General features: G+C 40.5%; 1 pseudogene; it reads left to right on the plus strand.

Annotated features, from left to right (window-relative positions):
• The first annotated feature begins 2,350 nt into the window (after positions 1-2,350).
• Positions 2,351-36,335, plus strand: LOC122450940 (annotated as a pseudogene).
• Positions 36,336-53,611: the final 17,276 nt, after the last annotated feature.

Here is a 53,611-nt window from a genome sequence, read left to right on the forward strand (position 1 = left end):
GAGAGGTTGGTACCAAAAACCACGGTTTTTAAATGAATAATGGAGGCTCAGAGAGGTTAAGTAATTTACGACAGAAGTGGGAGGGTCCGGAAAGAGACCTTCAGTGCCAGGCTTCAGAATTTTGGTTCTGTTTGGTTGCCAGTGAGGTGAGGGAATTGCTGAAGACTTCTGAGCTGGGGGCATGGTTTGATGGAAAGTATGTTTTAGGAGGGTTTTTCTGAGGTAGGGAAGGAAAGATTTGGTGAAATCAGTGAGGATTGCACCAGTGTAGACCAGGGTGAAGAACACTGGGCCTGTGTGAGAGGGGAAGGCCTGGGAGGGAGAAGGGGCAGAAAATGAAGGTTTTCTATTAATAGATGGCGAGTTAACAATGGACTGGCTATAGAAGGGGGTAGGGAGGTAGTGATAAGAATTCATGTTTTATTTTTAAAAACTCCAAAAATAAAATAAAATAAAATAAAAACTCCCAATGCACAGAATAATGCAACAAAGAAACACGTGTCTACCCCAGAGCTTAACCTCTGCTGCTAAAGTTTGTAGCTTATACAGTAAGTCCCCTAAATAGGAAGCTTCAAGTTGCGAACTTTTGAAGTTGCTGGTATGCATTTGCACGTCCAGTCATATAAGTTAGTTCATTGTCATGTGTGTGCATTCTCTGCAAGTGGTTGTCCTGTTGTGTACTTTACAGTACTGTAAAGTATCTTTATTTCAAGCCCAGGATGTCCGGAAGCTAGAGGGGATGTATCTGATATTACCGTACTTTTCAAGGTACTGTACTACAAGATTAAAAATGCTCATTTTTAGTGTTTGTTATTTAGGTATTATGGCTTCGCCAGTGGCCTAGATGCTAGAGAATCTGCCTGCAATGCAGGAGACCTTGGTTTGATTCCTGGGTGGGGAAGATTCCCTGGGGGAGGAAATGGTAACCCACTCCAGTGTTCTTGCCTGGGAAATTCTGTGAACAGAGGAGCCTGGCGGGTTATAGTCCATGGGGTTGCAAAGAGACATGGTTGAATGTCTAACACTTTAAGGTATTATTTGTGTGACAAATATCATAAACTATTACAGTACAGTACTATATAACTGTGTTAGCTGGGTACCTATGTTAACTTTGTTGGGTTTACAAACAAATTGGACTTATGAACATTCGTGTGTAGGGGTGTTGTTATTGTTCAGTTGCTCAGTGGCGTCCGACTCTTTGCGACTGAACTGCAGCACGCCAGGCTTCCCTGTCCTACACCATCTCCCAGAGCTTGCTCAAACTCATGTCCATTGAGTGGGCGATGCCATCCAACAATCTAGTCCTCTGTCATCTCCTCCTCCTGCCTTCAATCATTCCCAGCATCAGGGTCTTCTCTAAGTAAGTGTGTAGGGGACTTACTGCAAAATTAAAATGTTCGACATACTACTATTAAAGGCAGAATTCAAGTCAAATACATTATTAGATATAACCGTAGAACAGTTAAGGTGATGAGACAGGGGACAGTCGTATTTTACTTGTTAGGTCACAGGTTTTTCCAGTTGATTACTTTAAGACATAATGAATTCTCACATCTTATAAATGACCATCTTTATTTTCAACTCAGTCTTTAAATTCAGCTTTGGGTTAGCTCATTCGGTGCTGCTCCTATCCTACACCAGAGGTCAGATGATCTTGAGAGATTCCTGGATGGCAGTCTTGCCTGCCAGCTGCCACTCCTGGGCAAACATTTGGCCCTCGGGAGTGTGGGGAGGAAGCGGTGGGGATTGGGCTGATCCCCTCACCCACCCCTGCCTTCAGCCCCAGTGCTGGGTGAGGGGAAGAGGCAGTGTCCCCACCCACATGGGGGCTCCTTAGTGTCCTGAGTCTCTAGATGTGTGGACACTGAAGGTTCCTGCTACTGGGAAAGGAATTTCTGAGGCTTTCACCAGGCCTTACTCCTGCCCTGAGGGTTTAAAGATTCTGAGACTGTCCTCTAACCACGTGGAAGCTAGGCCTGCGTCAGGCCCCCTTAGCGTGATCTTATCATTTCCCAGTGTGTTCAGAGAGTTTATGATGAAATTGTTTAATGTTGGGCCAGGTTTCCAGCAGAAAAGTTCCAAGCGAGGCTCTCTGTGGTTCCTTATGTGAAAGTGTTAGTCGCTCCGACTCTGCAACCCCTTGGACCGTAGCCTGCCAGGCTCCCCTGTCCATGGAATTCTCCAGGCAAGAATACTGGAGTGGGTTGTCATTCCCTCCTCCAAGGGATCTTCATGACCGAGGGATCGAACCCCGGTGTCCTGCATTGCAGGTGGATTCTTCACCAGCTGAGCCACCTGGGAAGACTGGTACTTCATTATGCCTTTGGTTGATTGTTGCCGAGCCTGGAAAATGATCACCTCCCTTGCTCCCGGTGATCTGCTCTGGGCAGGCGATTCTTCCTGTGCTCACCTCCAGTTGGTAAGGAGGGCGATCGAGGCGGCCCCAGAACTTCTGAGTCAGAATCCGCATTTGAAACGAGACCCCCAGGTGATTGTGTGCACATTGAAGTTTGTGGAGCCCAGCCTGCAGCAGAAGAGAACACCCATCTCCCCTCTAGTGCCTGAGAACCATGAATACCGATTAATTACTGTAGGGTTCATCGGAATTTCAAAGGAGGGAGATAGCAGGCCACTAAGTTACAATTCTACAGAGCCCAGAGGAGGACAAAGGAGGGTTTACAGTCTTAAGAGCATTTAATTGATGGTATTTAAAACAAAACAAAACACGCCCGCCCGGAGTAGCACATGCTCCCGCCTCAGGCGAGAGCGCCTCCGAACCCCTCAGCCTTGCAGATAAACCTGTCCAGAGAATGTGTGAAGGACTTTTAACAGGTTAAGGGACTCTGGGGGCAAAGAAGTGTTTCTAAGAACTGGAAAGCTCTTGATGGAGACAAAAGGTTGAGAAGGAATATTTTTTTCCTTCTTCTGTATTTAAAGACAGCATTTAATATCTGGTTCTTCAGGCTTCTCTGAGGTCTGGAAAGTGTGGACTGGAGTCAGAAGGCTGCATTGCAAACCCTGACACCAGGCGAGTCACCCTGGGCTGGCCACTGGATCTCTTTAGGCCGCTTTCTCCTCCCCCAAATGGACAACAATAAGGCTGGCCTCACAGGGTTGCTGTTAAGATCATATTGGCAGACAGATATGAAGCACTCAGGAACTGATACAGGGTGAGCTTTACATTTTGTTTACAAAATGATGACCTGGAAGTTGCTCACTGGATCCAAAGTCATTGTAGCTAGGATCAAACGCATGCTTGTGGTCCCTGCTAGGCCCTCTTGACCTAACCCATCCCGTCAGCCATCTCTTCATGCCCCTTTCCATCCTTTCTGGGACCCGGGCTCCAGACACACTGGCCCTAACTTCTGCCCTGCCAGCCTGCCCAATTCATTCCCACCTTCTGGTCTCATTCCAGCCTGTTTTTTCAGCCTGATCTTCGTACGAGAGGCTTTCCCATCTTTCAGGGTCATCCCTGCTTGCTGTCCTTAGTTCCTCCTTTCTGAGGAAGTGGTCCACCATCACTTCAGAAGCTGTCTGTCTCCTTCTGTGTTGCATCCGCTCAGCCTGCATCCCTCTGTGAACTGAGGTTCGCTTGTTCACATATTCACGTCTGACTCCTCCACGATGGGAATGTCACCCCCAACAGGGCACAGTCTTGTCACACTGTTTCCTAGTGCCTAAAATAGGGGCTTGATGCACATGGGGCTCCAAGAACATTTGTTGAATGAGTGAGTGAATACATGAATCAGAATAAGACATGTCCCAGGAAGAAACCCAAGGGGAGTTTTTATGTTTGTATTTGTCTGTCTCCCTTGAAGGACTTCTGCTCCTTGAGAAAAAAGCCTGCTTTCTATGACTTTCATCAGTGCCTATCACCACAGCAGGCAAGCATATGGTAGATTCTCGGTAAAAATATTAGGTGAATGAATTGTGCGTGTGTGCTGTGTTCAGCCGTGCCTGACTCTTCTACCCCATGGACAGTAGCCTGCCAGGCTCCTCTGTCCACAGGATTCTTCAGGCAAGAATACTGGACTGGGTTGCCATTTTCTCCTCCAAGGGATTTTTCCGACCCAGGGATCAAACCTGTGCCTCCTGCATCTTCTGCATTGGCAGGCAGATTCTTTACCACTGAGCTATCTGGGAAGCCCAAGGTGGATGAACAAACAGAAACAAACATATATATGCCATTAGGTTTCAAGTTAAAACTTAATAGCTACTGATAATTGCCTTTGGGAAATAATTGAATTTTTAAGAAATAATAGTTTTATACGTTTATAAATAATAGTTTTAAAATTTTTTCTTGACTCCATCCAACATGTGGGATCTTATTTCCCCAACCAGGGATCAAACCCGAATCCCTTGTATTGGAAGCATGGAGTCTTAACCACTGGACCACCAAGGAATACTTTGGCAAGAATACTGGAGTGGGTTGCCATGCCCTCCTCCAGGGGATCTTTCCAACCCAGGGATCAAACCCGGGTCTCCTGCCTTCAGGTAGATTCTTTACCCTCTAAGCCACCGGGGAAGCCCTTATCCTTAAAGGGGGGTATGGAAATGTCATGTAAGGTAGATTTTGTACTCAGTGGCCTAGAGTGGAGGGCATTTAGAGGACAGGGAGAAATTGGGGTGGGGAGTGGGGAACACAAGCAAGTAAAGTCCAAGACTGGAGAAGGTATGCTTGCTGCTTGTTGCAAGAAAACCAGGCACAGATAGACAGGCCTGCAATGAGGGGCAGCTGGGTTTTCCAGGAAGGAGGGAGCAATCACCTGACTCTGCTCAGGTCCTCAGACTGGAGTGTAGGGTAACAGGCCCAGCGGGAGCTTCTAGTTGGGTGCTGGAGGTAGGGTTGGAGGGGTGGAGACTGCAGGAGAGTCAGGTCAGGATATCTGCGGGGAGCCAGGTCTCTGAAGTACCTTTACATAGATAAATGAGGGTGGGGAGAGAGGGCGCATGAGCAACTCCCCCAGGGAGAACAGAGGGAGGTTCTGCAAAACCAGCACTCAGGTGACCCCTAAGAATTCAAAGTCTTTCATTAAACCCCACCTGAAGGCCAATTGTTCTGCAATCTACCCAGTGGTTTTGGCTCTAGGCTTATCTAAATCCAGTCTTGGGGGGAAGGGTATGGGAGGGGGTGGGGAAGATTTTTTTCCTTAAAATGGGAGGAAAAACGGGACAGCTCACATTACAAAAGCTTTTTTCTTTTGGCTGGAATTTGGACACTTCTAAATAAACTACCTGATTTGAATCTTTCCCATACCTCCATCCACAGTAATTACAGTAGTGGATTTCCTTTATATTTAGTTTTTTTGTATTCATTCATTTGTTTTATTTTTTAGATTCCATGTAACAGTGATCATGATCACATAACAGTATTTGTTGCTCTAACTTATTTCACTAAGCATGATGCCCTTCAGTTCCTTTTATGTTGTTGCAAATGGCAAACTTTCTTTCTTTATGGTAGTTGAGTAATATTCCACTGTATATCTAGAGCACTTTTCTCAAATGGGTCTCCTTTAACACCGCATATGTGAGCACAAAATAGGGTTATGCTCTTCTATTCCTGACTTCTGTTGGGGGTGGGGATTCTAATGACAGCACGCTTGGAAACTTCTTTCCAAACAAGCATGCTGTATGCCAGAGAGATACACAGACTTGGACAGTAGGATTAGGGAGTTTCAGATGACAGCTAAATTAAGACTAAAAATAAGACCAGTGATGGACCCTAAGGAATATATGGTGTTCCACATTGGAGACTGTCTTCAGAAAGGTCACTTAACATATCTATGCTTCAGTTTCCTCATTTGGAAAATGGAGATGACAATAGTTCCTACCTCATTTCACTTGGGAGGATTTAATGAGGTACAATATGTGGAAAGTATTCGGGGTCGTAGTTGGCCCATTATTCACATACAGTAGAACTGAAGTATTATGAATGCTGTATTACTGAAAAGTGCTCAAATTCATTTTGTTCCATGGGTATCACACTAGACTTTGGGGGTATAGACGGAAGAAAATGTCCCAGACTTCGGGGAACTTGGTCTAGAGGTGAAGACAGACATAGAAGCAGATATTTATAATCCTGTGTGTTACACAATAAACCAAGTGTGAGACTTCCCTGGTGGCTCAGTGGTAAAGAATCTGCCTGCCAATGCAGGAGACTCGGGTTGGATCCCTGACCCCGGAGGATCCCACATTCCACAGGGCAGCTAAGTCCATGCACCACAAGTGTTGAGCCTGTGCTCTGGAGCCCAGGAGCCACACTACTGAGTCCACACGAGGCAACTACTGAAGCCCATGGTACTAGAGCCTGTGCTCTGCAATAAGAGACGCCACCACAGTGAGAAATCCACCCACTGCAACTAGAGAGTAGCCCCCACTCACCACAACTAGAGAAAGCCTGCACACAGCAACAAAGTCCCAGTGCAGCAACACCCCCCCCCCCAAAAAAAAAAGCAGAGAACACTTGATTAAAATAGATAAATAGACCAAGTGTGTGTGCACTACGGGGCTGTGGGACCCAGCTGGGGGCGTCTGGTGTTTCTCCGTGATCTGATCTTAGTGTGGCTCAGGAAACGGGTCATGCTCCGAGACGGTCTCTACCATGTACTTGTTTCAGAAATTAGCATGGTGACTGCCAAATAGCAGAACAAAATGCTGAATGAATGGAATGAATTTAGACCATTTCAATACTGATGTAACCTCATAAACCTGAATAGCCGGAAGAAACCTAAGGTGGCTTAGAAAAAGCAGACACAGCCCAGTGGTGTATACACAACCTTATTCCAGTGGTGCATCGTGTCCTAGATGCTGGACTGGACTGTGAGTGAAAGAAGAGGCTGAGAGCCAGAGGAAAGCAAAAATAAGAGCGTCCTTACTACAAGGTAGAAGCAGGCAGAGGGCAGGGAGCCAGAGACAGGGAGTGAAACTGAGCAGCCAAGTGGCAGGCTGAGTACAGAGAGGATGTGGAGAGGTGGGGCTGGGCCACGCTGAGCAGTTAGACTTTGTACATTTGTGATTCTCCAAGTGTGTGGGTTTCCCAAGTGGCGCAGTGGTAAAGAATCTGCCTGCCAATACAGGAGACACAAGAGATGTGGGCTCGATCGCTGAGTCTGGAAGATGCCCTGGAGGAGGAAATGGCAACCTCATCCAGTATTCCTGCCTGGAGAATCCCGTGGACAAAGAAGCCTGACAGGCTACAGTCCACGAATCGCAAAACAGTTGGACACGACTGAGCACTCACATACACAAATGTGTGAGAGGAGACAGTAGCAGCTGTCATAGCACAATCATCTCAGAGCTTTGTGAGGCTTTCTTTCATTTTATTTCCTCACCAACCTCATTGGGCCTGCTTTTCTCCCTTCTCCCCCGAATAGACTAGGAGCCAGGGTGCCCATCCCAGTGCCAGGAACTCTGTGCCCTTTGGCAAGTTCCTTAAATTACCTGGGCCTCAGTTTCCACAACCGTGACATGTATGATTACTGTGAGAATTGGGAGAATTCGTGTAAAGGGCTGAGGGTAGAGCCCAGCATATGTTAAGCACTGGTTACCCTCTAGCTGTTAATCTGTCTCCCAGACGGCTTGTCATTGTCCTGGAAGCGAGCCCAGTTAACAAGGAGAGCTTCAGGGCCTTGGTGTCTTTAAAGTAAGGACCTTATGTGGTCGTGTTTGGGCTTCCCCTGTGGCTCAGCAGTAAAGAATCTGCCTGCAATGCAGGAGATGCAGGAGGCACAGGTTTGACCCCTGAGTGGGCCCCCCTGGAGAAGGAAGTGGCTACCCACTCCAGTATTCTTGCCTGGCTAATCCCATGGACAGAGGAGCCTGGCAGGATACAGGCCATAGGGTTGCAAAGAGTTGGACCCTGAAGCAATTGAGCACACACGCATGTGGTCATGTTTGCATTCAGGGAGAAATGGATTTAAAAGAGCAAGAGACATCTTGAGAAAGCCAGAAGTCAATGAGAAGGAGGTTGTGGTAGTGTGAACCCCAGGAAACCCTGAAACCCAGGAGGTGAGAGTGAGGAGCAGATAGAAGTGGGGGTAAAGTTGACAAGGTTTAGTGAGTAGTTAGACATAGGTAGCAAAGATGAACTTCCCAGGGTTAGTGACTGGGAGGCTGCTGGCGCCAGAGCTGAGGTGAGCAGCGCAGAGAGGGAGTGCGGACTCAGGATGATGGTGATGACTTGCATGTTTCATGCTGGAACATCCGGCTGCTACTGATTCTCTTCACAGCTTGTCTGTGAACCCTCATTGCTATTAGATCAATGGGGACTAGGACTGCTTACCTCCTAGGTTTGTTGTAAGGATTGTTGTTGTGTTCAGTCGCTAAGTCATGTCCGGCTCTTTGTGACCCCATGGACTGCAGCTCGCCAGGCTTCCCTGTCTTTCACTATCTCCTGGAGTTTGCTCAAACTCAGGTCCATTGATTCAGTGATGCCATCCAACCGTCTCATTCCCCATTGTCCTCTTCTCCTCCTGCCCTCAATCTTTCCCAGCATTAGGGTAGTCAGTACAAATCTAACACTTCAAATGCAATAAGTGTGCAGAGTGAGTACCACGTGAGTGTTTGTGGTTATAATTAATTATGATTCTATAAATGACTGATATACCTATCAAAGCCCTCAGTCTGTCTTCTGTACATTTCCCAGACTCCTCTATTCCCATTCCTCTTGCATTGAAGTTTTTCCAGTTCATTGAAAACACTGGCCTTCTCTCCCTTCCAGACTTGTATTCTCTCCCTCCTCCCCCCTCGTCTTTTCTTCCCGTGGTTCACCTTTGTTCCTCCTTGTGTCTCAGCTGAAATGTCCCTGCCTACAGGAAGTTTTCCTTAACTCCTCCCTCCTGGGTTGGGTGAGAGGGGCCCTCCTCTGTGTTCTCATGGCCTTTATCACACTGATATGTGTCTGTAAATGTCTGTGTTGGGAGCTCCTGGAAGGCAGTACCAGACTATCTTGTGGAATGCTGTTTTCCAAACAGTGTTGGCCCACAGAAGGATAGTTTAGACATTTCGTTCAGATGGATAAATAAATGTATTGAAATTTGGAGGAGAGATCTAGATAGATGTAAATTAGGAGTGATCAGCATGTAGAGAGATCAGCTATCAGAGGTGTGCCTTCTTCATACTTGATCTATCGCCTTTTGACCACCTATTTTTCCTCTGGAAACTATTTTCCATGGCTCCAAGGATACCATCCTGTTCTACATCTTTGGCTATTTTTGGCAATAGATCTTCTCTGGTCTCTCTCCTCTTTTCTTCTCTCATTTTCTTTTTTTTACCCTATTCACCTCTTGGACATCTATTTTTCCCCCCATAAATTCAACTATCTCTTATTGATTATTATCTCCACATCCAGCTTCAACTTTGCTCCCGAACTCCTGACCTGTATTTCCAACTGCTCATAAATATTCCAACCAGACCTTTCCAGGTAGCCAAGTGGAATGGGTTATTATTTCTACCCTCATTCCCAGACTCCAAACTGAACTCTCCTCTACTCTTCTCTAACTGGGTTGATAGGGTTCCCATGTACACAGTCACCTAAACTAAGTCTTAGGAGTTTCAGTTCCTCCTCCCTCTTTCCCCACATCCTTCCTCTTCTATATGTTGCCATTTCTGATTCTGGAAGTCTTGAATTTGACTTCTCATTTTATTTTCACTGTCACAATTCAACTCTGACTTTCATTATCTGCTGCCAAGACTATTGTAATAGCTTTCTTAATTGTCCTGTCTCCAGGTGAGTTTCTAAAATACAAGTCTGACGGTGTCACTTTTTTACTCAAAGATGTTCCAAGGCCACACAACCTACAGAATCAAGTCCAGATCCCTGACCATGACATTCAGTGTTTTCACAGTCTGGCCCTGACATATTTTTCCAGCCTCATTTCTCAAGAATCCATGCTTCAAAAACCTTCTGTGTATATCTTTACATTGTATTAGAATGAAATGTTTAGTTATCTCTCTGTACTTCCAACTCTATGATGTCAGGACCAGTCCTTATTAATCTTTGTGTGTAAAGAACCTAGAAGAGTGCCTAGGAAATGAGAGTCTTTTGAATAATTGGTTATTGTCACTTCCAAAGGGAACATCTCACCTAATCTTACCCATCTCCTATGCCCAGATTGCATTCAATAAAGATCTGAGGGAATGGTTGGCTTATTTTGAAATGCAAACTTCTTTTTATTTTTAATTGAAATATATTTGACATATAACATAAACTTAAGGTGTACAACATGTTTATCTGATATGTTTATATCTTTCTATGTGATTGTGATTGTAGTGACAATTAGAGGCTGGGACTTTTTTTCACTCTAGTATATCCCTTGTCTAATAGTACCTGACACATAATAGATATTGAGTAAATATATGTTGAATGAAGGCATGAAGAAATGAATAAATGAAACTGACTCCTTGATCCCCCCTCACCTATGGCATTTCCCATCTCAGACGTTTTTCCTAGTAGAGAAAAGGTAGTTGGTACTATGATGTGTCACATCCGTGCTTTGACTTGCTAAAGTTGTGAATCTTGTACTCAGTCAAAGAAAATTACTCTTGAGGCCAACTTGAATTTCATTTAATTAATGTAAGTTTCTCCTAGAGTTAATTAGGTCTTTGGGCAGCAAAAGATAAAATCTTGTCTCCCATGTGATGAGGTCCATATTAGAAATACTTGAGAGAAATTTGATATCAAACGAACTCTTATTAAACATTTTGTTTTGGTTTTTTTTTCACTTATTTATAAAATGAAATGTACCCTTGTAAAAAAAAAAAAAAGAAATGTACCCTTGTGCCTCAAAGTGGCTATACATAATATTCAGGGAATTGTGGTTTTCTGGGCCCCACCTCAAATTAACTGAATCTGAATTTCTGGAGGGAAGGCCTGGAAATTCCTCTCCATGGCTTCAGGAACACCACTCTTTTATTTCTTCTACGTCTTTGGTTGTTGCAGATCCTTTGCAATCTCTTTTACTGATTGCTTTTTACGTACTCACTTTGGAGAATCACACCCTCACCATGATTTCCACCATCACTTATAACTGGTGTTCTAACTGCTCTCTGCAACTCAAGTAGTGGTATTTCCAATGTTTACCCTGAGTCCTCTGCATGACCAGCAAAGACTATGGGTGATTCTTTTGTTCTCTGAAGTTCAAGAGCAGCGTAACTGATACTTTTCAAAAATTCCCCTTCTTTCCATTCAAATCCTGGCTGATTGAAAGGAAAACTGAGTGCGTGTAGAGACAGGGACACTCACATTGGTATATACCACCCAGGCAGTCAGCTGAGAGGCTGGTGTTATTTCAGTTGCTGCAGAGAGTGGCTATGAAGCCTGCTCATTAAAATACCATTAATAACTGTGAAACACATTGCTGTTCAGTGATAGACATACTCTGGGTTTTGATATATGCTTCTCACTGATTATCTTATCTCTTACAACATAGATCCCAGCTGAGGCTCAGATAGGGCCTGGATAGTTAGTGCCTGGAGGTGGGTTAGGATGAGGGTGACAGATGAAAAGGAGCTAAATGAAACCAAAACCAAAACCGGTCAGGTTTTTTCACCAAGTCATAAAACTGAGTGATTGACCAGTAATGCTCCATTTTGGCTACATAGCAGAATTATTGGAGGAGATTTTTTTTTTTTTTTTAACGGCCCTCACCCCAGACCACATAAAGCAGAAACTCAGAGCAATTACAAATCACTAAAGAAGACTCTTGAGAGTCTCTTGGACTGCAAGGAGATCAAATTACCTATACTAAAGGAAATCAATCCTGAATATTGGTTGGAAGAACAGATGCTAAGGCTGAAGCTCCACTACTTTGGGCACCTGATACAAAGAGCCGAGTCATTAGAAAAGACCCTGTGCTGGGAAAGGTTGAGGGAAGGAGGAGAAGGGGATGGCAGAGGATGAGATGGTTGGATGGCATCACTGATTCAATGGACATGAGTTTGAGCAAGCTCCGGAAGACGGTGAAGGACAGGGAAGCCTGGCGTGTTGCAGTCCATGGAGTCGCAAAGAGTTGGACACGACTGAGTGACTGGACAACAACAAAGTGAGTGGAATGCAAGCCCACAAGAGCACAGTGCAGCCTTTTACATGGTGGACCCATAGCTTTATATGTGAGCAGGAAGTTGCTGTTAAGGCTACTAATCCACATCAGACATATCTTGAAATCCTATCGATTTATTGTAGTTTAGCCCTTACTATGTATAAGGCATAATATAGACACTGACATAAAGAGAAGAAAAATGGTAAAACAAAGTAATACTTTTTGAAGACTGTATTTTGAATATATGCTGTTCAAGGCACTATAATCATTTAATTCTCATTAAAGAAGAGTGACATTTTAATGTCTCGCTAAAGATAGTACTTCTTATCATCCCCATTTTAGAGAAAACAGGCGCAGAGAGGTTGTGTAACTTCCTCAAGGTAACTCACCTCGTAAGTAGCAAGAGTCAAGATTCAAACTCATACCTGCTGGTTCTGCTATATTTAGTTGCCTATTACATCAAAAGAGGAGGAAAATATTTTGCCTGCCCTTCTGGAGTTTTCTGTCTGTTTAGGGAGGAGAGGTATGACTATAAAGATGAAAGATCATGGTAAATGTTTGGGAGGTTTAAGGTTGGTGCTAAAGGAATGAAGGGAGGGATGGAGTAGGATAGAGGTAGGGGATTAAGAGGTGCAAACGAATATGTACAAAATAAATAAGCTCTAAAGAGAGGGTGGGATGAATTGAGAGAGTAGCATTGAATTATATACATTACTATGTGTAAAATAGACAGTGGGAAGTTGCTGTATAATGCAGGGAGCTCAGTCTGGTGCTCTGTGATGACCTAGAGGGTGGGATGGGGTGGGGGGGGGAAGAGGGAGGCTCAAGAGGGAGGAGATACATGTATACTTACAGCTGATTCACGTTACTGTACGCAAGAAACCAACACAACATTGTAAAGCAATTATCCTTCAATTAAAAATTTAAAAAAAAGTCTAAATGAGGTAAAATGAATAAGCTATAAGAATATATTGTACAACACAGGGAATGTAGCCAATATTTTATAATAACTATGAATGGACTATAACCTTTACAAATTGTGGAAACAATTAAAAAATCAAATGGGAAATCCAGTTCAAGGCTTTCTAAATGCATAATGCTTATTGACAAATTTATTTTAGAAGTGATACTTCTAAAGTCTGGTAAACATAGCTTTGAAATTAAAAAAAAACCAAAACAATGAAGAGAATAAAAGTGAGGTTGGAAATCATTTCTTGCTGAAGGCAGGCTCCCTGGGAACAGATGTTCAGAGCTAAAAGATATTTGGAGTTGTTTGGCAGAGCCTGTGCCCAGTAGGGAAGGCAGAGACAGGGATAGGGACACACAGGGGCTCTTTCAGTACAGTGGGTGGGGTCAGCTCTGATTGGAGTAGAAAGTGATCTAGTGGATTCTCATGCAGAATCTCTGAAACAACACAGTGTGTTCAGAGCCAGAAAGTTCTTGACTGACAAGCCAGGGCTTCACCTGCTCACCCGGCAAAAGAGAGAGAGAGCTGAAGGCCAGGAGTGAAATGGTATGTCTGGAGGATTGAAGCCTGAAGAGACGGGGCCAGATGACTAGTTACGACGCAACTGTAGTTAAGATGAAATGAAGGGGAAGACTGGGCAGGGGAACGGATGGTGATATTTCAGGGCTGAGACTCATACGACTTGAGTTGATGGTTATGGTGTAGAGGAGAAGGAGGGTGGGATCATGCAGATTGTTTTAAATTTGGAAAGGACCCCCAAAATGGGGATGGGTGTATTTACTTAGGGCAAGAAGAGGTGAGGATCTGGGGTTTGGGTGTGTGGAGCTCAAGATGATGGGAGGAGATGGAGAGACTCAGGAGACAGATGACAACTCAGAGTCCCTGAGAGGGCTCCAAGGTCCTGGCCCCCAGGTCAGACTTAGCAGTTTTCCACCTGGGTGTGATGGCTACAGCATCTGGCTCCTGTCGAAGTGTTCTACTTGAGTGGATTCCTGTTAAATGTTAACATGAACACCTTTGATTTAAAAAAAAAAAGTGGTATCAGAAAACACTGGGTAAAAAGAGTTTAGGACTCATATCTGGTTAAATAAAGAACAAAGATTGCTAACTGGTTAAATAACTAAAAAGCTACTTAAACATTACAAAAAAGTTACTTAAAATTTAATTAAATCAATTTTGAAATACCAACTTTGAGATTTTTCTTATGGACCAGAGGGATTGTAATTTAACTAATTATAGTCATGCTAGATTTCCTCCCTGATGTTTATTTTTCTTCTGGTTATATTTCAGACAATTAATAGTGTCTAATGACTCCAGGTTTCATGTAATTACCACCAATGATTAGAACCTCTGTCTTATGGAATGTTCTTTACACATAGGCACTCTGGAAGTGAAGGAAATTTATGATTATTCATGAAAGTCTCTCTACATGCTGTAAAAAATTATCAGACTTTAAAATAAATTTATTATTCATTTATATAGCTATTTGTAGCTAGAAAAAAGAGTAAAAATAATTTAGCTCCCTTTAAAAAGTTCCAATAGTTTCCTCTCACACAGAGTCTTTCTTTCCTTCAATTCTAGAATGTTAGAGAGAAATGAACATTAAAATGGGAGAGACACAGTTTTATTTTTAATTCCTTTGAACGCTTGGTTTCTAGCCTCCTTTCCCCCCACCAAGTGTGAAAGTATTTTAGGGAAAGTTTCATCGCAACTTTGTCAATAATTAACCCTCTCTTTCTTCAAAAGTCTGACAATGTTACAGTAACAATAACAGGTCGTAAAACACTCCCCCTAATTGTGCAAGGGCTCATTCTTCCCTGCCAGGGTTCAGGTTGACTGGAATGTGCTGAAGTCACATTCCAGCACCTTCCCTGGCCAGGAGAACCACATAGGACTCTGGAAAGAATGGATGAGAATCTTTGTTTCTGCTCTTAGAAAGGAGGGCTAGGAAGGAGCAGTAGAGGCTGGGAGGCACAGGAGAAAAGGAAATGGGGCTGGAAAACAAAGGGCAAATGCACTAGGGGGAGAGCGTGGGTCAGTGTGTAGAAAGATGGGTCAAATAAAACAAAGACAATCCCAAGGGTGAAACCCATTCATGTAGGTTAGGGAGGGTGATAGAAAAGCAGGTCAGAGGTCCCTCCGTAAAGGCCAAAGGCTGGGAATCACAGGCAGGGGAAAGGAACACACTTCAGAATGTAAACACTGTTTGTTGAACGGGGATCTCATCCCTTCCCTCTCTTTCAGGATGATATACTTGGAAATCTAAATGGAAGATTTCTTCATTTATCTGGAGAGTGAATGATTGAATGGAAAATGAGAAACTGAATTTTGACATTCTTACTGTGATTTACTTAGGAAACTAAAGTTAAGACAGGATTCTATAATGAATTAAGATTTTTTTTTTCTAATACATTTTTGCTTTGAACATTTTGGTTTGATTTGCTCTTGAGTGATGTTTTGAGAGAGTGAACTCGCTGTGATACCTTGTCCCAAAATTCCCAAATCTTTCTTCTTAATAACTTTTAACATATTATAACATTCACTAGTTTTAAACATACACTTCAGTTATCTTTTATTAATTTACTTGGTTGTTCAACTATCACCATCTTTTGGTTTTAGAATCTGGCCATCACCCAGGTTAAGATCTCACATGCTCATTTGCAGTTAATTTCCATTTCTATTCCAGGCCCCAGGCAACCACTGAACTACTTCCTGTTTCTAGAAATCTGACTATTCTGGACATTTCACATAAATGAAATTATACAGTATATGATCTTTTGTGATTGGCTTCTTTACTTTGCATTGTTTTTGAAGTTCATCCTTGTTGTTGCAAACATGTCTATTTCAGTCTTTTATTACTGAATTGTATTTTATTGTATGGCAATATCATATTTTGTTTACCTATTCACCAGCTTATAGACATGTGGATTATTTCCACTTTTTGGTTTTTATGAATAATGCTGCTGAGAACATTGCTATCCAAGTCTTTACGCAATCATATGTTTTTTTTTTTAAGGTTATATTCAGTTTATAGTCGTTAAAACTATTGGCTATATTCTCTGTGTTGTATAATACATTCTTGTAGCTTATTTTACGCATAATAATCTGTACTTACAATTCTCTACACTTATCTTACCCCTTCACTCTTCTGTCTCCCCATTAGTAACCACAAGCTTGTTCTTTGTATCTGTGAGTCTGTTTATTTTCTGTTCTAGTCACTAGTTTTTTTTATTCCACGTATAAGTGATATTATACAGTAGTTGTCTTTCTCTGACTTATTTTGCTTAGCATAATTCCCTCTAAGTCCATCCATGTTATTGCAAATAGCAAAATTTCATTTTTTATAGCTGAGTAATATTCTGTTATAAATACATACCACATCTTCTTCTCCATCCATCTGTCCATGGATACTTAGATTTCTTCAATATTTAGCAGTTGGAAATAGTGCTGCTTTGAACATGTGATCATATGCTTTTATCTCTCTTGGTTACATAACAAAGAATAGAATTGTTGAATCATATGGGATGCTTAATATTTTAAGAAACTGCCATGATTTTCAAACTGGCTGTAAAATTTTACATTCTCACCACCAGCATATGAGAGTACAACAATGAATATGCCTATCTTCATATCCTTGCCAACTTATTGTCTTTTATTTTTATATTTTAAGTTTCAACTTTATTGAGGTATAATTGATACATGAAATTGTAAGATTTTAAGTGTATATCATGGTGATCTGGTATATGAATACATTGTGAAAGGATTCCCCCATCTTGTTAATTAGCACATCCATCACCTCATGTATTTCTTTTTTGTGTGTGAAATTTGTAAGTTTTACTCTCTTAGCAAACTTCAATTATATATCAGAGTGTTATCAGTATAGCCATCATATTTTACATAAGGTCATCAGATCTTATTTATCTTATAGGTGAAAGTTTGGATCCTTTTACTTACTTCTCCCTATTTCCCCACCCTCTAGGCCTTAGCAACTCCTGTTCTACTCTTTTTCTGTGAGTTTGTCTTTAAAAAAAAAAAATTCTACATATTAGCGATGCCATGTAGTGTTTGTCTTTCTCTGTTTGATTACCTTTCACTTAGCCTTCAGGGTCCATCCGTTTGTTGCAAATACAGAATTTCCTTCTTTCTCATGCCTGAGTAATATTCCTGTGTTTGTGTGTGTATGTGTGATATTATCTTTATCCATTCATCTGTTGATGAACACTTAGGTTGTTTCCATGTCTTGGCAATTATGAATAAAGATGCAGTGAATGTGAGAGTATTGATGTCTCATCTATAACCTGTTTTCATTTCCTTTGGATGTGCACCCATGAGTGAGACTTCTGGATCATTTGCTAGTTCTATTTTTTATTTTTTGAGAAACTTTCATACTGTTTTCTATAGTAGCTGCAACAATCTGCATTCTCATGACAGGGTACAAGTCTCCTTTCAGTACATCTTTGCCAATACTGATTTCTTGTCTTTTTGATGATAGTTATTCTAATAGATATGTGAGATGATATCTGATTGTGGTTTTGATTTGCATTTTTTTGGTGATTAGTGATTTGAACATATTTTCATTTACTTGTTGGCCACTGTTTCTCTTCTATGGGAAAATGTCTACTCAGTTTCTCTGCCTACTTTTTATTCAGATTTGTTTTGCTTTTTTGCTATTGAGTTGTATGAATTCTTCATTATTTTAGATATTAACCACTCACAGATATATGATTTGCAAATATTATCTCCCATTCCATGGATTACCTTTTCTTTTTTTTTTTTTTTGATGATTTTTTTTTTTGTTTAAAGCTTTTTAGTTTAATATAGTTCCACGTTTTTGGTTTTGCTTTTCTTGCCTTTCCTTTTGGTGTGTCAGATCCAAAAATATCATTGCTAAGACCAATGTCAAGGAACTTACTGCATATATTTTCTTCTAGGAGTTTTATGTTTTCTTCTAGGAGTTTTATGGTTTCAAGTCATGCTCAAGTCTTTTATCCATTTCTAGTTGATTTTTGTGTATGGTGTTGTTCTGTGTTCATCTCAGCCCATTGTTGGTGATGCTATTGGCTAGGGATGCCTGAGGTACTCCTTTGGACACATCTACTTGTGGTGAATGAAAGTGAAGTGAAAGTATTAGTCACTCAGTTGTGCCCGATTCTTTGTGACCCCGTGGACTATAGATGCCAGGTTCCTCAGTCCATGGAATTCTTCAGGCAAGAATACTGGAATGGGTAGCCCACAGACATTTCCCTGTCTGGAGCCAATGTTGCGGCTGGGTCAGCTCTTGTGGGTCTTATGATTCCAACACACATCTCAACAACAACCATCAGGGAACTTTGAAAAACCAAGATTTATTACTCACAGGCCTAGGGTTTACATGGCGCACATAAGGGCCAGTCAGTGAGGCTGAAAGTAGAGCAAGAGAGAGACTACAAACCTGGGGCTCTGCTGTTATTAGGGTCTGAGGGGGGCGCCTAGGGTTTTGTGGATTTATTCTTGGCAAATTTTAAACATAAGAGCAGGAATTAGGGAATGGGAAGGGAAGAGTGGGATCACTGAAGTGGTTAGTTAGCTGGGTTACCCAGGACTTTCTAAAAGGGGAACTTCATGGGTGGGGCAACTTGGTTTCTTATTTCATTGTTTTACTACTAACTGTGTCATATAGCTGGCAATATGCTTAGAAACACAACTGATCTTTTTTTAAAAACTATATTTTATTTATGTTTGTCTGTGCTGGGTCTTTGTTGAAGCTCATGGGCTCCTCGTTGCTCCCTGCAGGCTCTCTCTTGTAGTGAGTGGGGGCTACTCTCTAGTTGCGAAACACAGGTTCTAGAGCTTGGGCTTAGTAATTGTGGTGCATGGGCTTAGTTGTCCCACGGCATGTGGGATTCTCCCAGACCAAGGATCAAACCCATATTCCCTGCGTCGGCAGGCGGATTCTTAACCACTGGACCATGAGGAAAGTCCCCACAACTGACCTTTGTATGTTGATTTTGTATCCTGAAGCTTTACTAAATGAGCTGATTAGACCTAACAGTGTTTATTAGTAGAGTCTTTAGGATTTTCTGTATATAATATGCCATCAACTGCAAATAGAGACACTTTTACTTCTCCTTTTCTGATTTGGGATGCCTTTCTTTCTTTTTGGATGCCTTGTCTAATTGTCCTGGCTAGGATTTCCAGTACTATGTTGAATGAAAGTGGTAAAAGTAGAGATTTTTGTCTTATTCCTGATCTGAGAAGAAAGGTTTTCAAATTTTCTCTGTTGAGAATGATGTTAGATGTGAACTTGTCACATATGGCCTTTGCTATATTGGGATATCTTCCCTTTACACCCAATTTGTTGAGAATTTTTTTTTTTTTTATCATGAATTGATGTTGAATTTTGGTCAAAGTTTTTCTGCATCTATTGAGATGGTCATACATTTTTAAATCCTTCATTTTGTTAACATGGTGTATCACGTTGGTGAATTTGTAGATGTTAAACCATCCTTGGATTCCTGGAATAAATCCCACTTGACCCATTTATGGTCCTTCAGTGAATTGTTGAATTTGGTTTACTGATATTTGGTTGAGGATTTTTGCATCTATGTTCATCAGAGACAGTGCTATAGTGCTCAGTCGCTTCATTCATGTCCAACTCTTTGCGACCCCATGGATGTAGCCTGAGCCTGCCAGGCTCCTCTGCTGCTGAGATTTTTCCAGCAAGAATACTGGAATGGGTTGCCATGCCCTTCTCCAGGGACTCTTCCTGACCCAGAGATTGAACCTATGTCTATTCTGTCTCTTGCATTGCAGGCAGATTCTTTACCACTGAGTTACTGTTCATCAGGAATATTGGCCTTTAATTTTTCACAATGCCTTTGTCTGGTTTTGGTATTGAGGTAATGCTGGCCTTGTAAAATGAGTTCGGAACTCTTCTGTCCTCTTCAACTATATGTAAGAGTTTGAGAAGGATTGGTATTAATTCTTGAAGTGCCTGGTAGTACTTACCAGTGAAGCTATCAGTTCCTGCACATTTGTTTTCTGGGAGGTTTTTGATTACTGATTCAATCTCATAACTAGTAGTTGGTTTTTTAAGATTTCCTATTCATGATTCAGTCTTGGTAGGTTGTATGTTTCTAGGAATTTATCCATTTCCTCTAGGTTGTCTAATTTGTTGGTATACAATTGTTCATAGAGTCTATTATGATCCTTTGTATTTATGTGGTGTCAGTTGTGGTGTCTCCTTTTTCATTTTTTAAAAAATTTATTTGAGTTTTTTCTTTTTTTCTTCATAAGTTTAGCTAAAGTTTTGTCTACTTTGTTTATTTTTGCAAAACCAGTACCTAGTTTTATTGATTTTTTCCCTGCTGTCTTGCTATTCTCTATTTCATTTATTTCCTTTCTTCTACTAACTTTGGGCTTAGTTTATTCTCTTTTGGTTTCTTGAGATGTAAAATTGGATTGCTTATTTGAGACCTTTGTTTCTTTAATTAATGTAGACATTTGTTGTTGAGAATATCTCTCTTAGAACTGCTTTTGCTGCATCCCATAATTTTCATATGCTGTATTTCCATTTTCATTTGTCTCAAGTTATTTTTTTGTTTCTCTTTTGATTTCTTTTTGACCCATTGATTGTTCAGTAGCAGGTAGTTTAATCTCCTATACTTGTAAATTTTCCATTTTATTTGTTGCAATTGATTTCTAGTGTCATATCATTATGGTAAGAAAAGATATTTGACATAATTTCAATCTTCTTAAATCTATTAAGACTTATTCCTTGTGCACTTGAGATGAATATGCATTCTGCTGCTGATGGTTGGAAAGTTCTATAAATGTCCATTAAGTCCATCAGGCTGATATATAGTTTAAGTTCAATGTTTCCTTATTAAGTTTCTATCTGGATGATCTATTCATCCTTAAAAGTGGGAGTTGAAGTTCCTACTGTTATTAAGTTGCTGTCTCTTTCTCTCTTCAGGTTTGTTAACATTTGCTCACCAGGTTTCTCTGTCCACGGGATTTTCCTGGCAAGAATACTGGAGTGGGTTTCCATTTCCTTCTCCAGGGGGTCTTCCTGACCCAGGGATCAAACCTGGGTTTCCTGCATGGAATACAGACTTTTTTTTTACCATCTGAGCCAGCAGGGAAACCACTTCTATGTTGGATGCATAAATATTTACAAATATTATATCTTCTTGTTGGATTGACACCTTTTTCATTATATAATGACCTTTCTCTTTCATTACAGTTTTTGGCTTAAAGTTTATTTTGCCTGGTATAAGTATAGCTAGGGTCTTCCTAGGTGGTGCAGTGGTAAAGAACCCACCTGCCAATGCAGGAGATGCAAGAGACTCAAGTTCGATCCCTGCTTCAGGAAGTAGGAAATGGCAACTTGCTCCAGTATTCTTGCCTGGAAAATCCCATGGATAGAGGAAATGGGTGGGCTACAGTCTATGGGATCTGGTTTTTGCAAAGAGTTGGGCATGACTGAGCACATACACACACAAATATGGTTACCTCTGGTTCTTTTGGTTTCCATCTGTATGTACTATTTTTTCCATCCCTTCAATTTCAGTCTGTGTTTGTTCCTTAAAGTAGATGTGTCTCTTGTAAGCAACATAGAGTTGGGTCTTAAGTTTTTAAAACATTTATTTAGTTATGACATATGGGCTCTCTAGTTATGGGCTTAATTGCCCCATAACAGGTGGGATCTTAGTTTCCCAACCACAGATGGAAAACATGACCCCTTCATTGGAAGGTGGATTCCTAACCACTGGACCACCAGGGAAGTTTCTTAAAATTAAGTCCCTTAGTTTTGTTTTTATGTGTTTTTAAAATTTACTTGCTTATTTATTTTGGTTGCAGTGGGTTTTTGTTACTGTGCACGGGCTTCCTCTAGTTGTGGGGAGTAGGGTATATTGTTAATGTGCATGACTTTCTCTAGTTGTGGAGAGCAGGTATATTCTCTGTTGTGGCTCATGGGCTTCTCATCGCAGTGGCTTCTCTTGTTGAGACGCACCGGCTTTAGGTGCATGGGCTTCAGCGGTTGTGTCATGCATGCTCAGTAGCTGTGACTTGTGGCCTGAAGAACATGGGCTCAGCAGTTGTGGTGCACACGCTTAGTTGCTCCATGGCACATGGAATCTCCCCAGAACAGAGACTGAACCCATGTCCCTGCATTGGCAGGTGAATTCTTGGGAAGCCCCTTAATTTTACTTTTAATCCATTTAGTCACTCTAGGTCTTTTGATTGTAGAATTTATTTCATTTACACTTAAACCAATACTTGACAGATATGAGATTACTATTGCCATTTTGTTTATTGTTTTCTGACTGCCTTCTCATTCCTTTATTCCTGTCTTCTTCTCTTGCTCTCTCCCTTTATTTGCTACTTTTCTATAGTGGTATGCTTAGATTTCTTCCTCTTTATGGTAAAGAATCTGCCTGCAGTGCTTCAGAAGAAGGAGACCCTGCTTCAATTCCTGTGTCAGGAGGATACACTGGAGAAGGGATAGGCTACCCGCTCCACATTTCTTGGGCTTCCCTGGTGACTCAAACGGTAAAGAATCTGCCTGCAATGTGGGATACCTGGGCTCAGTCCCTGAGTTGGGAAGATCCCCTGAAGAAGTGAACAGCTACCCACTCTAGTATTCTGGCCTGGAAAATTCCATGGACTGTATAGCCCAAGGGGTTGCAAAGAATCAGACACGACTGAGTGACTTTCACTCACTCTCTTTCACGGTTAGATTTCTTCCTATTTATCTTTTGTGTATCTATTGTAGAATTTTGTTTTGTTGTTGCTATGAGGCTTCCATAAAACAACTTATATTTATAACAGTTTATTTGAAGTTGATAACAACTTAACTTTGAACACATTCTAAAGCTATATATTTTTATTATCCTTTTCCATTTAATGTTTTTGATGTCACAATTTTTTTTTACCTTGTATATCCATCAACAAGTTATTTTAACTGTTTTAAATTCTTTATTATGTAACCTTCTATCTGGATTTATAAGTGATTTACCCAACAGCAATATAGCAGGAAAGTATTCTGAGTTTAACCACATATTTACCTTTACTGGTGAGATTTTATTTTCATGTTTTCTTGTCACTAATTAGCATCCTTTTGTTTAGGTTTAAGAAGTCCTTTTACTATTTTTCACTTGGTCAGTCTAGTAGTGGTGAACTCCTTCAGCTTTTGCTTCTCTGGAAAATTCTTTATTCCTCGTTCGACTCTGAAGGAAAACTTTGCTGGGGAAGTATTCTCGGTTGGCAGTGTTTTTCCTTCAGTTTTTTGAATATGTCACACCCTTTGCTTCTTCCCTGAAAAGTTTCTGCTGAAAAATCTGTTGATAGCTTTATGGGTGTACCCTTGTATGTAATGTTGTTTTTCTCTTGCTGCTTTTAAGATTCTCTCCTTGTCTATAATTAAATTTTCAGAAGTTAAAATGTGTCTCAGTGTGACTAACCATCTTTTAAATTACATTTCCAGTGGGTGTTAAATGGTATTTCATGTGATTTTAGTTTGCATTTCTTTAACAATTAATGATGTTAAGCATCTTTTCATGAACATATTAGCTACTTATGTATATATATATATATATGTGTGTGTATATATAAATTTCAGTAAAATATATACACAATATTTTGCCCATTTTAAAATTTGATTGTCTTACTATTGAACTGTAAGAGTTCTTTATAAGTCCTTGATACAAGTTTTTTTTTTTATCAAGTATATGATAACAAATATTTTCCCACTTATCTTTCCATTTTCTTAATAGTGTTTTTAAAGCACAAAAGTTTTAAATTTTGATGAAGTTCACGTCTTTAATGTATTGTGCTTTTGGTATTGTATCTAGGAAATCTTTGCCCATGCCCAGAAAGATATATTTCCATGTTTTTCTCTAAAAGTTTTATAGTTTTCATACTTACATTTAGGTCTCTGATCCCCGTTTGCTAATTTTTTTGGTTTTGGTGTAAGGTAAGGACCTTGGAAGGAAAGTTATGACCAACCTAGATAGCATATTAAAAAGCAGAGACATTACTTTGCCAACAAAGGTCCGTCTGGTCAAGGCTATGGTTTTTCCAGTGGTCATGTATGGATGTGAGAGTTGAACTGCGAGGAAAGCTGAGAGCCAAAAAACTGATGCTTTTGAACTGTGGTGTTGGAGAAGACTCCTGAGAGTCCCTTGGACTGCAAGGAGATCCAACCAGTCCATCCTAAAGGAGATCAGTCCTAGGTGTTCATTGGAAGGGCTGATGTTGAAGCTGAAACTCCAATACTTTGGCCACCTCATGAGAAGAGTTGACTCATTGGAAAAGACCCTGATGCTGGGAGGGATTGGGGGCAGGAGGAGAAGGGGACGACAGAGGATGAGATGGCTGGATGACATCACCGACTCGATGGACATGAGTTTGAGTAAACTCCGGGAGTTGGTGATGGACAGAGAGGCCTGGTGTGCTGCGATTCATGGGGTCGCAAAGAGTCGGACACAACTGAGCAACTGAACTGAACTGAAGGGCCTAAATTCATCTTTTGCATCCAATAACTTAAAAAAAACTTTTTTATTGGAGTATGATTGCTTTACAATGTTGTATTAGTTTCTACTGTACAGTAAGGTGAATCAGCTGTACATGTACCTATAGCCTGTCTCTTAAAGTTTCTTTCCCATTTAGGTCACCACAGAGCATTGAGTAGAGTTCGCTATGCTATACAGTATGTTCTAATAGTTATTTATTTTATACATAGTGGTGCATCCAATAACTTAAAAAAAAAAATTTTGGCCATGCCCCACAGCATGTCGATCTTCGTTTCCTGACCAGGGATTGAACTTGCACCCGCTGCATTGGAAATGTAGAATCTTAACTACTGAACTGCCAGGAAAACCCCTCCAATAACTTTTAATGAAAGCAACTTAGAAAAATAAACATTACATTTTTTTCATAATATAATTGGGATTTGTGACACCATGTTTTTCCTTTAACATACTTAAGACTACCTAATATTTTCTCACTTATTTATTTTTTATTTTTCTTTTGTCTGTCTCCTCCTTTAGGATAATTGCTAGAGGCAGAAATGGCCTTATCTCTCTTTTCCATTGCTGTATCCTTAATGCCTTGCAAATGGTAGGTATTCACTAAACATATGACGAGTGAGTGAGTGAATGAATAAAGGAGTGAAATGCTAGGGTAGTAAATATGTCAGAAAAGGCAAAAATGTTTTTCTTACCTCAGTAGTTGAGGGAGGAGTACAGAGTGAAGATTCTGGAGCAGGAACCAGCAGGCAGGGAGTATAGCACTAGGACGTGAGCACTTACCTTGGGTTTTGCATTTCCTTCAATGCCACTCTGACCAGAACTCGTGCCTGCACCTGTGAATGTGCTGGTGAAGTGCCTTTTGGCCACCCCAAGTATGGCTTTTGAGGGGAATTTAATGTTGCAGTTAATTAGGCCATAAGCTTTATATATTATTCATTCAACAGGTATATTTGTGTCCCTGGTCACATACCAGGCACTTTGCTAGGATTTGGAGACAAGGCAAGTGTTTATCCTGCCCTTATGAAGTGGTAAGCTCCCAAGCACTTACTAACTAGTTGTGTGACCTTGAGAATATTATGTAACCTCTCAGAGCTTGTTTTCTTATTTATAAATTGAGGATTGTAAAGTAGTTACTTCATTTGATTTTGACAAGTATTAAGTCATTATTTTAAAGAAATGACTGCTTCTATGGCATATCACAAGTATTTTAAATGATATTATTATTAGTTGTTCAATCTGTGTTACTGAGTCTCAACTTCCATTTAGTATGCTATTAAAGATTCTAATTACCATGGGTCAATGAATCATCAAGGGACAGAAAATAAATATTTCTCTTTGAAAATCTTAAAACTTGTTTATAAAGACAATACATACTCTTGAGGAAAAAACAAATTCAAACAATATAGAAGTGTATACAATAAAAGGTAGAACCTCCCCTTCCACACACACACACAACCCATTCCTCAGAGGTAATCACTGTGAACAATCCTTTGTCTCCCCTTCCAGAAAAGTCTCATACATATGAAAGCTTGCAAATGCACATTCTTAGACAATTAACAGCAAATGGAATCAGGTACTACTAACTAGTTATCACTAAGCATTCTCACTTCTGAGTATGTAGTGGAGAGCTTTCTTAGAGCAGCATATATTGTTTTTATTCAGAATTCTTTCTTTTTTATTAAAATATAGTTGATTTTCAATGTTGTGTTATTTTCTGGTATACAAGTGATTCCGTTTTTTAATATACATATATGTGTGTGTTGATGCCTTCGAAATGTGGTACTGGAGAAGAATTCTGAAAGTCCCTTGGATAGCTAGGAGATCAAACCAGACAATCCTAAGGGATAAGATAAGCCCTGAATACTCGTTGGAAGGACTGATGCCGAAGCTGAGCTCCAGTATTTTTGGTCATCTGATGCGAACAGCCAACTCATTGGAAAAGTCCCTGATGCTGGGAAAGAAGGAGGGCAGAAGAAGAAGGCGTCAGAGGATGAGATGGCTGGATGGTATCACTAATGCAATGGACATGAACTTAGGCAAATTTCAGGAGATGGTGAGGGACAGGGAGGCCTGGCGTGCTGCAGTCCACGGGGTCACAAAGAGTTCAACACTACTGGGAGACTGAAAAGCAACAACAAATGTGTGCGTGTATACACACACACGCATTTTTGTGTGTGTATGTATATATATATGTATACATTTGTACATATATTCTTTTTCAGATTCTTTCCATCATAGGTTGTTACAAGGTAGTGAATATAGTTCCCTGTGCTACGTAGTAGGACTTTGTTGTTTATCTACAGAATGAGTATTTCTTAACATTCTCAACAAAATTAAAAGAAAAATTCTCTTAAGCTTCTTGAGAAAGTCTGCGGGCTGCATTCTACTTCTCTTTCCACCCCCACACTCCGCAGCCCCAGGTCCTGCAGCTTCTAGCAGTCAGAGACTGGCACCTGCCCACCCACGCTTTCTTGGCCTGTGGCCGGCTGTGGTCAAACCGGCAGCAGAGAGTGGGGGTGGGGGTGTGGGTAGTAAAGAAGGAAGAGAAAACAAATTTTCCATGAGTTGTTGAAAAAGAGCAGCAGGAGTAGAATCGAATTGACCTAAGAAACCAGCACCAAAAAAAAGTTTTATTACATGTATTTAAATAGAAGGTATCAGGAAGAATGTTCTAGAAAGGATTAAAAGGCAATCAAGGACTAGGCTGTTAAAGTAGTACCAACAACTGCTCAAGCTGTGTTGTAGGTGGTGAGAAAGGCCTTGGGGTCCCTGTGGTCAAACCTGTTCCCTAGAAGTATAAGAAGGAGAGAGAGAGTGAAGGAGAGAGATGGAGAGAGAGATCCCCTCAGAGACGTGAAATGGCAAGATAGCAAGATTGGGCCCAATGCCAGAGAACAGATGGGGAAACTTCGCCCTTCTTCACTGAAAGCTCAACTTCACTGCCTCCACTTTCCCACCTCACTGCTCTCAGCCCCACTGCTTCACTTCACTTCTGTGAGGGGCTTTGCTAGACCTCAATCCCAGCCAAGACTCTAGATGATAGATGTCTCCCTTGACCACAAGTGTTTCTCAGTGGTTAGATGCTGAAGCAAGTCACATCTCAAACAGAGATTCTGATCATCTCTGAGGATGTAGAAAAAGATCTCTGCTTATTGCCTCTTTCTTTTTGCTTACTCATTTAATCTTGGTTCTCTGAATTATTTCCACCTCCCCCTAGACCAGAAAGGAAGGTTATAGAATGGTTTAGAGCTTCTAAATGAGGCTGTTAGAGAGTGCCTCAGCCTACAGGGCTGGCTTGGAGCCCACACCCAAGAAAGCAAAATCTTTCCTTGGGTGGGGCTTGCCTAGACATAAAGTTTTTACCATGCCTCTAAGCAGGGGAAGCTTGGGCCAAGATTATATTGGGCAGGTAATAAAATTAAAGGCAATAAAACCAGATAAACCACCTATTTAACAGCAATTTACTGGTGAAGCTGTTTCAACAAGGAGAGGTAAGATGGAGGGCTCCACGAGCTTGCTCTCAAGTTCTTTCAGGTAGATTCCTCTATAGAGAAAACACTTTTTTCAGGGGTCTTGGCTGGACTGAAAGGGGGTAAGTGCATTTATCCAACACCAGTGAGAGTAAGTAGCAGCTCAGAGGGGAGTCTCTGGAATTTGTATCCCTCACTCTAATGACAAGAATGATCCCCTCTGAGCTGTTCAAACCTCTCAGAACCTTTTTATCAGCCATGGAATCAAGAGAGTAGAGGTCCCTAACTGCACCCCAATGTTCATTACAGAATTATTTACAATAGCCAAGGTATGGAAGCAGCCTAAGTGTCCACTGACAGATGAATGGATAAAGAAGATATGGTACATGTATAAAATGGAATATTACACAATCATAAAGATAAATGAAATCTTGCCATTTGCAACAACATGGATGGATCCTAGAGGGTGTTATGCTAAGAGAAATAAGTCAGAGGGGAAAAGACAAATGCCATATGATCTCACTTATGTGTAGAATCTAAAAAGCAAACAAACAATAAATGAAAATAGACATATAGATATAGGGACAAACAGGGGAGGGAGGTAGGAGTGGGAGGGACAAAATAGGTGAAGGAGATTTAGAAATACAAACCTCCAGTCATAAATAAACTATGGGGATGTAATACATAGTATAAGGAACATGGCCAATATATTGTAACAATTTTGTATAGGGACAAATGGTTACTAGACTTACTATGGTCATCATTTAATAATGTATGCAAATGTCAAATCACTATGTAGTACACCTGAAACTAATATCATATTGTATGTCAATCATATTTCAATTAAAAATTAAAAGAAAAAAGAGAGTGGAGGTCCAGTACCAATCTGTCTAGAGTCAATTGTGGATTGATTCACACAGTAAACATCAAACATTCTGTAAAGATGGAATCGCTTCCTTAACCACAAACATCATGGTAATATTATGTTGCTTTTAAGGGATTATGAAGTAAAAACATGAAAGTTCAGTCAGATTCTCAAAACTACCTCACACAGACATCCTAAACATACATAGGTATGTGTTTATGCACATATCTATTGGCTTCCCAGGTGGAGCTAGCAGTAAAGAACTCACCTACCAATATAGGAGAACCAGGAGACACGGGTTTGATTTCTGGGTTGGGAAGAGTCCCTGGAGGAGGGAATGGCAACCCACTCCAGTATTCTTGCCTGGAGAATCCCACGGACAGAGGAGCGTGGGGGGTGGGGGGCAGTGGGGGCTTCAGTTCATGGGGTTGCAAAGAGTTGGACACGACACACAGATGCACACCTCTATACATCCACACCTACACATACATACAGGTAAAATGACTAAATTAAGGTAAACCTCTAAATAGCTTTTATGTTTTTAAGCAATAGCAAATATTTTCTATCAATAAATACTTGCTCTTTTCAATTTTATTTTGCATAGTACAAACTTTTCTAAATATCACATGGTGATTGGGTTTCTAAATATTAAATAAAATATCCTTTTAATGCTTGTAAATAGTATTTTCTAGTTAAGAAGAGGCACAAAAGATTTGGTGACTGCATTATTCTTTGGGGTCTGAGCAGTGGTTATGTGGGCACCCAGGGTGGTGAACCACTGGTTCATGAAACACTGCCAAGAATGGCCTTCATCCAGACCCCAGGTCAAGTTCAGCCAGCAGCAGTGAATCAACCAGGCCAAGAGGGACTAGGAAAAAGTACAAATTTCTACCTTTGTCAGAATCCTAGGAATTTGGCAACTCTTCTCAATTTGTCTCATTTCCCTCTGTCCTATATCCAATCAATTACCAACGTGGCTCAATTGGTTTCATCTCCTATATGTCCCCCAAGTTTGTCCACTCTTCTTTTCTCTACTGCCTCTTTCCTAGGTCAGACTGGCTGGATTATTACAAATCTTTCCAAGTGGGCAAGATCCACTTTTGTCCCCTTCTAAGTGCATATACTACAGCCAGGAGGATTAAAAAACAAAACAAAGCGAAGGCTTCCCTGGTGGGTCAGTGGTAAAGAAGCCACCTGTTAGCGCAAGAGACATAGGTTCGATACCTGGTCAGAGAAGAACCCATATATTGAGAGGCAACTAAGCCCATGGGCCACAACTATTGAGCCTGTGCTCTAGATCCTAGAAGCCACAACTACAGAGCCCATGTGTCACAACTACTGAGGCCCAAACTCTAGAGCCCGAGCTCTGCAACAAGAGAAGTCATTGCAAAGAGACGCCCCTGCAGGGCAACTAGAGAGTAGCCCCTGCTTGCCGCAACTAGAGAAAAGCCCACGCGGCAATGAAGACCCAGTGCAGACAAGTGAATAAATAAATAAAATTATTTCAAGAAATAAAAACAAGCATATACCTAAGCAGTCTTTCCTCTTAACAGTTTTCATTGGATATCCTTTTGCTCTTAGATGGGAAATCGAAATCCAACTGTGGTCTAGAGGCCAGGAACCAGCTGCCCCTGCTCCACCTTCTAGTCTCTTCCTGTACCTCGCATCATAGTTCTCCATCTGCTTCATTGCCCTACCTCCTCAGGGATCCTCACAACTCAGGAGGTTTGGAGACAGAGAAGATACAGGTCCCTGAATTTTCCCAAAGCTCCTTAGGTAATTCTGAACCACTACTGTGGTTGAAGTGACTAGACAAAAGATGGAACCATTGGAAAATTGTGTTATGGCAAGTTTGTACCTGTTAGCATGAGTCATTGGCTTGGGCCAACCCTATAAAATCACTGCAGATGGTGACTGCAGCCCTGAAATTAAAAGATGCTTGCTCCCTGGAAGAAAAGCTATGACAAACCTAGACAGTGTATTAAAAAGCAGAGATACCACTTTGCCTACAAAGGTCCAGACCAGCAGTCGTATATGTATGTGAGAGTTGGAACATAAAGAAGGCTGTGTGACCAAGAATTAATGCTTTTCAAACTGTGGTGCTGGAGAAGACTCTTGAGAGTCCCTTGGACAGAAAGGAGATCAAACCAGTCAATCCTAAAGGAAATCAACCCTGAATATTCATTCAAAGGACTGTTGCTGAAGTTGAAGCTCCAATATTTTGGCCACCTGATGCAAAGAGTCAATTGTTTGGAGAAGATCCTGATGCTGGTAAAAATTGAGGGCAGGAGGAGAAGTAGGTGATAGAGGATGAGATGGTTGGATGGCATCACCGACTCAATGGACCTGAGTTTGAGCATACACCGGGAGATAGTGACGGACAGGGAGGCCTGGTGTGCTGCAGTCCATGGTGTCGCAGAGTTGGACACAACTGAGTGACTGAGCAACAACAACCCTACAAAGCAAGCCAGGAAAATTCCCAAACTGGCAAGTCACTAGGCAGATGTTCTACACCAGGAGGTCACTGTTGCTACTTCTGCTATCCAAAAAGGGTTTAAAGAGTGAGTTACACGCAATCCACTTGGTAGATGCCTTTTTGCTTTCTAGAAAACCTAAAGCTAGCTAATATATGCAATTCTGAGACTGAGGATGCATTCACACAAAAGCTTTGAAATGTTATTAGATGAAGCAGATGGTTCCTACATAACCACAAACTCAGCTGGGAATGTCTTTCTCTGACCTTCCTCTTTGTAGATTTAATCCTGTTATAACAGCGCTTGTTAAGTGGATTTAGATGTGCTCTGAGTCCAGTTGCGTTCCAGAAACTAGTAACTAGTAAAGGCAAAGTCTGATCAAACTGGGTATTTCTGTGTCCCAGTTTCATTAGAGAAAGACTCCAATGTGTTGTCAAGTTCACTTTTCTGCCGAGCTCTCATGAATTGCATTTGGAAAGCAGGATTGAATTTGTTTGTCCCTGCTATTTATAGCACCCACTGAGTCCTCAGCCAGTTGTGGGAGGATGTGACTGCGTTTAGATTCCCATCCAAGTTGTATGTGACAGTATCTGGCACCCATTCAACAGCTGCAGTCATTACTGGGAGAGTAAGCACAAAGGGAAATAAATCGACTTTTAATGTCAGGATGTCACACCCTCTCTAACGTTTTTTGGATATAAATGAGGCACTATGATATTAGTCTTGATCTTATCTTTCTATAGTCCAGTGACGACTTTACCAGAGGGTACTATCTACAACACAAACAGATTTAATTTAATTATAAAAAGAAGTTTTCCAGATTAGACAAAAATGTCTTCTTAAAAAATGATGACTTTTATGAAAGTAATATATATGTCAGTTTCCAAAGTCAAATGTTCAAAAGGACATACAGGGAAAAGTGTATCCAACTCCCACACCTGTCCTTCAACCATCCAATTCCCTAGGCAAACATAGTAGCCAGGATTTTAACCTGTCCAGAGATATCTTAGGCATTTATACACAAACATACACATACACACACAGAGCTAAATATCTTGTTTTTTCTCTTTTCTTATCTCTGTGGTTTTTTTTTTTTTTTTGGCTACATGGCATATGGGATCTCGGTTCCCAGACTATGGACTAAATTTGTGCCCTTGGCAGTGGAAGCATGGAGTCCTAATCACTGGAGCCCCAGGGAATTCCCTCATTTTTAAAATAGTACTTGCTAATTGTTCCACATCAAATATGTAGAGATGGGCCTAACTTCATTGTTAACGACTGTGTTTCATGCAATGATTTCTTGACTGTCCAGTGAACCCTTCTCTACCAGGAGGACCTTTATTGACTTCTCCGCTCTCACGTAGGACCCAGAAAGTCCTCCATAACCATCTCAATTGGCAACTATCCTTTAGCCTATATCCTTCCCTCCAATTAAATGGACCTACTGTGTCTCTTGAATGGAGCTCTAATCGTTGCTCTTTCGTGAACTCACTGCCTCTGCCGACCAGTGATCTCATTCTTCTGGCCCTTAGTCTTCTCATCTGGGGGTGGTACTGGGAGGGGGATGCATTTCTAAGGTCCTTTTCAGCCTTTACCTTCTGTAAATCTGTGACTAGACAAGGTCAAAGGGCCTTTCCAAGTCTACACTTGGATCTGCAACTTATATTTTCCTTCGTTTCCTTCATAAGCTCTCTAAGGACGAGAAAGTCTCTGTGTGCAGTGTCCCCTCCCAATGTCCTGCTGGAAGAGTAGCTCCAGAAATGTTTGTTGATTTTCTGGGTTATCACTTAAAGTGCTATGCATTAATAATTCCTCCAGTCCTATTACTGGAAATAGGTCAATTAACCCAGTTTCTTTCTTTGAGGACAAATGATAAGAATCATGGTACTTGTGCTCTATCAGACCGGTTGGGAACAGTTTGAGCAGGTCCTCACCCGTACATCTGACTTAGGCAGTCTGTGCATTCCTGGCATGATATATATTCATATTATTAGCAATTTGCAGGGTAAAAGTAGTTTTAGAAATAAAGAGGACATTGGGGATGGCAAAATTCAAACTTTTTATTTTGTAGATGTGGGAAACCAAGGCTTAGAATTTGAGAGATTTGTCTAAGGATTACCACTCACCTAGTGATAGAACCAGGGTTAAGATTTGGCTCTCTTGACTCTTTTTCTAGAGAAAAAAAAGGAGGGGGGAACAGGATCTTTACAGAGTGTTAGTATACATTGTCATTAATTGGAACTTGCTGTTCCATGACACTATGTGCACAGACTATGTAGGATATGATGGTTTGTATTTTACTACACTTCTTCATCTGAAAAATTAGATTAATAAACCTACTTACCTCACAGGTGGCAGAAAGATTATAAGAGATGCCTATAGGGTCCAGGGAGAGCCCCAGGCATGTAAAGGTTACCTACAATTATTATTTAAAGATCTTCACAATGAAAGGTCATTTTGTAATATAATTTCCTCTTTACTTGATTTTTTTGGAGGAGAGGGAGTTAGATTTAAATAATCAAATTTTGTTAAGGGAAGGCACACCTTTCTGTTATTACTCTGATAAAAGTCATAGCCACTCATTAACTTAGCCTTCATCTTAAAATAGAAGAATTATCCCCAGTTTTTGTTCATTTTCAGTGACTATGAAGACTAAGAAAATTTCATTTATTCACAAATACCTTTTTTTAAAAAATCAGAGTTGAGACATAACTCTTTTATGAAATTTTTAAAATTTTATTTATATATTTATTTATTTTTGGTTGCAGGCTGTCTTCGTTGCTATGCCTTGACTTTCTCTAGTTGCAGTGGGCAGGGGGCTACTCTCTAGTTGTAGTGATTAGTCTTCTCATTGTGGTGACTTCTCTCATTGCAGAGCACAGGTTCTAGGCACACGGACTTCAGTAGCTCTGGCTTATTTGCTCTGCAACATGTGGATTCTTCCCAGACTAGGATCGAATCCATGTCCCCTGTGTTGACAGGTGGATTTCTAGCCACTGTGCCACCAGGGAAGTCTCATTTACACATATCTTCATGTCTTTTGCCAAACCATTGCTATTATTACTTACTTTTTGTTTTTATTTAAATAGACCAACTTTTAAGTAATTTATGTATAGTTATGTTACAATATAGAATTCTTTATCATTCCAATTTTAGTATATGTACTGCTGAAGTGAGCACTGGAACTCTTAAGTAAAAAGGTATTGCTATTCCACTTAGGAAATACAGAGTGAAATGTATTCAGTTGAAAGATTAGAAGACTTTGGTTTAAATCCCAGCCTTGCTCTTTGGTAGTCATACAATTTGGAACAAGTTGTCTCAATTTTATCTACAGAATGATGAGCACAATATATAATTCACAGTGTTTTTATGGTAATAAATAGGATCAGGTATATGATAGCACTTTGAAAAAATTTAAGACAGTGCACATTATTTGTTATTGTTAAATAAAGGGAAAACTAGCAGGTTGGGAAGAGAGAGTGGTACCATTTAATAGTGGATAGTTTATTTAGAAGGTGGGAGGATTTAGAAAATGTCAATATCCTAAAGAATGGATATAGGGTTTCCTGAATGGTCCAGTGGTAAAGAATCTGCCTGTCAATGCAGGAGACTCAAGAGATGTGGATTCAATCCCCTGGAGGAAGAAATGGCAATGCACTCCAGTATTCTTGCCTGGGAAACCCCAAGGACAGTGGAGCTTGGTAGGCTGCAGTCCATGGGGTCACAAAGATTCAGACACTATTTAGCCACTGAACAACATAGATCAGTGCAGCTATGAAAAGAGGTTGAAAATGGCAAAACAGTTAACAAAAATCTTGCAAAAGGAGAGGGCATAATCCACTTAAATTCACTTTGATGAAAAAAACTTGTGCAACATGAAGCTGTGGCAAGTTTATGTGAAGTTTTAAAAATACAGCTTCAAACAGATAACTAATGAGAACCTCCTGTATAGCTGAGAAAGCTCTCTTCAGCACTCTCTAATCCCCAAAGAGGGAATATATGTATATGTATAGTTGATTCACTTTGCCTTAGAGCAGAAACTAACACATTTTAAAGCAACTATACTCCAATGGAAATGAATTTAAAAAATTAAAAATATAGCACCAAGTGTTAAAACTTAATCATATATATAATGAATAAAAGATATCTTAACAGTAATTCATGTTTTTTTATATTCTATTGCAATCATTCATTTTTCTAAGGCTAATATAATTCTCTTACTTGATCTCTAGAGTATAATGCAAACCATGTCAAGAGTCCCAAATACTTATGACTTCATTGCAAAGTGTAGGAATAGTCAAGACTACAAGCTCCCCAACCAAACCACGCTTACTTTAATAAAAAGCTCTCTGGCTTGCAAGTGGTTCAGTGGCAAGCACTGTCCAGCAGTCTCACTGGTGTGGTGCTGTGGGCAGTATGATGATGGAGACAGACCTTCGTGAAGTATATCAAGCCTGAGCTCGAGAACTTGAACCTCATTTCATTGTGCTGGAGACAGGCTGAGTGACCAAGACAAAGAATGGGCACGAAGTGTGGGCCTGCGAAGTGGCAGACAAAACTGGCAGCATCATTATCTCTGTCTGGGATGATGTGGGCAACCTGATCCAGCCTGGTGACACTATCCAGCTCACTAAAAGTTGTTTGGTGTTCAAAGGTTGTGTGCCGTTGTGCACTGGCCATGGGTGTGATCTTCAGAAGATTGGGGAATTCTGTTTGGTTTATTCTGAGGTTCCTAACTTCAGTGAGCCAAACCCAGAATACAGTGCCTAGCAGGCACCCAACAAGATGGTACAGAACAGCAGTCTTACAGCTCCCTGGACTCCCTGCCACTTCTCCAGCCTCTAAGAGCCAGAATGCATTGGACTGGGCACCCCACCAGCTCCTGGTAGTGGCCTGCACCCCCTCACACTCCCTCCGACCCCACTCCCCCAGCACTTGAATTATCTGAAGTCAGCCCAACCACAGCTGCTGCCTTCCCGGACCCTCCAGCAACCGTATCAGTAAAGGCAAAAAAAAAAAACCCAGAGGGGCAGCAAAAGAAAGCAAAAGACCTTTTCCCTCCCTGCCGCCAGCCATAACCCAAGTGTTTGCTAGAGAACACAGCTTTCTACTGGGCTGCAGGCTCTGTGGGGCCAGGAGGGGTAGGAGTCACTAAGGTTCACTGTGCGGGAGTGGTGAGCAGAAGCCTAATCCACCCTCAGCCCATACTCCCCTCCTTGTCCAGCTGAAGCTGCCTGTGTCCTGGGATTCAGGGTGCTCTGCCTCCCTTCCTTCCTCTTTAGAAACAATGGTTGCAGTATGTTTCTTATGTGTGATGTGGAAGTCTAATTGAATCCCTCCTTCCTAATAAATGTTACCTCTCTGTTGAAAAAATAAAAATAAAAAGCTCTTTGGAATGTATTCCAGCCCTTTCCTACTCTCTTTACTTCCTGACTACCTGCTGTCCCCTCCTATTCTCACTGGTGACCTTGTCTGCAACCTCATGAAGAAACTAGAGGGAGCCAGCTGGACCACTGCCAACTTCCTGTCTCTGAATCTCCATGGCGACACTGCCTTCCCCTTCTCCCTGGACCTCTTCTCTGAGTCTGAAGCATCCTACTCCCTGTTGGAACTTCTCATTCTCTGTGCCTTCTGCTCTCCTTGTGGCTCTAACCTCGCCCTCACTGCAGTTTTTTCTCGTCAGCATTAAACATTTTCACTCCTCACACAGTCCACAGTTCCCATGTGCCATTGCTTTGACTCTTTATCCTTTACACCAAACATGTTCCAACAAAGTCTCTTCTTAGTGTCTTATTTTGTCCTCTTCTTCACTCCTAACCTCCCAATTACCTCCAAATTCCCTTTTCCTCCAAGAATGCTATTTTTTCTTCCAAAGTTTAATCCACAGGAATTTGTATATACTATTATACAAGTAGTATAATAATAAATGTATGGAATTTGGCTGTAGTGCCAAATAAATTATAATGCCACATAGATTGTCCATATGCTCCCATTTCCACTTACGTAACTTTTTTTTTTTTTCAGGTGAATAGGTTTCTTGTAGTCCTAGCAGCCACACTGACTTTTTGATCCATTAAAGGAATAAAACATGGCCTGCTACAAAAACAACTGGTCTACCTGAGAAAAACGCCTTCACTTATCTGAGAACATTCTTCTGAAGACCAGCAAAGACTTCCATTCTACTAAATCCACTGTAATCTTAAATCTAGATTTGAATTTCAACTTCTTATTAGTGTTTGATGCAGCTGATAACCACTTGGTGACAACTTCTCTTTCCCTGGTTTTGTGATGGTATATCCTGCCGTCTACCTTGGTTGTTCCTTCTGCTTGCCTGTTGACTATTTCTCCTCTACTGTTCATTCCGAATCGAAGTTCCTAAGGGCTCCTTGCTGAGCTCCTCAGCTCTTGTCACTCTATCAACTCTCCTTAGGGAGTCTCACTTACTCTTGAGACTCCCATTACCATGTCATGCTGGTGACTATCAAATTCACTTCTCCAGCAAAATATCTTCCCCAGAACATCATATCTGTCTTTCGAGTGTTCAGCTAGGTATGCTGCAGAATGTTTCATAATAGGCATGTAAGTCTTAATGTTTTCTAAAGCAGAGCTCACCTTCCTACTTCCAAATTTTTATCTTCTCAAGTGTTCTCTAACTTAGCAAAGGCCATCACCATCTACTCAGTTGCTTTAGCCAGTAACTTAGGAGTCATCCTTGATCTATACTTTAATTACATCTTCCTCACCATGCCTCCTTCTCTCCATTAATTAATCACCAATTCCTTTCTATTCTATCTCTTACACACTTCTCTAATCCATTTACTTTTCTAAATTGTCACTGTCATCACACCAAGTCTGAGATATCATTATCTTTCAACTGGATTCTGTGACAATCTCTTACTCTCCCATAAAGCACATCTGACTGAGTCGCTTTCCCTTCCACTCTTCAATGGTTTCCCATTGATTTGAGGATGAAGGCTTCCCAGGCTCTGTGTGATTTTCCTTCTGCCTCATTGTGGAGGATTGTTGTGTGTCCTTCTTTTCCTCAGTCTTTTCCATTTCAGAAACTGGCCTCTTGGTTCTTAGTGATGAGAGGTCACCCTTCTTCTTACCTTGGGATTTTGCCTGGAATGCGTTAGCTTAATTTTCAGGCCCCCCTGCTGCTTTCCTTCTTCTGTCATCCCCCACAATTCTCCAGACCTATCCTAACTATAACTTTAACATGGTTACCTTATTCTTTTGGTCTTAACATAAAATTCTATCCCCTGAAAAGGCTTTGTGAACTCTCTAAACCCTTATGTAACAGTTTGCACTTTCTCAGCCTTGTCATAATTATATTTGCATAAGTGTTCAATGTCTTCCCAGCTGCTAATCCATAAGCTCCACAATGACAGTGAACTTGTGTTGTGCCTGACACATAGTAGTATAGAACAGATATTTGATGAGGGATAATTCATTATTTATTTTAGTTTTGACTGCACTGGGTCTTCATCGTTGTTTTCAGGCTTTCTCTAGTTGTGGCTAGTGGAGGCACACTCCCATTGCAGTGCACAAACTTCTCATTGTGGTGACTTCTCCTGTTGCGACGCACAGGCTTTTAGGCACGCAGGCCATGTAGTTGCTGCTCACAGGCTCAGTGGTTGTGGCACATGAGCTTCGTTGCCCCTTGGCACATGGGTTCTCCCTGGACCATGGATCAAACCTGTGTCCCATGCCTTGGAAAGTAGATTCTTAACCACTGGACCATCAGGGAATTCCCAGGAATAATTTATTTTTGAGAAATCTTTTAGTTCTGTGAATTAACTTCTTTAAGATTTATTTATAACAAAAGATTTGAGTAACTCCTTTCACTCCTTAGACTGCAATAATTGGAAGTATGAAGATTAAAAAAAATAACGTTTAAGTAAATTGAAGGCTTAAGAAAAAAAGATAATTTTCTAAGACTTCATGTCTCTATGTGGAGAGGGTTTCATCTGTAAAGAAGAAAAAAGATTTCCCAAATGAGAAATCAATATCAATAGCTGTCACTGGCCAAGCATTTGCTATTTTTCAGGGATAGTTCTCAGTGCAAAGAGTGTATTAATGAATTTAAAACAACTTTATGAGGTGGTTGCTACTTTCACCCCTGCGTTGGAGTGTGATTGCCATCACTTTGTTTATCACTCTGAGGGAAGCATGAAGGCACACTCTCCATCTGTTGCTGACACACCTCTTAATTAGGTCATATTTTACAGTTACACTAGATTCTGATAATGACCGGGATTCTTTCCTGGCTGCCTAGGGAGATCTCGAGCCACGCTGCCAGAGAACTGTCTCCTGTCATGTGTTGCTTCTTGCATCACAGATTCTTCCCCAGTGGACTTGGCTCCATCCTATCTCATTCCTGCCAGAGGAATTTATCTAGTCATGCATTGCCCTTGAGGCCACAGTAACCAGTCCTTGTGATTTTTTTAAACACCGCCGTTCCTAAACAGTGTTCAGAAAGGAGGATTCTGCAGGGTGCCCACATTTGACTCCTACCCAAGGAGGCCTCTGCAAGTGCTTAAGTATGTGAAGCACTGAACACGTAAGGGGTAGGCTGGAGCATAACACATCTTACTTCATTCATTCAATCATCCTTCCCTTAATTAATTAAATCTACTCCATAAATACTTCTTGCTCATCTACTGTGTGCTAAGTTGCACATTAGCTGCTGAGGACATAACAATGAAGGAAAAATTCCTGTCCTCAAGGAGCTTATAGTCTAGTTACAGATGCAGATGAGCAAATATAGCACATGCCATTGAATGAGCATGAGAAGAGTGTTGTAAGGTTAGTTCATGGTGACAAGAGTCATAAACCCAACTGAAAAATTGATTAGGTGAAACTGCTAATATTTATTGGCTTAAGGAAAAGCAACTGGAATAATGAACCACTGAGAAGGGTCACGGCAAGGACTCAGCACCAACCAGACCCAGGCACTTGATTGTACCCAGGAGCCTTGCTGTTCTTGGTCCATATGTAGGCGCTTTCCTCATTTACTGCAGATCAGCTCTCCTCACAGGTCACGAATCAGCTCCTCCATCAATTCTAAGCCTCATGTCAGCTCAGGGTCTGATTCAGAGAGGACAGGTTCCTCTTTTTCAATTCTAATTTAAAAAATCCCAGGATAGAACTCAAATCAGCTCACTTGGGTCATATCCTACCTCTAGATTGATGATTCTCAACTGTAGGTGGTTCTGCCTCTCAAGGGATATTTGGCAATGTCTGGAGATGTGTAACTTTGTCATGACGAGTGGGGTGGAGAGAATGTTATTGGTATCTAGTGGATGGAGGCCAGGGTTGCTGTTGAATATCCCAACAATGTATAGGACAGCCTCCTGCAACAAAGAACCATCCAGTATAAAATGTCATTAGTGCTAGGGTTGAGAAACTCTATTCTAGGCCAATCAGTTGTGGTTGTGGGAGGGTCAAGGGGGGAAGATCAAAGCTTTTCTAAAAGACACTTAAGCAATGAGGAGGAATTATCCAGGTAAAAGGGGCCAGGACAGGCTGATCCGTGGAGGGAGGTACATGAGCAAAGAATCAGGACTGCCCAGAACAGGTTCCCATAAATAGCACTAGTCATTCTGCCTTCCATTCCTACCTGGTAAAATGTTATGAGTCTGTGGGAGGCTCATGTGGAGCAGAGTGTCTGGAGCTTCAATAATATAATTGTCCTGCAAAGCCATTTATCAAGATCAAGCACAAGTCATAGGTTTTATCCATTTCCTCTACTGTACTAAGCTTTTGGTCAAAGGCATTTCATCAACTGAGATTCACTTATACTTTTCAGGAGATTGTTTTAGTCGAGTATTAAAACACATCAAAGGACAAGACCCAGTAGTTAGAAGCACTGGTTCTGGAATCAAACAGACCTGGCTTTGAATTCAGGCTGTATGTTTTCCTACTGGTGTCCATGACCAGTACAAGTAGGACAGGCCAGCGCTAGGGAAATGCAGAAAGGAGGCCATGTGAGGGAGGGAGGAGGACCCTGGACATTTTAGGATGAGAAAAAAATTGGGTAAATAAAAGGGAGGAAGGTGTTCTACATAGAGAAAGCAGCACGTGCCAAGGCTTGGAGTTGTATGTGTGGGAAATGAGAGAAGATGAAGCTGACTTAAGGAACAATGAGGAGTGTAATTTCGTGGGTTTTTTTGTCATGCCCCATGGCATATGCCATCTTAGTTCCCTGACCAGGGATCAAACTCATGCCCCCTGCATAGGAAGCATGGAATCTTAACCACGGAAACAACAGCAAAGTCCTGAAGAGTGCAATTTTGGACACACAATGAGTATTTCCCGTGGAGGCCAGAAGTAGGGATGTTCAGAGAACAGACAGAGTTACAGGCAGGGTTCAAATTCAGGTGAGAGGTAAAAAGCTGGAGATTTATATGTGTGAGAAAGAGCTGTTCCTGAATGTAAAGACTTTTGAGAGAAGGAGAAAAGAGGAAAGAAATGTTTGTTGAAAGAAGGGAAGGAAGGAAAAAAGAGGAGAAAAAAAAGGAAACACATGAGTGTGTGAAGAAAGAGAGAAAAGAATAAAATCATGATGATGTAGTGTCATGGATGCCCATGGAGGAGAGAATGTGAAGAAAGGAAGAGCTGTCAGTGGTGTCAAATACTGCAAAGAGGCCAAAGGTTATTAGAGCCGTTAAAGAGATCACTGGACACGTACAGTGCAATTTAAGATGTGTATTTCTAGTTGGAAAGTAGAGGTAGGCATCTGATGAAGGGAGTCCCTGAGTAAATGTGGGTAAGCTCTTGGAGGCAGCTAGTATATAATACTAGCCTTTTACAAATTTGGATACAAGACAAAGATGCCCATTATTATTGCCTTTAATTCACATTGATTTGAAACTTCTGATCCAAGGTACAAGTGCAAGAGAAAGAAAGAGGAATAGCAATCGAAAATAAGTCAGCAAAACATATTCACTATTTGTAAGTTATATTACCTTGTACCCACAGTGCCTCAAGATACAAACTGGGGAAAAAGAAATTGAACTAAAAAAAAAAGAAACAAGGCTAATACAATAGTCCACAAGGTGATTAATTACAAAGTAACTATATATGGCCATCAGTTAATTTGGAGAAGAAATGGCAACCCACTCCAGTGTTCTTGCTTGGAGAATTCCAAGGACAGAGGAGCCCGTGGGTTACAGTGAGTGGGGTCTCAAAGAGTCAGATATGACTCAATGACTAACACACACACATCACTTAATTAAAAAACAATCCACTTTGCAGTGGGAACTCAGGGTGACTAAAAGGAAGGACTGAATCAGCAGTAAGACCTAAGATGTTTAACATTTTATATATATCAATTTTCCTCAAGTGAATGTAAGTGCCTATTATAACTCCAGTCAAAATCCCAGTGTACTCTTGGGGTCACTTGATAAATCAGTTCAAAATACTATTAAGGAAAGAAGGCTGGATCCCACAGAGAGAGGTAGTCAGTAAGAAATTCTTGATGAGGTGACAAAAGATTTTAGAAAAGGGATATTAATATTCACTTTTGTCTCATATATTTAATATAGCTCCCTAATGTTTCCCCAGACATTCAGAAAACCTGCTAAATATAGAAAAAAAAGTCTTTTATGACAGTTTCAGGGGAAAAAAATCTGAACGAAAGAGATGGAATTCCACCTGTAGACTAGTGGGGAACAGAGAAAAAGAACAGCTTGAGAAGGAAATTTGTGGTTAAATTCAGTGGAATCAGAAGTAGGAGCCAGAAATGATTATGTAAACCCCTGGGAATTTGAAGTAATCCTAAAGAATGAATTGCAACTCCATCGAGATATGGAAGGAACCTTATCCTATTATCTCAAAGTTCAAGGTAATTTCAGTTGATATCTCACTTAGAAATGTGAAATCTTATTAAAAGAAATTCCTAGAAAAAAGACAAACTGTTACTAGTACTTATCTCTGTACGATTAAGTTTTTATACTTTTTGAGTTTTCTGAATTTTGTATGATGAGCCTAAGTTATTTTTCTTTTTTTGGCTGTGCCTTGCTACTTATGGGATCTTAGTTCCCTGACCAGGAATTGAACTCCAGTCTCCAGCAGTGAAAACGCCGAGTCTGAACCACTGGACTGCCAGGGAATTCCCATAAGTTATTTTTCTAAGAAAGATTTGTCAATGAAAAGAAAAAAGAGAAGTAGGAAGAATGCTTGGTTGGAGAGCAAAGGTCAAGTAAAGTTTTTCAAATTCATTTGCTTGGTGGTTTCTAGAATGAGCATGGTAAATAATTCTCTGTGTCCCATCTTCAACCATAATTATTGTGGTTCTTGTTTTACATGTTTTGCTGTAATTTTGGAACCAAGGACCAAGGGTTAGCAACACATTTCTATCCACTGATACCTCCTCTTTCTGACTTTCCACATAGATGACACCAATTATACACTTTTCTGAGTTGTCTAGTTATTTAATGTGCTTACATGTTATCTTGCTAAATAGGCTATAAATTTGTCATATCTTATATTTCTGCTGATTCTTTTGTGGTACCTAATAGAGAATACTGGTTTTGTGTTTAATTCAAAAATTGTAAGGGGAACAAGACGGCGGAGGAGTAGATGGACGTGGAGTACATCTCTCTCCATGGATACATCAGGAATACACCTTCAGACACAGAAGTCCATGCAGAACACCAGCTGAGAGCAGTCAGGAGTACCTGACCAGTGGAAAAGAATATATAAACTCAAGCAAAACTCGGTAGGATGTAGGAACTAGGGGGGAAAAAAAAGAGTGTTAGTAGGACTGGACTTGCCCTCAGCCGGTGGGGGAACTGAAGCAGGGGTCCGATTCCCACATAGGGGCAATTGTCTGAGTCAGAGGAGAAACATTTAAGGCTGTGAGTGAAACAGCAGATCTGTGGCAGCCTAAATGGAATGCGAATCAGACAGTCCTTGCCGCAGCCATACATACCCTGGACGGGGACGCAGGTCCCCTGGAAGGTGTAGCGGCTGGGAGCTGGAGTTTAGGGACTGTGGAGCAATCCCAGGACAAGGGCTGCTGTTGACCGTGGAGAGACAGATCGAGAGGATGTGAGGAAGGAGATTGTGGTAGGAAATGCCTGTGGAGGAAAGCCTGGAAGCTATGGAAGTAAGGTGATACTGCTGAGTCACACATAGAGGGTAGAGCCATCATCATAGACTCTCCCCTCAACATGCCAGCATTGGCCGCTGAACAACAGAGAGGCTGACCCATCTAACACCTGACATGCTGAACTACAGAGTAGGAGCCCAGGCAAGGGAGCCCTCTAAGTGCCTGAACAGGTGGAGCTAGGGAGAGAGACTGGCCAAAGAGGCCTTCTGATGGCCAGCTACAAGAGGCTCGAAAAAAGCTCTGATAGGGCCATAACTCCTGTGGTGGAGGCAGTCCGTGTCTCTGCATACTTGATGCCACTGGGGTCCCCGCAAGCCAAGCAGCTGCACCACCTTCATGCTCAACTCTCACTGGGGCAGAGCTGCCACAGGCAAAAAAAGTCTTCCGTCTATGCATGCAGGGTTGCTTCAGTAGTGTCTGACTCTTTGCAACCCTGTAGACTGTGGTCTGCCAGGCTTCTCTGTCAGGGGGGTTCTCCAGGCAAGAATACTGGAGCGTATTGGCCAATACTGGTTGCCATCCCCTCTAGAGCACTGTATTTCCTGCTGCCCTAGCCGCCAACCCCCCGAGTACCTGATGCTGCCAGAACCCCTGCGGCCCAAGCAGCTGCACCACCTCCACACTGGCCCTCACAGGGGCAGACCCAAGCCCTCCAGGGCAGCCTCAGGAGCAAACCCCAGTGGATGAGTCACACGCAGAGGTGGAAATAAAACCACAGTTGAAACCCAGGGGCAGTGTGGCCAAGGAAGAAGACTCAAAACTTCCCCACCAGCTGTGCAAGCTGCAGATTAAATTCACACGATCAACTAGGCCGACTCTGTGTCTGTAGAATATATAAAAGGTCACTGAGCGCTCCCTAAAAAAGAAAATGCACCAGTTCTGATAGCTGTGGACATTGGAGGCAAGAACACAGGAGTAGGACCAGATTAGAATCTGAGCTGCCCCAAAGCAGGTCCAGAGATCAGCACAGTGTTGGAGGGCATCCTAGGGAGGTGAGGTGGACTGTGACTCCCAGCGAGGGAAAGGACTCTGATAGCCGTGACTCAAGAAAAACATTTATTATCCTTATGTTTTGACTTGTTCTGTAGATTCTTTTTATTTTTCTCTTTTTTTGCACCCCCCCCAACCCTGGTTGTAATTGTCAATTTTACTGACATTGTGAAATCTAATTAAACTTTTGAGCTTTTTTTCTTTTCCTCAGTCACATTTTTTATTGTTGTTATAAACCTCTGCCTCTACAGTGGGCCTTTGCAGTTCTGAGGAGTTTTCCTTTGTTCTGTCTTTTTCCTTTTTTAAAAAATTTTTCTTTTCTCTTTTTTATAATTTTAACTTTCTTAAACCTATTAGAGTTTTTCTACATTTATCCCTTTGCTTGCCTTTCCTACTGTTCTTTTCCCCTTGCAGTTAATCTTCAATGTATATAAATCTTCTTCACATACCTCTATTTAACTTTGTATATCTATTCTTTCTTTCTTTTCTTTCTTTCCTTTACTCTCAACACATTTGTTAATTTAATTTTCATTGCTTTATTCCCCAGTTGGCACCTTGCTTTAGTTTTGTTTTCCAGTTTGTGCTTAGGTAGTTTTGTGCTGGCAGATATAATTTTTGGTTTCCTTTGTATGCCAGGTCAATCTGTTGTACTCCGTTGTTGTTGGACTGTTTTGACTTTGCTCATGGGTGTACATATATATGTGTATATTTCATTATTTTAATTATTATTTGCCTGATTTTGTAACTGCTATTTGTCTGGGGTTCATCTTTGGTTTCTCGTTTTGGGATGCCATAACAAACCACTTGTGGAAACTTTGTTCCTGACCAGAGATCAAGCCCTGAGCCTTTGCAGAGGGAGCATTGACTCCAAGATCTTAAACTACCAGAGAACTAACCCTAGGGAGGATCGAATAGTGAGAACTTACGCAAAGGAAACCAGTTGAATACAAAAACAGCATTATCCAACCACCAGTAGCACCCTGTGCACACATCATCTAAACAACAAACAAAACAAAAATACAAACACAATCATCAGGAGACAGGATTACCACCTCACTCAGCCTTGCTCATTAGAGGAAAAACAAACAAAAACCAAGCACAAATCTCACCCTATACAAGGCTTACACAAACCACTGGACCAACCTTAGGAGGGCAGAAACCAAAAGAAAGAGAGAATTCAACCTTGAAGCCTGGGAAAAGGAGACCTCAAACACAATAAGTTAAAAACAATAACGAAAAGACAGAGAGTTCAGGTCAGTTCAGTTGCTCAGTCATGTCCGACTCTTTGCAACCCCATGGACTGCAGCACGCCAAGCTTCCCTGTCCATCAACAATTCCTAGAGCTTATTCAGACTCATGTCCATCGAGTCAGTGATGCCATCCAACCATCTCATCCTCTGTCATCCCCCTCTTCTCCCACCTTCAATCTTTCCCAGCATCAGGGTCTTTTCTAGTGAGTCAATTCCTAGCATCAGGTGGCCAAAGCATTGGAGTTTCAGCTTCAGCATCAGTTCTTCCAATGAATATTCAGGACTGATTTTCTTTTTGTCATAAGGGTGGTGTCATCTGCATATCTGACATTATTGATATTTCTCCCTGCAATCTTGATTCCAGCATGTGCTTCATCCAGCCCAGCATTTTGCATGATGTACTCTGCATACAAGTTAAAGAAGCAGGGTGACAGTATACAGCCTTGATGTACTCCTTTCCCTACTTGGAACCAGTCTGTTGTAACACATCCAGTTCTAACTGTTGCTTCTTGATATGCATACAGATTTCTCAGGAGGCAGGTCAGGTGGTCTGGTATTCCCATCTCTTGAAGAATTTTCCACAGTTTGTTGTGATCCACACAGTCAAAGGGTTTGGCATAGTCAATAAAGCAGAAATAGATGTTTTTCTGGAACTCTCTTACTTTTTCTATGATCCAACGGATGTTGACAATTTGATCTCTCGTTCCTTTGCCTTTTCTAAATCCAGCTTGAACATCTGGAAGTTCTCAGTTCATGTACTGTTGAAGCTGGGTTGGAGAATTTTGAGCATTACTTTGTTAGCGTGTGAGATGAGTACAACTGCATGGTAGTTTGAACATTCTTTGGCATTGCCTCTTTTGAGGATTGGAATGAAAGCTGACCTTCTGCAATCCTGTGGCCACTGCTAAATTTTCCAAATTTGCTGGCATATTGAGGGTAGCACTCTCACAGCATCATCTTTTAGGATTTGAAATAGCTCAACTGGAATTCCATCACATCCACTTGCTTTGTTCATAGTGATGCTTCCTAAGGCCCACTTGACTTCACATTCCAGGATGTCTGGCTCTAGGTGAGTGATCACACCATCATGGTAATATGGGTCATGAAGATCTTTTCTGTGTAGTTCTTCTGGGTATTCTTGCCACCTCTTCTTAATATCTCTGCTTCTGTTAGGTTCACACCATTTCTATCCTCCATTGTGCCCATCTTTGCACGAAACATTCCCTTGGTATCTCTAATTTTCTTGAAGAGATCTCTAGTCTTTCCTATTCTATTGTATTCCTCTATTTCTTTGCACTGATTATTGACAAAGGCTTTCTTATCTCTCCTTGTTATCCTTTGGAACTCTGCATTCAAATGGGTATACTTTTCCTTTTCTCCTTTGCCTTTTGCTTCTCTTCTTTTCTCAGCTATTTGTAAGGCCTCCTCAGACAATGTTTTGCCTTTTTGCATTTCTTTTTCTTGGGTATGGTCTTGATTCCTGTCTCCTGTACAATGTCAGGAACCTCTGTCCATAGTTCTTCAGGCACTCTGTCTATCAGACCTAATCCCTTGAATTTATTTGTCACTTCCACTGTCGTAAGGGATTTGATTTAGGTCATACCTAAATGGTCTGGTAGTTTTCCCTATTTTCTTCAATTTAAGTCTGAATTTAGCAATAAAGATTTCATGATCTGAGCCACAGTCAGTGCCCAGTCTTGTTGACACAAATGAAAGAACAAACTAGAAACACAGAAGTCCAAATAAATGAGGAGGAAGTAGGCATACTACCTGAAAAAGAATTCAGGATAATGATAGTAAAAATGATTAAAAACCTTGAAAACAAAATGGAGTAAATGCAAAAATCAATTAATGAAGACCTAAAAGAATTAAAGAATAAATATACAGAGACAAACAACACAATTACTGAAATTAAAAATACTCTAGAAGGAATCAATAGCAGAATATCTGAAGTAGAAGAATGAATCAGTGAGCTGGAAGATAAAATGGTGGGAATAACTTCTGAAGAACAGAATAAAGTAAAAAGAATGAAAAGTACTCAGAGACCTCTGGAATAATATCAAATGCACCAACATTTGAATTATAGGGGTCTCAGAAGAAGAAGAGAGAAGGAAAGGATATGAGAAAATTTTTGAAGAGATTATAGTTGAAAATTTCCCCAGCATGGAAAAGGAAGTAATCAATCAAGTCCAAGAGGCACAAAGAGTCCCATACAGGATAAACCCAAGGAGAAACATTCCAAGATACATACTAATCAAACTAACAAAGACTAAACACAAACAAAGAATATTAAAAGCAGCAAGGGAGAAGCAGCAAGTAACATACAAGGGAAACCCCATATGCCTCGCAGCTGATCTTTCAGCAGAAACTCTGCAGGCCAGAAGGGAATGGCAGGATATATTTAAAGTACCGAAAGGGAAAAATCTACAACAAAGATTGCTGTACCTGACAGGGATCTCATTCAAAATTGATGGAGAAATAAAAAGCTTTTCAGACAAGCAAAATTTAAGAGAATTCAGTACCATCAAACCAGCTTTACAACAAATGTTAAAGGGACTTATATAGTCAAGAAATCAAAGAGAAGAAAAAATATCTACAAAATCAATCCCAAACAATTAAGAAAATGGCAATAGGAACATATATATCATAATTACTTTAAATGTAAATGGTTAAATGCTCCAACCAAAAGACACAGACTGGCTGAATGGATACAAAAACAAGACCCATATATATGTGGTCTACAAGAAACCCACTTCAGATATAAAGACATGTATAGACTGAAAGTGAGAGGATGGAAAAATATATTCCATGAAAATGGGAAGCAAAAGAAACCTGGATAGCAATCCTCATATCAGACAAAATAGACCTTAAAATAAAGAAGATTCGAAGAGATAAAGAAGGACACTACATAATAATCAAGGGATCAATCCAAGAGGAAGACATAAAAATTGTAAATATCTATGCACCCAACATAGCAGCACCTCAATACATAAGACAAACACTGACAGACATAAAAGGAGAAATTGACAGTAACACAATCACAGTAGAAGACTTTAACATGCCACATACACCAATGGACAGATCAACAAAACAGAAAATTAATAAGGAAACACAAGTCTTAAATGATACATTAGATGAGATGGATCACATTGATATCTTCAGGACATTCCATCCAAATGCAGAAGAATACACCTTCTTCTCAAGTGCACATGAAACATTCTCCAGGATAGACCACATCTTGGGTCACAAATCAAACCTCAGTAAATTTAAGAAAATTGAAATCATATCAAGCATCTTCTCTGACCACAACAGTGTGAGACTAGATACCAATTACAAGAAAAAACCTGTAAGAAACACAAGCATGTGGAGATTAAATACCACATTTCTAAATAACCAACACATTACTTAAGAAATTAAAAGGTAAATAAAAAAATTTCTGGAAACAAATGACAATGAAAACATGACAACTCAAAATGTATGGGATGCAGTGAAAGCAGTTCTAAGAAGGAAGTTTATAGCAATACAATTCTACCTCAAGAAACAAGAAAAACATTGAATAGACAACCTAACTTTACACCTAAAACAACTGGAAAAAGAAGAACCAAAAAAACCCCCCAAAATTAGTAGAAGGAAAAAAATCATAAAGATCTGAGCAGAAATAATTGTAAAAGAAATGAAAGAAATAATAGTAAAGATTACTAAAACTAAAAGCTGGTTCTTTGAGAAGATAAACAAAATTAACAAACCTTTAGCCAGACTCATCAAGAAAAAAGAAGAATCAAATCAACAAAATTAGAAATGAAAAAGGAGAGGTTACAACAGACATCGCAGAAATACAAAGAATTATAAGAGACTATTATGAACAACTATATGTCAATAAAATGGATAACCTGGAAGAAATGGACAGGATTCTTAGAAAAGTTCGATCTTCCAAGACTGAACCAGGAAGAAATAGAAATTATGAACAACCCAATTACAAGCACTGAAATTGAAGCTGTGACCAAAAATCTCCCAAAAAACAAAGTGCAGGACCAGACGGCTTCACAGGAGAATTATATCAAACATTTAGAGAAGAGCTAATGCCTAGCCTTCTAAAACTCTTTCAAAAAATTGCAGCGGAAGGAACACTTCCAAACTCATTCTACAAGGCCACCATCACCCTGACACCAAAACCAGACAAAGACAACACAGAAAAGGAAAAGTACAAGCTAATATCAATGATGAACATAGATGTAAAAATCCTCAACAAAATTTTAGCAAACAGAATTCAGCAACACATCAAAAACTCATACACCATGATCAAGTTGGGTTTATTCCAGGAATGCAAGGATTCTTCAATATATGCAAATCAATCAATGTGATACAACACATTAACAAGTTGCAAGATAAAAACCATATCAATAGATGCAAAAAAAGTCTTTGACAAAATTCAGCACCTATTTATGATTAAAACTCAAAAATCGGGCATCGAAGGAAACTACCTTAACATAGTAAAGGCCATGTATGATAAGCCTACAGCAAACATTATTCTCAATGGTGAGAAACTGAAAGCATTCCCTCTAAGATCAGGAACAAGACAAGGGTGTCCACTTTCACCACTATTTCTCAACATAATTCTGGAAGTCCTAGCTACAGCAACCAGAGAAGAACAAAAAATAAAAGAAATCCAGATCAGAAAAGAAGTAAAGTCCTACTGTTTGTAGATGACATGATACTATAGAAAACCCTAAAGATAGTATCAGAAAATTGCTAGAGTTAATTAGTGAATTTAGCAAAGTTTGCAGGATACAAAATCAATACACAGAAATCACTTGCATTTCTCTATACTAACAATGAAAAATCCAAAAGATAAATTAAGGAATCAATCCCATTCACCATTGCAACAAAAAGAATTAAATATCTAGTAATAAACTTACCTAAGGAGACAAAAGAACTGTACACAGAAAACTATAAGACACTGATGAAAAATAATCAAAGATGACATAAACAGATGGAGAAATATTCCATGTTCCTGGATAGGAGAAATCAATATTGTGGAAATGATGATATTACCAAATGCAATCTACAGATTCAATATGATCCCTATCAAATTACTAATGGCATTTTTCACAGAACTAGAACAAAAAGTTTCACAATTCATATGGAAACATAAAAGACTCTGACTAGCCAAAGCAGTCTTGAGAAAGAGGAATGGAGCTGGAGGAACCAACCTTCCTGGCTTCAGATTATACTACAAAGCTACAGTCATCAAGACAGTAATGGTACTGGCACAAAAGCAGAAATATAGACCAATGGAACAAGATAGAAAGCCCAGAAATAAACCCATGCACCTATGGGTACCCTATTTCTGAAAAAGGAGGTGAGAATATACAATGGGGCAAAGACAGACTCTTTAGTAAATGGTGCTGGGGAAACTGTGTGAAATTAGGGAGATGGTTCAAAAGGAAGGGGATATTTGTATGCCCATGGTTGATTCATGCTGAGGTTTGACAGAAAACAACAAAATTCTGTAAAGCAATTATCCTTCAATAAAAAAAATAAAAAGAAAAAATGTTTAATTACTTCATAACAAGAATAGAGGTAAATAATCAATGATTTTCAAGAAAAACTGAGAGGTCATAATAACTCTTTAAGATCACATAACTGATATTGCAATAGTTTATTTCAGGTTTCCAATTTTTAAATAGGATCTTCTTATGAGGTAATCTGGGAAGATGCTTACTATAGTTAACTGAGTTATGCTTGCTGAATTAATAGGAGGTTAGTTCTATTAATAATTTCTTATTGCTGCAGAGCTATAGAGTTGTACTTTATATCTGCCTTAGAGTTGTAGAGCTTTATTTTATCAAACCAGTGCCTTCCTGTGTAAGTTCTTTGAAGGACCTCACATTTATATTCTGCACCCATTGTAATCCTTGGCACATAGCAACAACTCAATAAATGCTTAGAGGCAGTGACCTCATTTGGGTTCCAAACAACCCAGTGAGAAAATCAAACAAAGATGATAAGGATAAAAATAAACTAAAAGAATTGCTAATGTTCATTATTAGGGTTTCCCTGGTGGCTCAGTGCTAAAGAATCTGACTGCCAATACAAGAGAGGCAGGTTGGATCCCTGGGTCAGGAATATCCCCTGGAGAAAGAAATGGCAATCCACTCCAGCATTCTTGCCTGGTAAATCCCATGGACAGAGGAGCTTGGTGGGTTGCAGTCCATGGGGTTGCAAAAGAGTCAGACATGACTTAGTGAATAAGCAGCAACAGTATTTATTGAGTATATCCTGTGTTTAAGACATTATGTTAAGCATTTCACATAGAGTACCTCATTTATTCCTTAGAATAATTTCAAGGGATAGGTGTTATGTATATTTTAGTTTATGGATGGGGATGGAACCTGAGAAAGGTTAAATGGTCTGGCCAGTGTTTATCTAAGAAGTTGCCAAACTCAGAGAAGAATTGAGGTTGTCCGATTTTAAAATGAGGACTCTTTCCATTTTCTTCTACCATCTTTCATTAAAACCAAATTTTGTCTCAATATGTGGAATCTTCCCTTTGCCCAATTGGAAAAAAAAAAATTTGAGTTCCTGAAAATAAAATTTAAGGAATCCTGAGCCACCTTGCTGCAACTACTGAAGCCTGTGAGCTCTGGAGCCTGTGCACCACAAATAAAGAGGCCGGCACCACACTGAAAGATCTGGCATTCATGAAGATATCAAGTGCTGCAACTGAGACCTGACAGAGACAAATAAATAAATAAAAATTAAAAAAAAAAATCTAGAGTCCTAAAGTATAGAATAATGCCACTCTGCATAGTACAAAAGGATGAGAGCTTTAGTGCCAAGGTCAGCAACCCAACAACACAAAGAGAGGTTTTAGGTCAATAGGAGAGTGACATTTTAGATCATTAAATTCAAGGGGAAAAGCGTTTG

This window comes from Cervus canadensis, chromosome 12 (assembly GCF_019320065.1).
Source record: "Cervus canadensis isolate Bull #8, Minnesota chromosome 12, ASM1932006v1, whole genome shotgun sequence".
Classification (NCBI taxonomy): domain Eukaryota; kingdom Metazoa; phylum Chordata; class Mammalia; order Artiodactyla; family Cervidae; genus Cervus; species Cervus canadensis.